This window comes from Mauremys reevesii, linkage group 22 (assembly GCF_016161935.1).
Source record: "Mauremys reevesii isolate NIE-2019 linkage group 22, ASM1616193v1, whole genome shotgun sequence".
Lineage (NCBI taxonomy): Eukaryota > Metazoa > Chordata > Testudines > Geoemydidae > Mauremys > Mauremys reevesii.
In genome coordinates, this window is record NC_052644.1 from 5,854,220 (window position 1) to 5,906,931 (window position 52,712).

General features: G+C 59.3%; 3 protein-coding genes across 3 annotated transcripts; all 3 read right to left on the reverse strand.

Moving 5' to 3' along the window:
* Window positions 1–2,340: 2,340 nt before the first annotated feature.
* FOXA3 (forkhead box A3) lies at window positions 2,341–28,978 on the reverse strand. Its single transcript, XM_039509875.1, has 2 exons — window positions 28,459–28,978; window positions 2,341–4,362 (listed from the first exon to the last, which is right to left on the reverse strand). The coding sequence occupies exons 1-2, from the start codon at window positions 28,528–28,530 to the stop codon at window positions 3,193–3,195; spliced, it is 1,242 nt and encodes a 413-aa protein (XP_039365809.1). The 5' UTR covers window positions 28,531–28,978; the 3' UTR covers window positions 2,341–3,192.
* A 6,675-nt stretch (window positions 28,979–35,653) lies between these two features.
* Window positions 35,654–39,757, reverse strand: IRF2BP1 (interferon regulatory factor 2 binding protein 1). Its single transcript, XM_039511064.1, is given in 3 exon segments — window positions 35,654–39,364; window positions 39,367–39,387; window positions 39,390–39,757. Coding segments are annotated over 3 exon segments (1,800 nt in total). The 5' UTR covers window positions 39,664–39,757; the 3' UTR covers window positions 35,654–37,859.
* A 3,406-nt stretch (window positions 39,758–43,163) lies between these two features.
* LOC120388727 (Myb related transcription factor, partner of profilin) lies at window positions 43,164–46,117 on the reverse strand. Its single transcript, XM_039510756.1, has 2 exons — window positions 45,457–46,117; window positions 43,164–44,272 (listed from the first exon to the last, which is right to left on the reverse strand). Exons 1-2 carry the CDS (start codon window positions 45,887–45,889, stop codon window positions 43,593–43,595), a joined length of 1,113 nt encoding a protein of 370 aa, XP_039366690.1. The 5' UTR covers window positions 45,890–46,117; the 3' UTR covers window positions 43,164–43,592.
* Between the last annotated feature and the right edge of the window lie 6,595 nt (window positions 46,118–52,712).

A 52,712-nucleotide genomic window follows, 5' to 3' on the forward strand; every position in this document is an offset into this window, starting at 1 on the left:
CACAGCTCCCATTGGCCAGGAATGGGGAACCGCAGCCAATGGGAGCTGGAGGGGCAGTTCCTGTGGAGGGGGGCAATGCATGGAGCCACCTCCCCCTCCCCCCGAGGAGCCACGGCTGAACATACTGGCCGCTTCTGGGAGCAGCACGGGGCCTGCCTTAGCCCTACTGTGCCGCTGCCTGGGAGCCACCTGAGATAAGTGGCGCCCGGTCAGAGCCCACACCCTGAACCCCTCCCACACCCCAACCCTCTGCCCCAGCCCTGAACTCCCCCCTGCACCCCAACCCCCTGCCCAAGCACTGAGCTCCCCGCACCCAAACTCCCTCCCAGAGCCCGCACCCCATCCTGCACCCCAATCCTCGACCCCAGCCCTGAGCCCCTTCCCGTACCCCTCCCACACCCCAACCCCCTCCTAAAGCCTGCACCCCCTCCTGCACACCAACTCCCTGTCCCAGCCCCCTCCCAGAGCCCACACCCTGCACCCCAACCTGCTGCCTGAGCCATTAGCCCCCTCCTGGAGCCAGCACTCTGCACCCCCTCCTGCACCCCAACCTCCTGCCCCAGCCCTGAGCCCCCTCCTGCACCCAAACTGCCTCCCAGAGCCCACACCTTGAACCCCAATCCGCTGCCCCAGGCTCAGCCCACATCCCCTCCTACACCCCAACCCCCTGTCCCAACCCGGTGAAAATGAGTGAGGGTGGGGGAGAGTGAGGGACAGAGGGAGGGGGGATGGAGTGAGCAGGGCGGGGCCTTAGAGAAGGGGCGGGGAAGGGGCATGGCCTCGGGGAAGGGGCGGGGCAAGGGTGCTTGGGTTTGTGTGATTACCGTAATTTCTACATTTTCTTTGAGGTAGATCCTGGGTTGCACTTAAATTCAAAAAGTTATCTTGTGCTTAAAAAGGTTGGAGACCACTGACATAGAGGCAATATGGTATTTTCTGTCTTATTCTCTATCCCTTTCTTAATGAGTCCCAACGTTCTGTTCGCTTCTTTGACGGCCGCTGCACATGGAGTGGATGTTTTCAGAGAACTACCCACAATGACGCCAAGATCTTTCTTGAGTGGTAACAGCTAATTCAGACCCCACCATTTTATATGTAGAGTTGGGATTATGTTTTCCAATGTGCATCACTTCTCATTGATCAACATTGAATTTCATCTGCCATTTTGTTGCCAGTTACCCAGTTTTGTGAGATCCTTTTGTAGCTCTTCACACTCTGCCTGGGACTTAACTATCTTGAGTAGTTTTGTATCATCTGCAGACTTTGCCACCTCTTGGTTCACCCCTTTTTCCAGATCATTTATGAATATGTTGAATAGGACTGGTCACAGCACAGACCCCTGGGGGACACCACTATTTACCTCTCTTCATCCTAAAAACTGACCATTTATTTCCTACACTTTGTTTCATATTGTTTAACCAGTTACCAATCCACGAGAGAACCTTCCCTCTTATCCCATGCCAGCTTACTTTGCTTAAGAGCCTGTGGTGAGGGACCTTGTCAAAGGCTTTCTGAAAATCTTAGTACACTATATCCGCTGGATCCCCCTTGTCCACATAGAATCATCGAAGATTAGGGTTGCAAGAGACCTCAGGAGGTATCTAGTCCAACCCCCTGATCAAAGCAGGATCAACCCCAACTAAGTCATCCCAGCCAGGGCTTTGTCAAGCCAGGCCTTAAAAATCTCTAAGGAAGGAGATTCCACCACCTCCCTAGGTAACCCATTCCAGTGCTTCACCACCCTCCTAGTGAAATAGTTTTTCCTAATATCCAACCTAGACCTCCCACACTGCAACTTGAGACCATTGCATCTTGTTCTGTCATCTGCCACCACTGAGAACAGCCGAGCTCCATCCTCTTTGGAACCCCCCTTTCAGGTAGTTGAAAGCAGCTATCAAATCCCCCCTCACTCTTCTCTTCTGCAGATTAAATAAGCCCAGTTCCCTCAGCCTCTCCTCATAAGTCAAGTGCCCCAGCCCCCTAATTATTTTCATTGCCCTCCTCAAAAAATTCTAGTAGATTGGTGAGGCATGATTTCCCTTTACAAAAACCATGTTCATTCTTCCCCAACAAATTATGTTGTCTGACAATCTTGTTCTTTACTATAGTTTCAACCAGTTTGCCCAGTACCAAAGTCAGGCTTACCGGCCTGTAATGGCCGGGATCACCTCTGAAGCCCTTTTTAAACATTGGCATCACATCTATCCTCAGGTAATTATGATACCGATGCAATCTCCTATTTAGATAGATAAAATCTTGCAGCGAAGAAGTGTGTTATTTTTTTAATGATCTTGAATACCAAAAAAAAAAAAAGAGACACACTTAAAATGAACCATCCACAAACAAATCCCTCTCTAAAGTATGATATATTAAAACAGACTCTATTAACCCCTTTTCCAAAGCAAATATTTAAATAGAAAGCCATTTACAAAAAAAAAACAAAACACCAACAACAAAAATCTAGAACAATTCCTCCCCCCGCCCCAGGCTTCACAACTCACGGGGCCCAATCTGTCTGCGGCATAACTGATCCCCTTGAACGTAACAGTGGAATCCTGCCATGTGTGGATCTACAGGGCTTGGGGATATTGCCTGGAGAAGCTCTTGGGAACTGTAACATTTTGGCAGAGAACTCCATATGCTTTGGGAACTACAAGGGCTGCTCCCAGGTTCCGAGTTCAAGGCCAGGGGCTGGATGTACAGCTCTTCTGGGACACGTTTGAAACAGACAAGGCTGCGGAGGACCCTCCATTGCAGCTGAGCTCAGCGGCACTGTTCTGGTAGCTAATGGCACAGAACCAATGGGCAGGATCTCAGCTGGTCTGGTGACTGGCTGGCACGGTGTCCCAGGAGGTGGCCAGGACAAGGGGAGATGTGAAATGTGTTGACCCCACCTGGCCATTACCTTGGGGAGAGACTTTGCCCTGCTCCCTTGAAAGGTTTGGAGGGCGGGGGTGGAGGTGGGGAGGGGGAGGGTATTTTCCACACCGAGAAAAGGAGCCCCTGGTCACAGGATGGCAAGGGGCCTACACAGTGCCCGACACAGGAGCTGGTCTCTCGTTCCTTTCCCCAGGTCGTGCCTGGTGGACAATGGAAAGGAACGTCTTACACTTGGGTGGGTAGGTGGGGGAACGGCATCCGCCCCTCGCCCCCGATCTCCACAAGCGGCCTTGGCTCTCCAGAGGGGGGCCATTACGAGGCATTGAGCAGGGAGCGGCTGTACAGGCTCTGGTAGTAGGAGCCGGTTTCGCTGAGCGAAGTGGCCGTCTCGTAGGCGTGTTTGCCGTCCGGCCCAGGGGGCGAGCCGTAGCCGCTGTAGGCCATGGCCTGCTCATAGGCCTTCAGGTCGATCTTGTGGCTCTGCTCAGAGGACATCAGGTTGGTGATGGAGAAGGGGTGATTGAAGTTGTACTGAGGGTCCATTTTGAGGTCGTTCGGGAGGTCCAGATTGGTGATGGAGGGGGGGAAGTAGTGGCTATTCATGGGCTGAGAGATGGGGGAGGCCTCGGAGGCCGGGGATGAACCCTGCACACCAGAGCAGTCCAACTGGACCAGGCCCCTTTGCTCCTCAGAACCATGGGAGGCATCTGAGTGGCCTGACTCGGCCCCTTCGGAAGCTGTGTTGGGGCTTTGGCCTTCCTGGAGCCGCTCAGGGTGTTTGGGAGCCTGCTCCTGGTTGCCGGACGGCTTGGCGTTGGGTTTCTTGGCCTTGTCTTCGATCTTGAAGCGCTTCTGGCGCCGCAGGTAGCAGCCGTTCTCGAACATGTTGCCGGAGTTGGGGTGCAGGGCCCAGTAGGAGCCTTTGCCAGGTTTGTCCGGGGAGCGGGCCACTTTGACGAAGCAGTCGTTGAAGGAGAGCGAGTGGCGGATGGAGTTCTGCCAGCGCTGCTGGTTCTCCCGATAATACGGGAAGAGGTCCATGATCCACTGGTAGATCTCGTTGAGGGTCAGCATCTTGCTGGGGGCCTGCTGGATGGCCATGGTGATGAGGGAGATATAGGAATATGGGGGCTTGGCATGAGTCAGCGTGCGCCGGTACGACTTGTTGATTTCCTTGGGCCGGTTGATGCTCGAGGCTGGGTACCCCAGTGGGGCCAGGGACTGGCTCACGTTCGGGTAGGGGGAGAGGGAGTTGATGGTGGGTGCCTGGGTCCCCAGTGGCGTCAGCACCGGGCTGACAGGTGACGTCATAGTGGGAAGGCCCATGGGGCTGGTGGAGCTGGTCAGCCCAGTGAGGGAAGGGCTGTTCGGGTAGGTCATGTTAATGGAGCTGGGGGAACTAAGCGAGTTGAGCGTCATGTAGGAGTTGATGGTGTTCATCGGCCCCAGGCTGGAGGTCATGGTGCTCACGGATGGATAGACCTAGGGGAAGCCAAGGGACAGAGTTAGCCTTGCAACTACCACAGAGGGCTTCGGCCTAGTCCAGGGGTGATCTAGTCGAGAGGGTCAGTTACGTGAGGCAGGGCAGTATCTCACACACCAAGGGCTGGCTTCGGCTCCCAGTGTAATCAAGAGCTGGATTTGGCCTCAAAGGGACAGGATGGGGATGGGTTCTAGCAGGGAAAGTAATTCAGGAGTGTGTAAGATAAAGGACTGTATTCTGATCCTGTGTAAACTGGAGTGAATCCAGATTTACACCAGTAGAACTCAGACCAAAATCTGGCTCTAACTCTATTAGTTCAGTGGAGACATTCCAGATTTACACCAGTGGAGCTAAGATCAGACTCCAGGGTTTACTCCCTTGACATCAGGAGTGACTCCAGATTTACACCAGTGGAGCTAAGGTCAGACTCCAGGCTTTACTCCCTTGACATCAGGAGTGACTCCAGATTTACACCAGTGGAGCTGAGAGCAGAATCCAGCCCCCGCTCCCAAGACCGCCATTTTTGATGTGAAAAAGGAGCAGCAAAACCTGCTTCTTTTAAATAACGAACCAGCCAGCTCTCCTTCATGCCGGCGAAGAAGAAACAGGAAGGCTACAAACCCAGTATTTTGTCCCCTTCTCAGGTCACCTTTAAAGCAGAGTTTATTAAATAAACAGCTTAGTGCCATTCAAAGTGGGATCCGAGTCCCAGGTGTAACAATGGCGCCTGCTATTTACACTAGATAGGCTTTAACAGAAAGGGCTCATTTACGAGCGCTGCCCTGCTGCCAATCAATGCGTTTGGTGCCACCTTGCTCACTCACACTGTATGTTTCCTGACTGTGTTGTTGAGCGTTGCTAAGTTATGCAGCCCACGGCTCTATCGGGGCCTGGTTGGAAGCCCGTTGAAGTCAATGGAAAAACTGCCATCGATTTCAAGGGGTTTTTGATCAGGCTCCAAACCCGTGAACACTGCTCATCAGGGCACCAGGCACAGGCCTGGGAGCCAGGACTCCTGGGTTCCGATTGTAAGCCGGCCACAGCTCTGCAAAGCGCTTTGCGATCCTGTGATGAAAAGCTGCCTGGTGGGCTACGCGCCACTGTAGACCGCTGTGCCGACGGCAGAACGGGTTTGCTACCTGGCTTCGTTCTTCCGGGTCTTTCGTGGGTCTGACTGCATCCCGGGACCACTCAATGCCGCGGGAAAGAGTCAGAGCCTTTCGGTCTAGAAGGGACCATTAGATCCCCCAGTCACCCCGGAACTGTGCCCAACGACCTATGTCTGGATGAAGCGTCTTCTAAAAAGACTTCCAGACTGGACTGAGAGACCCCAAGAACTGAAGAACCCAGCACTTCCCTGGGCAGTTAATCACCCGCACTTGGGCCTGATTTCCAACTGGTTCTGCCCTTTCTCTGCTAGATTTCAGTGCCTGGTGTTTCCTCCCCCGGAAGATACTTAGACACTGATCAAGTCACCTCTCAATCTTTTCTCTGATCACCTACACAGACTGAACTCCGCCAGTCTCTCACCATCTGGCCTTTCCTCCAGGCTCTGATTCGTTTTGTGGTTCTTCTCATGCCCTCACCAATTTGTCAACATCCCTTTTAAAATGCAGCCCCCAGAGCTGGACGCAGGATCTGGTGTCGGCCTCACCAATGCCGGATACAGAGGGAAAATCCCCTCCCTGCCCCTACTCCTCTGTTCATACAGTTACGCTTTGAGATCCTCTGTTGAAAAGCTCGGATTCAGTCAAGGTGTCGTCTGGGGAATAAATAGCTCGGGGGCAAATTTCCAGCTAGCTGCTGATTTGGCAGGGCAGGAATCAGCCCCTGAGGCTTTGGAGAGGGCACCCTGCAGCCAGCAAAGATCCCTGGGCAGGGCTCTCTGCTCTGCAAAGGTCGTGGGGCCCTGTCACCCTTCTCCCTCGCATGGCAAAGCTCTAGAAACGAGGAGAGAGTGAAAGAGCTTGTGTACCATGCCGAGAGGTGCCTTATAGCAATGATTAGATAGATAGATAAATATATAGATGGGTGAGCTGTGATAGGTAGATATTCAAACATAACTATTTGACATTGACATGTTGCCAGGAATTCAGAAAAGGGCTCCGGAAATGTGGGGGTCTGAAGGGACTGAGGTTTGAGGCAGCTGCACCTGCCTGCTTGGACGAAGGAGTGATCTATGCCTTGTGTTTGAACCCTTAGGACTGCCCCGATTTAGAAACAGAGCAGGTGAAAGCAGCGCAGCCTCTCATGTGCACGCAGTTACATTGCTATAAAGGTGCTCATGGCACTTTAGCTTATTCCTGTAATTTCAGTTATAGCAGAATCCATCATGCCTTCCCCCCCGAGGCAAACCGGATTCCTGAACCTTCCCCCAGCCCAACCCAAAGCCCCGCCAACGTGCACCCCAAACTCTATTACAGCCTTGAAACTGTCATCCAAAATTCACAGGGTTCTGGTGTCCAGCTGAACTGGGCTCTCCTATCCCACTTCCAGCCTTCCCAGGCAACCTCCAGCCCTGCTGCGCTATCTAGCAGCACTTGGCAGGCACTAATTAGCTCTCCTCGTGAGGTGGGGATCACTAGTCCCATTTTACAGATGGGGAAACTGAGGGCAGTAGGAAGTATTCAAGGAAGCATACAAGGAAGCAGATTCGTCGCAACAAACCCCAGTCCTGTGCTTTAACCATGAGGGCTTGCTCCAGGTTACCCTGTACTGTCGTTGGCACCGGTGCAAGGTGGGCGTGAAAAGCCACCAGATCAGAGCAGTTCATGCTGTGAACCCGCTTGGCAGTGGTATAAGTGGCTGCAGCAGGAGTGGGATGGAGATGGGGATCTGGGACCAAAACTGAGCTGCTCCTCTAGAGCAAAGAGATGCTCATGGAGGAAAGGGTAAATCTTGGAGGCAAATAGAACAAGACATGGGCTCTTACCCAGATGGGGATGTTCTACAGGAAACAGCTGCTCAACCCATGCTCACTTTAAGGGCAAAAAAAAAAAATTAAGCAGCACATTTTTCCAGCAGCAAACTCAATTTGGACATTTGGCTTGTGTGCCTCATGGGAGTTGTAGTTCAGATGCCTCACACTCCCCATTCTTCTCTATAGGCCAGGCTCTCTGATTAGACTACATCTCCCATGATGCACCGTGGCCACCCTTCATGGTGAGGGAAGGTGGCTGTGTCCTGGGAATCCCTAGCTGTGGTGCACTATGGGAGATGTAGTCCAGCTAGGAGACTTCCCCTAAAAGGAAATTGGAGTCCGGAGGAAACTGAACTACAGCTCCCATGAGGCAGGAATCTGAATTGAGCCAAGTCAGTTTTGGGGCATGTTGGTTTTTCAGACACTTATCACACCGAAATATCCATTAGTGGAAAACCCATTTTTCTATTGAAATACAGCATCTTCCATTCTGCAGGATGCCTCAGTACCAATCTCCATGCCAAGATCTCTTGCTCCTGTGGCCACCTCTGGGGTGGAACATGGCAACCAACAACACTGCCTCATAATGTTCCACAATAACTTCTCCTTCTGGATCTCCCTTTGGACTCCAGGACACATGCTAGTGTATTAATTAAGGTAGCATGCTGCTGTGTTACTGTAGGCAGCTTGTGAGTGCACATGGCTTTGTTACTATACGGTTGCTTTTGACATTAGCTGAGTCCTGGAACCCATGTTCAAAGGAGTTTTGCCCGGTTTGGTTTTAAAAGACTAATTGACTTTAAGGCCAGAAGGGACCATCATGATCATCTAGTCTGATCAATGCAGGCCACAGAACCTCCCCCACCCTCTCCTGTAATAGACCCCTAAGCTGTGGCTGAGTTACTGAAGTCCTCAAATCATTCACCATTTGCTCTAATTTAAACCTGCAAATGACCCAGGCCCCGTGCTGCAGAGGAAGGCGAACCCCCCCGGAGCCAGGTGAAAAATTCCTTCCTGACTCCAAAGATGGCGAAATGTTAGACCCTGCGCATATGGGCAAGACCTGCCAGCCAGACACCTGGGAAATAATTCTCTGTAGCAACTCAGTGTCCCTTCACCAGCTGTTGGAGAAATTTCCCGCTAGCAGTCACAGATCAGCTACACGCCATTGTAGGCAGTTTCGTCATCCCCTCCCCTCCATAAACGTATCAAGCTCAGTTGTGAAGCCAGGTAGGTGTTTTGTTCCCACTGCTCCCCAGGGGAGGCTGTTCCAGAACTTCCCTCCTCTGATGGTTAGAAACCTTCGCCTAATTTCAAGCCTAAACTTGTTGATGGCCAGTTTGTATCCATTTGTTCTTGTGTCAACATTGGCGCTTACCTTAAATAACTCCTCCCTCTCCCTGGTATTTCTCTCTCTGATGTGTTTATAGAGAGGAATCCTCTCTCCCCTTAGCCTCTCTTAAGGCAGGTTTTCCATTCCTCCGCTCATCCTAGTAGCCTTTCTTTGCACCTGTCCCAGTCTGAATTCATGTTTCTTAAACCTGGGAGACCAGCACCGCACGCAATATCCCCGATGAGTCCCACCAGTGCCTTGTATAAGGTACTAATGCTTCCCTGTCTCTGCTGGAAATCCCTCGCCTGCTGCGTCCTAGAACTGCGTTAGCCTTTTCAATGGCTGGCACACGTTAGCGGCTGATAGTCACCCTGTGATTACACCCAGGTCTTCCTCTTCCACTGATGTTTCCAGCTGGTATGTCCCCAGTTTATAGCACAAATTCTTGTTGTTAGTCCTTCAGTGCCTGACCTTGCGCTTTGCACTATTCAATTTCACCCCAATTCTATGCAAAGGCTGCAACCGGGCTTTGCAAACAGACACTGAGCTGCAGAAAGGCCAAAACTTGCCCCTAGCCACCTTGGTAGGGTGCTGGGACCCCAAATAATATCAGAAGGAGAGGTGGGGTGGGAATGCTAAGAAAACAGCCCCATAATTTTTAAATACAGTGTTGGCAACTCTACACGATGGGGCCCCGATCTCGGTCATTGTGTGTCTGGGCAGCGCCCAGTGCAACGGGGCCCCAATCTCGGTCGCTGTGTGTCTGGGCAGTGCCTGGCACGACGGGGCCCCGATCTCGGTCACCATGTGTCTGGGTGGTGCTTGGCGTGACGGGGCCCCGATTTCGGTCACTGTGCGTCTGGGCAGCGGGGTGGGGGGCTGGGAACCAGGACTCCTGGGCTCCATTCTGAGCTGTGGGGTGGGGGAATGGGGTTTAGTGATTAGAGCAGAGGGGATTGGGAGTCAGGACCCTTGGATTCTGTTCCCAGCTCTGGGAAGGGAGTGGGGTCTAGGGCTGCAATCTCAGTACTGTGTGTCTGGACAGTGCCCGGCACGACGGGGCCCTGATCTCGGTCACTGTGTGTCTGGACAGTGCCCGGCACGACGGGGCCCTGATCTCGGTTGTTGTGTGTCTGGGCAGTGCCTGGCGCGATGGGGCCTTGCTCTCAGTTGGTGTCTCTTTGCCCCACCCTGATGCCAGTTACCACTCCCTCTGCCTAGTCGGTTGTGAGTCGCTAGCTAAGGCCATCCCTGAGCTCCCCCAGGAAATCCCTACGTTGCTGTTCATCTTCGCCTAGGTCCTTCCCCACCCCTCAGTTCCTGGGCAAGCGGAGGGGTCTGGCTGGGGGGCTGCAATGAACATTTGGCTACAAATTCATCCCCAGACCTGGCCTGGACTTATCCCATTACCTCCCCCCAGCCCAAGGGGCCCCCCTCCCCATCTGAGCCCAGCACAGGCTCCATGGCCCCCCCCAGCCCGAGGGACCCCACCCCCACATCTGACCCCAGCGGGAAGATGGCTTTCCCCAGCTCGTAACCATCTCTGAAGAGCGGGGGGCAAACTGAGCCCCTCCTCGGTGAGGCAGCCCCTTCGAGCCCACGAGCAGGTGGGGATAAGCACCCCCAGTTCCGTAGCAGCCTCTGCCCCTCTCTGGCCACAGAGAGAAATAAACCTACGGCATGGGCTCCGCTCTGGGGCCCCCCAGGAGGATCTCAAAGCTCCTCACAGACATGCATGGATCTTCCCCAGGAGCAGTCGGAGCAATATTGTCACCCCGTGCTGCAGAGGGGCAAACTGAGGCACGGCATTGGGAAATGACTTGTTGTTGCCAAGCTCCTTCAGAGAGTCAGCTGCAGAGCTGGGACCCCCCACACACACCCCCCAAGCTGGGAATGGAATCCAGGAGTCCTGGTGCCCAGCTCCCCCTGCTCTAACCACTAGACCCCACTCCATTTCCAGAGCTGGGAACAGAATCCAAGGGTCCTGGCTCCCAATCCCCTCTGCTCTAATCACTAAACCCCATTCCCGCACCCCTGAGCTCGGAATGGAGCCCAGGAGTCCTGGTTCCCAGCCCCCCACCCCGCTCTAACCACTAGAACCCACTCCCCTCCCAGATGGGGCCAGAACCCAGGGAAAACTCCTCCCCAACCTCGAACCCGACGATCAGTTTGACCCTGAACACGTGGAGCAGACCCACCAGCCCTGCATCTAGAGAGAGGATTTTCCCAGGCCACCTCAGAGCACTGGCCCACCCTGTCCAGTGTCCCGTCTCCAGCTGTGGCCGATCTCCAATGCTTCACAGGATGGTGTGTGTGGGGGGGAAATACCCCAGAATGCATCTGGCGAATTGTACCTCTCCTTGGTGACTCCCAGCTCCCCACCAGGGAGGGGGAGTGCCTGTGTGTGCTAATGTGCATAGGCGTGTGCACACAGCACAGCCTGTGACACACACGCTCCAGGCCCCTCTGTTCCCAGTGTGCCGCCTGCTAGCCGGGTGTGCTTCCCCGGCCGTGATCACCCAGTGAGCAGTCCAGCCACCAGGACTGCCGGCGTCAACCGGCCTGAGGCGGGCTCGCTCGGCCTGTGCTGGCAGGAAAGGGCCACCCGCCCGGCTCTTTAGCCAGACAGAGGGTAGGTTAAGCGGTGCCCTAGATTGAACTCAATCAGCTGCATCCCGGGCCATGTCCAGCAGCTCTCTCTGACTGGCTCTCGCGGGGCTGCCTGGCGGATGCAGCCTCCTGCCCTGAGTGAATTTCGGACCCGACTGTGCAATTTTGATCTGGGGAGACGGACGCTGTACGCTGCTTGTATTAAATGTTCAGCGAAATATCAGTGAGTGGGACAGATCCCAGCTGGGTCAATCATCCGTAGCGCCACTGAAGTCAACGGGACAGATCCCAGCTGGTGTCAGTCGGCCATGGCTCCATTGGAGTCAATGGGCCAGATCCCAGCTGGGGTCAATGGGTCGTAGCTCCATTGGAGTCAATGGGCCAGATCCCAGCTGGTGTCAATGGGCCGTAGCTCCATTGGAGTCAATGGGCCAGATCCCAGCTGGGGTCAATGGGCCGTAGGTTTATTGGAGTCAACGGGGCCAGATCCCAGCTGGTGTCAATGGGCCAGATCCCAGCTGGTGTTAATCGGCCGTAGCTCCATTGGAGTCAGTGGGCCAGATCCCAGCTGGTGTCAATGGGCCGTAGCTCCATTGGAGTCAATGGCCAGATCCCAGCTGGTGTCAATGGGCCGTAGCTCCATTGGAGGCCATGCAGAGGATGTTACTCACTCTCTGTAATCCTGATACTCCAGATGGGCAGGGCAGCGCCGTCTGCAGGAGTCTGCGTGTGTTACGGTGCAGACCCTGAGCCAGAACCAACAGCTGAGAGGCTCAGAGCTGATGTTTTGGTTCTGGCCTGTCTCTCAATAACACCCAGGCACCCTTGAGGACATCGTAGGCCCATCTGGCCCCTTGCCTGCCGTCCGATGTCAGATGCACGGGCAGGAATCCTTGGGATGCCTCTGGCTCACTGACCTTGCCCACTGCCTCCTTCCCGGTGTGTGGGGGAGACAGAGAGAGCACCCATGTCACGCTGTCACTGCCTCATCTGAGCGCCCCCCGCGCCAGTGTGACCGGCTTCCGCTTGAGGGGCTTTGGCCAGAACGTGCAGCACCTCCATTAGCCCGGGGAGATCAATATCCCCGTCTCGCTGCATGGGAACAACTCAGGGTCCTCCCGGGTTTCACAGATTCCCAGAGCCCAAGACCAGACAGGCCCCCGTGACCATCTAGCCTGACCTCCCGGAGAGCACCGGCCGGAGAACGGCCCCCAAATCATTCCTAGGGCAGATCTGCTTAAAAAAAAACCCCATCCCATCTTGATTTAAAAATTGCCAGTGACGGAGAAACCCCCATGCCCCTCGGGAAGTCCTTGCAATGGTTAATGACGCACTGTTAAACATTTACCGCTTATTTCCAGTCTGAATCTGTCTGGCTTCAACTTCCAGCCATTGGATCATGTTCAACCTTCCTCTGCTAGACTGAAGAGCCTGTTATGAAATAGTTGTAGGTGCTTATAGACGGGGTGGGGGGGTCAAGTCCCCCCTTAACCGCCTCTTTGTTAAACCAGAGACAGCTCCAGGCGTCTCTTGCTGCGAGGCAGGTTTTCTAACCCTTCGCTCCTTCTCACGGCTCTTCTCTGAGCCCTCTGCAATTTACCAACATCCTGCTTGACCTGCGAGCCCCAGAACTGGTCCCAGGAGCCAAACACAGAGTAAAATCACCTCTCAGCTCCTACTCAAGATCCCCCCGCGGATGCCTCCCAGGATCGTATTCACCTTTGTGGCCCCGGCATCACACTGGCAGCTCAGGGACAGCTGATTCTCCTGCACCACGCCCCAAGCTTTTTCAGAGTCCCGGCTTCCCGGGACAGAGTCCCCCGCCTTGCTCCTAAACCGCAGGATGTCTGCTTGCGCCCAGGAGCTGGTTCTGAGCGTCATGGCCATCAGTAAGAGCTCACACTAAATAAATAACTAAAAGCGACATGTAATACAGCGATCACATAAAAACCCGAACCACACAGGAGCCGAGCTCGGTCTCAGGGACGCTGGTCGGGGTCTGGAGCAACGGCACTGCCATTAACTGACCTGTCCCCCATTTACACTTCTGCAAACTCAGATCCAGATCAGGTCCAGAAAACGGCTTGGCTCCCTGGTGGGTGCTTAATATTAGTTCCCCGTATACAGAGAGGAATCAGGTCCAGTGGAATGGGCACTGGGTTGGCGCTCAGAAGACTGGTATTCAAGGCACTGGGCATAAGTTTCCTTCCCCAATCTTGTCTCTTTGGCCTGTAGGTTCTTTGAAATCGGGATTATATCTCACTGTGTGTCTGGGCAGCGCCTGGCCCGACGGGGCCCTGATCTCGGTCACTGTGTGTCTGGGCAGCGCCCGGCGCGACGGGGCCCTGATCTCAGTCACTGTGTGTCTGGGCAGCGCCCGGCGTGACGGGGCCCTGATCTCGGTCACTGTGTGTCTGGGCGGCGCCTGGCATGACGGGGCCCTGATCTCGGTCCCCGTGTATCTGGGCAGCACCCGGCGTGACGGGGCCCTGATCTTGGTCACTGTGTGTCTGGGCAGCGCCCGGCCCGACGGGGCCCCGATCTCGGTCACTGTGTGTCTGGGCAGTGCCCGGCGTGATGGGGCCCTGATCTCGGTCACTGTGTGTCTGGGCAGCGCCCGGCGCGATGGGGCCCTGATCTCGGTCACTGTGTGTCTGGGCAGCACCCGGCGTGACGGGGCCCTGATCTCGGTCACTGTGTGTCTGGGCAGCACCTGGCGTGACAGGGCCCTGATCTCGGTCATTGTGTGTCTGGGCAGCGCCCGGCCCAGCTGGGCCCTGATCTCATATGGGGCCAATGTAATACACATAATAATCATTGAAGGACTCAGGGGATCCGATTGCAGGACTGGGGCATTTAGATGGAAAACTCTCTGGGTCTGGCACTGCAGATCTCTTCCTCAGTTACACTAGTCCAACTGCATTTACACCAATGTCGCCGAGATCAGAATCTGGCCCTGCACATTGAACTGCATGGGACAGCGCCATGCACCGGCCCAGTGCCACAGAGCAGAGAATTTCACAGCTGGGCCTCCGTGGCTCCTGACAGATGCGGCATGTCCCACGCGCACCTGCTCGTTATTCTTACCGCTACTCCACTTCCTGGGTTACGCGCCTCTGCCGGGACGGGGATGACCCAGGGGACAGACTCTCCAAGGACCTGCTGGGTTCTCCCTCTCCCGCCATCTCGGGATGCAGCCTGGCTGCCTTGCGGGGAGAGACGCTGCAGTCCAACGCAGGCAACTGGGTTCAATCCAGCGACAACTGGGGCCTGTATGTGGGGTCTGTACATCAGGGCCCCGTCGCTGCCCAGACACACAGCGAGCGAGATCAGGGCCCTGTCGGGCCAGGTGCTGCCCAGACACACAGTCAGAGCCGGCTTTAAGCCAATTCCACCAATTCCCCCGAATCAGGCCCCGCGCCTAAGAGGGCCCCGTGCCCAGTGGCAGGGCCACCGGAGGGGGGGGGGAGGAAGTGGCTGAGAATCCCTTCCCTGGCTAGAGGCTCCTTGTTAATTTTTACTCACCCGGTGGCGCTCCGGGTCTTCGGCGGCACTTCAGCGGTGGGTCCTTCAGTGCCGCTGAAGACCCGGAATGAGAGAAAGGACCCGCCGCCGAAGACTAGGAGCGCCGCCCGGTGAGTACAAGCCCCACGTGTTTTTTTACGTTTTTTTTTTTTTTTTAGTCATCCCTGCTGGGGCCCCGTCGAAACTGTTCGAAATGGGCCCCGCACTTACTAAAGCCGGCCCTGCACACAGTGACCGAGATTAGGGCCCCGTCGCGCCGGGCGCTGAACAGACACACAGTGAGCGAGATCAGGGCTCTGTCAGGCCAGGCACTGCCCAGACACACAGTGACCGAGATCAGGGCCCCGTCGCGCCAGACGCTGCCCAGACACACAGTGACCGAGATCAGGGCCCCGTCGTGCCGGGTGCTGCACAGACACACAGTGACCGAGATCGGGGCCCCGTCGTGCCGGGTGCTGCCCAGACACACAGTGACCGAGATCAGGGCCCCGTTGTGCCGGGTGCTGCACAGACACACAGTGACTGAGATCAAGGCCGTGTCGTGCCGGGTGCTGCCCAGACACACAGTGACCGAGATCAGGGCCCCGTCGCGCCGGGCGCTGCACAGACACACAGTGACCGAGATCAGGGCCCCGTCGCGCCGGGCGCTGCACAGACACACAGTGACCGAGATCAGGGCCCCGTCGCGCCGGGCGCTGCACAGACACACGGTGACTGAGATCAAGGCCCTGTCGCACCAGGCGCTGCCCAGACACACAGTGACCGAGATCAGGGCCCTGTCACGCCAGGTGCTGCCCAGACACACAGTGACCGAGATCAGGGCCCCGTCGTGCCGGGCGCTGCCCAGACACACAGTGACCGAGATCAGGGCCCCGTCGTGCCGGGCGCTGCCCAGACACACAGTGACTGAGATCAGGGCCCCGTCGCGCCGGGCGCTGCCCAGACACACAGTGACTGAGATCAGGGCCCCGTCGCGCCGGGCGCTGCCCAGACACACAGTGACTGAGATCAGGGCCCCGTCGCGCCGGGTGCTGCCCAGACACACAGTGACCGAGATCAGGGCCCTGTCGCGCCGGGCACTGCCCAGACACACAGTGAGAGACAGTCTCTGCCCCAAAGAGCTCATGGTCTGACCAGACGAAGGAGGGTCAGTGTCTGTATTGGAAACAGAGGGAGCTAAGGGCCAGCAAGATTCAGGGCCTGGCCCAAGGTCACCGAAGGAAATAGCAGCAGAGCTGGGAGACCCATCTCCTGAGGGTGAGGCTTGCGCGCTAAGCCAGGCTGAGTCACCCTCCGAGAGCTCCGCAAATATTAACCGACTCACTCTCACCACCGCCCTCTGGCCAGTGCAATTAGCCGGGCCCCGTTCTGCAGAAGGGAAACTGAGGCACAGGGCGAGTGGCAGGGCTGAGAGGAGCGCTGAAGAGCCCCAGGTCAGGACCCACTGAGCCAGCGGCATTATTATCTGCCAGGATCTCCAGTGTAAATACTGACACCCCCCACCTCCCCTTCTGCTTCTTATTTCCCTGCTGCCTGATTGTTCTTCGGGGCTTATCTCCCCAGCCTTGCGTCAGCCCCATGTCATTCAGCAGGGAGATCCTGCCGTCTGCAGCCAGCCTGGCTGAGCGGGTGAGGGGCCGCATGGCCGGAGCAGGGAGCCTTTCTGGCCACGGACAACGCCTGGGTGGTATTTGTATGTCAGGGGAAAGGCCAGGAAGAAACATTTTCATCTAGTGACTCCAGATTCTGTTCTACTAATTAGATAGATAGATTATATAGATGAGGTGTATGGGGATAGATAGATAGATTAGATAGAGGGTGTATGGGGAGAGAGAGAGAGAGATTAGATAGGGGGTGTATGGGGATAGATAGATAGATAGAGAGAGAGTGGGGTGTGTATGGGGATAGATGGATAGATAGATAGGTGGGTGTTTGGGGATGGATGGATGGCTAGATAGATGGGGTGTATGGGGATGGATAGATTAGATAGATGGGGTATGGGGATAGACAGAGAGAGCGAGCGGGGGGTGTATGGGGATAGATGGATACATAGAGATATGGGGATAGATATAGGGGGGTGTATGGGGATGGATGGATAGATAGATAGATAGATGGGGTGTATGGGGATGGATAGAGAAAGAGAGAGCGGGGGGTGTATGGGGATAGATGGATACATAGAGATGTGGGGATAGGTAGATAGGTGGGTGTATGAGGATGGATGGATGGATAGATGATAGATGGGGTGTATGGGGATGGATAGATAGGTAGGTGTATGGGGATGGATGGATGGATAGATGATAGATGGGGTGTATGGGGATGGATAGATAGATAGGTGGGTGTATGGGGATGGATGGATGGATAGATGAGGTGTATGGGGATGGATGGATAGATAGATTAGATAGATGGGTGTATGGGGATGGATAGAGAGAGAGAGCGGGGGGTGTATGGGGATAGATGGATACATAGAGATGTGGGGATAGGTAGATAGGTGGGTGTATGAGGATGGATGGATGGATAGATGATAGATGGGGTGTATGGGGATGGATAGATAGATAGGTGGGTGTATTGGGGTGTATGGGGATGGGGGATAAATGGATACATAGAGATGTGGGGATAGGTAGATAGGTGGGTGTATGAGGATGGATGGATGGATAGATGATAGATGGGGTGTATGGGGATGGATGGATAGGTAGGTGTATGGGGATGGATGGATGGATAGATGATAGATGGGGTGTATGGGGATGGATAGATAGATAGGTGGGTGTATGGGGATGGATGGATGGATAGATGAGGTGTATGGGGATGGATGGATAGATAGATTAGATAGATGGGTGTATGGGGATGGATAGAGATAGAGAGAGTGGGGGTTATATGGGGATAGATGGATACATAGAGATATGGGGATAGGTAGATAGGTGGGTGTATGAGGATGGATGGATGGATAGATGATAGATGGGGTGTATGGGGATGGATAGATAGATAGGTGGGTGTATGGGGATGGATGGATGGATAGATGAGGTGTATGGGGATGGATGGATAGATAGATTAGATAGATGGGTGTATGGGGATGGATAGAGAGAGAGAGCGGGGGGTGTATGGGGATGGATGGAAAGATAGATAGATGGGGTGTATGGGGATGGATAGAGATAGAGAGAGTGGGGTTATATGGGGATAGATGGATACATAGAGATATGGGGATAGGTAGATAGGTGGGTGTATGGGGATGGATGGATGGATAGATGATAGATGGGGTGTATGGGGATGGATAGGTTAGATAGATGGTGTATGCAGATGGACAGATAATCTCTAATCTTCTTACACATTCTTATTGTTATTTTTACCAGGCACTGCTGCTCCTTGCCTAACAGCAAACCCACCGCTGTGCCGGTGTCTCCGGTGTTGGTGCGTGTGGTTACATGCCCCAGCCGTGCCGGGTGAGTGCCGCCCACGTGGCGCGACGCACAAAGCACGTGTGTTCGTGGCAGGGCGGAGCCGTGTGGCCAGGCCTGGAGCAGTTGCCACAGCAGAGGACCGTGGTGTCTCTCCTGGCCCGGGCGGCCCCAAAGCCTTTCCAAACAGGGCTGCAGACACGGCGATTGTGTAAGGCAAACACCAGAGCCATTCTCCCCTCGGCAGCAGCTCTGCAGCCTTGGACATTGGCATCAACTCTATCGCAAGCTGGGGGGAGGCCAGCCAGGACACCAGGGCCCGCCCCTGCCCCTCCCCTAAATGGCAGAGGAATCTTTAACCTCCTGCTGGGCAGGCCGCCCCCCACAAGCCACACTCACAATGCAGAGGTAGGATGGGAACTTGTGACGCTGGGGAGAGAGCCCCCAGCTGGGCACTGGGCTTATTACAAAGCCGTGCCCCTGCCATGCAGTTACCCAGATACCCTCAGACATAGACCTCACATGCCCAACCCCAGTGCCAGAAAAATCCCGAGACTGGCTTAAAAATCATGAGATTTGGTGTTTTCCCCCCAAAACTTCATACGTCTGGGGGGGGGGCTGTTATCCAGGCATCTGGATTTGGGGCCTTCCAGGAACCCCCTGTTGTACGCGCCCACCAGGGCTAGAGGTGGAATTGATTTTAAAAACAGAACTGAGATTCTCCCATATTCACGGGACTCCAGGTGCTGGAGCTCTAAGAAACAGGCCAACAATTCCCAAGGCTCCGGAGAGGTGGCAACACTGGATTGAGTCCCCAGTCTGGAGTCAAACCCTCTGTTCAGCACCTGTTAGGAGTCTCCTGCTTCTTCCCGCCGCTCCCCGCAAAAAAACCGCTCCAGTTAATTTTCACCCCTGCGGCTGCCTCTCAGATACCAGGGCAGTGCCAAATTCCCACTCAAAGCGGTGCTGGGCTTGCTGGCCAAATACAGCCCCTAGTGACTGCATGGCTGAGGGCCCAATCCTGGGGCCTTGCCCACTGGGTCAAACCCTGCGTCTCTTCTAAAGGAGCGATAGAGGAGGAGGAAGGACGGTGCTGGGGGGGAGTGCGGGCCTGGCTTGGGACTCGGGAGACCAGCCCTCAGTTCACAGCTCTGCTACAAAGTCTCTGTGTGACCGTGGACGAGACATTTAATCTCTTTGGGGCCATGGTTTCACCATGTGTTAATGGGAAGCAAAACTTCTTCCTTTGTCTGCTTAGACTGTGGGATCTTTAAAGCAGGGGCTGTGTCTGAGCAGCGCCCGGCCCGACGGGGCCCCGATCTCGGTCACTGTGTGTCTGGGCAGCGCCCGGTGTGACGGGGCCCCGATCTCGGTCACTGTGTGTCTGGGCAGCGCCCGGTGTGACGGGGCCCTGATCTCGGTCACTGTGTGTCTGGGCAGCGCCCGGTGTGACGGGGCCCTGATCTCGGTCACTGTGTGTCTGGGCAGCGCCCAGCCCGACGGGGCCCCGATCTCGGTCGCTGTGTGTCTGGGCAGCGCCCGGCCCGACGGGGCCCCGATCTCGGTCACTGTGTGTCTGGGCAGCGCCCGGCCTGACGGGGCCCCGATCTCGGTCACTGTGTGTCTGGGCAGCGCCCGGCCCGACGGGGCCCCGATCTCGGTCACTGTGTGTCTGGGCAGCGCCCGGCGCGACGGGGCCCCGATCTCGGTCACTGTGTGTCTGGGCAGCACCCGGCCCGACGGGGCCCTGATCTCGGTCACTGTGTGTCTGGGCAGCGACCGGGCCCTGCTCTCAATCCTCCATGCACCTGACAATAAACCTCCAGTCCATAGGGCAAACCCCAGGCTCTTAGAAGAGCCACTGGGGATTTTGCCTGAGTGAGGATTTGGCTTCAGTCCCTAGAGCGCCCTGGGCTGGGAAGAATCTCAGGATCCTCCCCCCCCCCCCCCGCCCCATCAGCTATCTCAGCACTGACTCCCAGGACCCCTTCCCCTTTCTGCATCGGGGCAGGGAGAGAACCTGCCCCCGGCACCCACCCAGACCTGGGGAAGGAAGCACCCCGTAACAGAGGCTCCTTTGGAGTCCAGATCCCCTGTGTCAGAACGTCCCATCCTGAGTCTCCCCCTTTGCTTCATGGCCGAGGCTCCTCGTCTGCTCCAGACGCGGCCATTTCCCGGCCTCTTTGCTGCTGAAGAGCCCAGGGCATGGAGGACAATCGGGTCACTGTGCAGGGCCTGGAGCACAGGACAGGGGGTGGATGCCGCAGGCTGGGAAGGGACCGGCTGTTCAAGCCCAGCCTGCAGTCCAGCCCCAGTGCTGGGACGGAGGGAGAGCGGGGCGGTGGAGGGGAAGGTGACTTCCTGACCGTAGGAGAAAAAGCGGATCGGTCAGAGCTGGGAGAAGGACACTGAGGCATCAGGACCAGACGCTTCCCCTTCCGGGCTGGGAGCTCCAGCCACCTCCAGGCCTCTGAGCCTTCATGACTGCAAGAAGCCAGCATTTTTCAGATGGGGAAACTGAGGCACAGAGAGGGGCTGTCCAAAGTCACAGCGCAGCTCAGTGATAAATCCAGGCATAGGACCCTGGAATACCCCTCTCTGGTCTAACCAATAGACCCCACTCCCCTCCCAGAGCCGTGGATAGAACCCAGGTGTCCTGGCTCCCAGCCCCCCTGCTCTAACCACTAGACATGACTCCCCTCCCTCAACCGCAAATAGAACCCAGGAGTTCATGGACCAGAATTCCATTGCACTGGGGGCTGTCACAAAGAGCTGAGAGTCAAAGTAATTCAAATATCAGGAAATCGGCCTCAAAAAAGCATGAGATTTTTCACACACATTGGATTCCTTTTCTTGGTCCTCCGGTTTCTGAGCACTGATCATGGGTCAAGGTGCCAAGCTTTGCTCCACAGCCACAGGGTGAGAAACTCGCTTTGTTATAAAAGAAAGGCCAGCTGCGTTTCCACTGTGTTCCCGTGACTCCTGGAGGTGGAGCTTTGAGAAAACCGTAGGCTAGTCTGAGACGCACAATAAAAGTGGAGCAGTTGGCAGTGCTGGGTGTGAAGTATGCTTGAGTGTGTGTGTGAATGGCCCTGCTTCAAAGTGGGGGGGTGTGTCCATGTGGGTGTGAGAATGACCCTGCTTTAAAGTGTGTGTGGATGTGACCCCCACCTTACAAAGCCTGCTGATACCTAATGCATTTGGGAGATGGGATCCCTGTCCCAGATCTCTCTCGTCCCCTGGGCTGTCGTACAGCTGTGCCAGCCCTCATGATCTCCTTGCAATAGCTGGTGTGTTCCTTAAAGCCCCAGCTCCTGGAGTCAAGTGAATCAGCGAGAATCTCCGCTTTCCTTTGGGTTTTAAGTCGAAGTCTGGCCACGCTGGTTTCTAAGAAACGCTTGTAAAGGTGACTCCCAAGGGCTCCGAAGCCCTATGGGAAACAAAAGGAGCCCTGGGAGCGATTGGGTTTGAAACCTCCCTCACTAAGCCAATCTTGTGATTCTGAGGGCCTGACGCGCCCCTCCCTGGGCTCTCCCCGAGCTGCCTTTTGCTCTGCAACTTGACTCTTCAGCCAAAGAGCTTTTTCTAGGAACAAATGCCGCCCCGCTGGAAAGGGTATTCCCCTCCCTGCACATCAGGGTCAGATCTGCTGGTGTAAATCAGTATTGCTTCTTTGGCTTCAGTGAGCTCATTTACCCCAGCTGGGATCTGGCCTCATTGACTCCAATGGCGCTACGGCTGATTGACACCAGCTGGGATCTGGCCCATTGACTCCAATGGCGCTACGGCCCATTGACAGCAGCTGGGATCTGGCCCATTGACTCCAGTGGAGCTACAGCCCATTGACACCAGCTGGGATCTGGGCCATTGACTCCAGTGCAGTTACAGCCCATTGACCCCAGCTGGGATCTGGCCCATTGACTCCAATGGAGCTACGGCTGGGGATCTGGTCCCATTAGTGCCAATGCAGCTCTGCAGGTTGGCCCCAGCTATGGATCCCAGATGTTTCAGCTGCTAGTTTCCATTCTTAAATCTGAAAGGGTTTAGCAATAAATACAACAGAAAACGGCCTCCCCCCAGCCTGCGCAGCTGGGTTTAGATGCTAGAAACCCTGTTCCCTTCATTCAGGTGGGGACACCATTATATAGAAGGCGTAACTCACAAATTAAGCACCGTGTGACGGACACAAAGCTGTAGGCGATCAGGCCTGCACAGGCCGATCCAAAGCAAATACAGGAGTTCCTGCCCCTTGAGGATCTCAAAGCACCTCAGCATGCTGTCATCTCACAACTGCCCAGTTTACAGAGAGAGGAGCAAGCGACTCGCCCCAGGTCACGCTGCAAGAGCCAAGGCCAGAACCCTGCTTGTCCCTGCTGTCACCACCCTCCACTTTCCCGGCCAGCAATAGAACCCAGGAGTCCTGCCTCCCAGTCCTACTGCTTTAATCATCAGACCACTCACCGCGTCCTAGAGCAGGGAATAGAACCCAGGAGTCCTGCCCCCGCCCCCCATATATTCTAACCACCAGAAAATCAAAGACCAGACCATCAACGGCTCCAAAAGCCGCCCCCTCGAGGGTCATTACTGGTCAGTTGCAAGCTGCCACCTGGGAAATTCTTCCGTGTAACACTCCACCCCCAAAAGAGGAGCCTGACTCCCCTCTGGACACCAGTTGTAGGGCATGGAAACTCCACGGGCTTGGGTGAAATTACTCCAGCTGGAGAGGAGAATCCGCCCCCCAACTCTATCCACGGAACGGAAACAATTTGTGCTCGTCCGCAGGGCAGGAATCCAACAAGTCAAACGCGTGTGAGGCGCGTCTCACGCAAACGCTCTGCAACAGGCACTGCCCCCTTCGCCCCTGGGGGCACCCGGCTGTGGGAGCGGGATCCACAGTGCGCCTGTGATAATGTTACAGCAGACGTCACTAGATGGCGCTGTTACACCCGGCCCCACGAGTTCTTTTTCTGCAGTGCCCGGTCTTTGCAGAGATGCTGCCTCCTTGTTACGCTGTTTGTGCTGGTTCGTTCCCGGGAGGTGCTGTTGCAAACAGCGAGGCTCTGTCTTAACGGGGACAAGTGGAGGCAATTCTTGGGGCACAGCTGGTTACGGGGAACCAGGCTCCGATGCTGGTTCTGAAAGGGGGACTTGCTGGTGCGCTGTTTGTCACCACCTCTGTTCCAGGACTGGAGTACGGAGTAGAAAAAACCAAACTGCACTAAGGAAATACCCTCATTTTGAGTCCAGTGACATAAGAACATAAGAACGGCCATACTGGGTCAGACCAAAGGTCCATCTAGCCCAGTATCTTGTCTTCTGACTGTGACCAATGCCAGGTGCCCCAGAGGGCATGAACAGAACAGGCAATCATCAGTGATCCATCCCGTCACCCATTCCCAGCTTCTGGCAAACAGAGGCTAGGGACACATCCCTGCCCATCCTGGCTAATAGCCATTGATGGACCTGTCCTCCATGAACTGATCTAGTTCTTTTTTGAACCCTGTTATGGTCTTGGCCGTCACAACATCCTCTAGCAAGGAGTTCCACAGGTTGACCTCTAAGCCCATGGAAATGGCTACTGCTTACTTAATAATAATTAATAAATAATTTGCCCCGCTATGCAGTTTCATTTCACGGCGCAGCTCGTAATGATTCCATTACAGATCTTGAATCGTTTTTTAGGGCAGACGTGCTAAGCACTTGAGCGGGGAAGGGGAACTCACAGCCACCAGTTCGGCTAAAAGTGTTGACGGTACCTTTTCACCTGATCCCTTGCCTGGGAGCCTTTGAGCCTGGCAGCAGGTCAGCAGAAATGGAAAGCGGCACCGCGCCTGGTGCAAACACGCCCAGGCGCGACTATTCACATTTGGAATCTCGGTAGGCAACCAGGGAGCTGACAGAGCTGGTTTAGGGAACCAGCCGCAGCTCACAGGTATGGTGAACTTCATGGCCCCCTCCCAAGCTAGCAGGTCTAACAAGACACAATGGCTGGTGGCTGAAGCTAGACGAATTCCACCTGGAAATAAGGTGGAGATTTTTCACAGCGAGGGGAATTAGCCATTTCCTGACGGCCGTGGGGGGATTCTCCATCACCGACAACGTTTAAATCAAGCTGAGACGTTTGCCTAAAAGCTCTGCTCTAGGAATTGTCTGGGAGAAATTCTATGGACTGTGTGATCCAGGGGGCCAGACAAGATCTCACGCTGGTCTCTTCTGGCTTTGGAGTCTATGAATCTATAGAAGTGAGGCCTGGGTCTTGTTCTGGACCCCCTACCACGGGCTGACTCCCACCCTGGCCTGAATTCCTTGCTGGGAATGAAGAAGACGTGTTGTATTTTTCAGTGCAGCTGATGGGAAAGAAAATCACGGCAGGATTTTCAGCTCCCTGCTCTGTCTTCCAGTTACATTTCAAATGTTTCATACCACTAGACACAAGTAGCCATTAGCTAGAGAGGAAGGCAAGTTCTGGGTAAAGATCCAGCGGATCTCAATTGTATCCCCAGCTCTGTCACAGACCCCCAGGGACAAGTCCCTGCCCCTCTCTGCCTCCGTTTCCCCATCTGTAAAATAGAGATAATTTTGTCTTGTTGTTTAGACTGCCAGCTCTTCGAGGTCGGGGCTGTCTCTCATTCAATTTCTGTGCAGCGCCTGATGCAACAGGGCCCCTCTCTTGGTCACTGTGTGTCTGGGCAGCGCCCAGCCCAGTGTGCCCTGATCTCGGTCACTGTGTGTCTGTGCAGCACCTGGCACGATGGGGCCCTGATCTCAGTCGCTGTGTGTCTGGGCAGCGCCCGACCGAGTTCAGGGCCCTGTCGCGCCGGGCGCTGCCCAGACACACAGTGACCGAGATCAGGGCCCCATTGTTCTGGGCGCTGCACAGACACACGGTGACCGTGCTCAGGGCCCCGTCGCGCCGGGCGCTGCACAGACACACGGTGACCAAGATCAGGGCCCCGTCGCGCCAGGCGCTGCACAGACACACAGTGACCGAGACCAGGGCCCCATCGCGCCGGGCGCTGCACAGACACACAGTGACCGAGATCAGGGCCCCGTCGCGCCGGGCGCTGCCCAGACACACAGTGACCGAGATCAGGGCCCCCGCACCGGGCGCTGCCCAGACACACAGTGACCGAGATCAGGGCCCCGTCGTGCCAGGTGCTGCCCAGACACACAGTGACCGAGATCGGGGGCCCGTTGTGCCAGGTGCTGCCCAGACACACAGTGACCGAGATCGGGGCCCCGTCGCGCCGGGCGCTGCCCAGACACATAGTGAGTGAGATCAGGGCCCCGTCGCGCCGGGCGCTGCCCAGACACACAGTGACCGAGATCGGGGGCCCGTTGTGCCAGGTGCTGCCCAGACACACAGTGACCGAGATCGGGGCCCCGTCGAGCCAGGCGCTGCCCAGACACACAGTGACCGAGATCAGGGCCCCGTCGCGCCGGGCGCTGCCCAGACACACAGTGACCGAGATCAGGGCCCCGTCGCGCCGGGCGCTGCCCAGACACATAGTGAGTGAGATCAGGGCCCCGTCGCGCCGGGCGCTGCACAGACATATAGTGAGAAACAGTCTCTGCCCCAAAGATCAGGGCACAGTTCAGGAGAGGAGGGTAAACTGAGACATAGAGAGGGGAAGTGACTTGCCCAGCAAGACAGTAGCAGAGGCAGTAGAAGAAGCAGTGGTGGGGACGCCCGCCTCGGAAAGGAAAGCGTTTGGGTGATTTATGCTGATGTAAAGCAGCAGGAAGCTATTAGCTTCTGTGGAGTGACTCCTGCTTTGGGATCTGGCCCCACAGATTCCAGTGATTGACACCAGCGAGGATCTGGCCCCATGGATTCCAAAGGAGTCACTCCTGCTTTACACCAGGTAGGGATCTGGCCCTTTCTCTCCATGGCAGGCTGTGGGCTGGGCTCCCTCTCGCTCCAGCCTCTGATGTGACTGCGGGGTGGCAGCTTCCCCCCGACACCTGCTTTGTGTTTGCACTCGCTGCTGCACGGAGCCCTCCCACCCGGCGTGTTTGCCAAGGGAGCACCTGGCCCCGATCCCCGGGGACAGCCGGCTCCTCTTGTGTGGCGTCACCGCGGGAAGGGGCTGGCCCCAGCCCTGCTCTGACGGGAGTGGCCCCCAGCCACTGCCCTGGGTGCCCGGCAGCCCAGATTGGGCCGGCTGGGGCGGGTTCTGCACACGGGGGGGGGGGGCAGCTGAGTCATGGGACGCACGGAGGGAAACAGTCTGCGTGTGAACCCCCAGAACTGGCTGGGAGCCCAAGATGCAACCATTGCTACCAGCCCCCGCAATCCAGCCACCTGGCTGTCCTTGTGCAACACCCGTCACCACAGCGCCCAGCATGGCGAGCCGTGCGCCCCTCGTGTAAATCGGGGGGAACCCCCGAGAGCTCGGCAGAGCAGGCGCCTGCTAGCGGGTGCCATCGGCCGCACCGGGCCTGTGTGGTGGAGCGGGAGCCCGGTGCTAAGTGTGTGCAGGGAGGGCCCAGATACCACGGTGAGGGGAGCCCGCAGGACCCAAGCGACACAGCGCAGTCTGGGATAGGGACTAGGAGAGACCCGTTCTGCCATCCGCCCCCGGCCGACCATAGCAACAATGACCACTATGCATGTGGATTGCGGTTTCCATGTGGGGCAGGGGCTCTCTGGTAATGGGACCCTCGGGACAAGGGCCCAGGCTGGCTGTGTAGTGAATTAGATTAACTCTGTTCATTATTAATTATGGAGATTAATTGATTATTAGATTCATTGCTGTTACTGTGTTAAAACCCAAGGGCCTTCTGCCATTTACAAAACTCCAGTTGACTCTATCTATCCCCATACACCCCCCCCCCCTCACCCCGTAGGTCCCGACTGGGGGCTGTGTGTGCCAGGGTTGGGGGGGGCACTATTCTGTTTTGTTCCAAAGCCTGTTTACAGCCCCCTGCCGCCCGGTTCTGAGCTCCGCTCCGGCAGTGTCAATCCGGTGTGGCTCCTCAACCCCGGCGCTTGTGTTTACACCAGCGGAACCCAAGCTGGGTCCGTGCACGCTCATGTGGAGCGGGCAGGGGGCCCGGTGCAGTGGGTGCCCCGTCACTGGGGCACCTCTCCTCCCGCTCACACCCGGGGTGGATCAGGAAGTGTGCGGAATAAAACTCGCCCAAGAGGAGGATCCGGCCCGTTGGCCACCAGGGGCTTTGGATCAGGTGCAGGGGGACAACCCCTAGTGATTCGGTGCCAATCCTGCCCCATGCTGCCGGGCCCAATTTTGCTGTCTTTCCCCGGGGGTCAGCCCCGCTCTGCCAGGCATTGCTCGGGGCTCCCAGCAGGGAGCAGAATCGGGCCCTTTAGAGCAGTGGGGCTGGACAGCGGCCCGGTTCTGGTGGGTGTCACTCTATCTGGGTGCTTTATGGGCAGCCCCAGCTCCTGGAGTCCTGTGATCACAGGGGAATCGAATCCATATCCTGGCTGGGGAGGAAAAGGTGCCCAGACCAGGTGGCGAAAAGGTGGTGCTGGCTGCTTTGTAAAATCTCAGGGTTTCTCAGCCAGTCTGGGGGTTTGAGGGACTGGGCACGTGTGCCCTGCCAGGGCTGGAGGGGGCCTGAAGGTGCCATGAGATGAGGTGGAGGGAGCGGCCCTCCCTTCCTGCCCCTTCCGCCTGCATTCAGCCCTGCAGCTCTGCCTCCTCCTTTCCCGCTCCGCTTTGCATTCTCCTCCCTGTCCTGAAAGAGGATTTCCCGGAACGGCAAAACCCACCGCGCTGCTTGTGCTAGGGGACTGCATGGGCGGGAGGTGTCGCTCCTGTGAAGAAGGGGATCCCCACCAGGTACACACATACACCCCTTCCCGCAGATCCCTGTGCTCCCCCCCGAATCCGAGCCCAGGAGCACCCTGCCCTTTATCCCAGGGGATCCCCTCGGCACGTTTCACACCCCCACGGCCCCGGGGAGTTTAATATCTGAAGCCGCCAGCGGGCAGAACAGGCCCCAACAACTTGCTGTGTGATAACAACTGCAACACTTCGCCGGAAAGGGGACTGGAAAACCCTGAGCTGCTGGGGTGTTCTTTGCTACGCCGCACGCGCCCCAGAACCAGCTGCAACGCAGCAACTCCAGATGCAACCTGCACTTCCTGAGGGGGCTTCCCGTCCCCAGAACAAATCACTTTAAGGGGGGCACTGGAAACCAGTGTGATTTTTCCACCCCGTCCTTCTCATTCCAGGTAGAATTTTTTTTTCGTAATGTCAATTTCCTCCCCCTCCTCCCAAATATTAGAAAGCCACGTCCTCCCACCTGACAGCTAGAACTGGGTTCAAACGTGCCCCGTTTGACGTACCTCCGTGGGTTCGCTGTAATACGCGTTCCACTCGGAGATGTCGTGCGATTCCATTTTGACGGATCCCAGCATTCCAAGCCCCGGGCGAAAGGAACCGACTCTCAGCTGGTCTCCGGTAAACCCAATCCAACTTCGGCCAGCCGGGCGCTGCCCTGCCCTGCCCTGCTTTCCACGTTCACTTGCTGCCTCCCTTCTCAGAGCCGGCCCTGAAAGGCGGGAGCGGGACACGCCAGCCCCGACCTGGAGCACAGAGGATGGAGTTTGCCTGGCTTCCAAGGTGGGAAGATACGCAGCTGTGTCTCGATGGGGGGGCCTCGGATCTGGGATGGCGTCGGGGCCCAGAAGGAAGCCCACGCTCAGCAGCTGTCCATGGCGAAGGGACGGTCAATATTGTGCCAGGTTCTGGGCACCACGGCCCTGGATCCACTCCGTGACGTCTCCCGGCCGGAGCCCCCTCCTCGCGTGGCACTGTCCCCCGTGGCGGCGTGGATCCCCGGCCAGCGACACGTTCTCCCCTTGCCCTAGGCTCCCAGCTGGGTCCCGGTCGCTGCACAAGGGCTTTATAGGGCCAGTTCTGATCCCACCTCCCAGCCTCTGGCTCCCAATTTAAATAGTTAGCTGCTGGCCAGAGCCCGGTGGGAGCCGGGCCGGTTCTGCCCCCTGGTGGCAGCGGAGGGACACAGCGCTGGGAGGCAGGAGCCAGAACAGACCGAAATACCAGGCCGAGACAAGAGCCGAACACCGTCCACACGCCGGCAGGGCCTGCTGGGACACGAGGCCTCCAGGGCTGAGCCTGGGGGCGGGGGGTAACCTGACAGCCAGCGCTGGGGCAAGCCAGGAGGGGGACAGGATAGATAGACACACAGAGAGACGTGCATGGGGAATAGAGTCGATTAGATCAGGGGCCAGGTTTAACCTTCTTTCACATAGAATATCAGGGTCGGAAGGGACCTCAGGAGGTCTCTAGTCCCACCCCCTGCTCAAAGCAGGACCCAGACAGATTTTTGCCCCAGATCGCTAAATGGCCCCCTCAAGGATTGAACTCACAACCCAGGGTTTAGCAGGCCAATGCTCAACCCCCTGAGCTACCCCATGGGCTCCCCAAAAGTTTCGAATGGAGGCACAGAACCCAGCCTGTGACTCCCCAGGCGGGCCATGGACCACGGATTAGATTGATGGAGGTGGATGGGGGTTTGGTTAGATAGATAGATCTGTGCATCCCCATACCTGCCCATCTAAGCTAATCTATCTATCCCCATACAACTCCTCTATCTAATCCAGGGCCGCCCAGAGGGGGGGAGCAAGAGGGGTAATTTGCCCCAGGCCCTGCAGGGGCCCCCACGAGAGTTTTTCGGGGCCCCTGGAGCAGGGTCCTTCAATCGCTCCAGGAGTCCTGGAAAACTCTCGCGGGGCCCAGGCCCCCGGAGCTTCTTCTGCTCCGGGTCGTCGTCAGCAATTCGGCGGCGGAGAGTCCTTCCATTCCAGGACCCGTCGCCGAAGTGCCCCGAAGACCCGCGGCGGGGGGTCCTTCTGGCACTTCGGCGGCGGGTCCCGGGGTGGGTCTTCGGTGGCAATTCAGCGGCAGGGGGTACTTCTGCCCTGGGATCTGCCACCAAAGTGCCGGATCTTTGGCGGCAGGGGGTCCCCGCCGCCGAAGACCCCAGGCCCCCTGAATCCTCTGGGCGGCCCTGATCTAATCTACCTATCTATCTAATCTATCTATCGCCATACACCCCCACTATTTATCTAATCTATCTATCCCCATACACCCCCTCTATCTATCAATTCATTTACCCCATACACCCCGTCTATCTATCCCCATACACCTCCTTTATCTAATCTACCCCATACGCCCCCTCTATCTAATCTATCTATCTAATGCCCCATAACGTTGATCAGTTTGTTCACTGGTGTCTTGTGTCCTTCCACAAGGTGGAGAGCAGATAAACATGAACCTCGCAAACCAGGTACACGCCACCCCCGCAGTGGAGCCTGAACTCTGCCCTCTGAGCTGGCGCTGGCCCCTGGCAGTGGGTCAGCACAGGGGGGAGGGCGGCTGAAGCTAGCCAGCTGCACAGGGAGCGGTGGAGTCTGTTTGGGAAGAGACGCTGGAGTCTGTAAGGGCCAATTGGCTGGCCTGGGGCGTAGCGAGGGGGGAACTAGACGATCTAACGCGGCCCCTTCGGGCCATGAACCTACGGCGAGCGGGGGAGGACGGGCTCTGAGAACCGGGCAGCTTTGTGTCAGGGGGCAGGCCCGCTTTGCAGGCTGGGGTGGCACGTGTGGGCACAGAAGGCCCCGTGGCTGGGTGCAGGCCGGGGCGTGGGCAGCTCCCGTTCTCCGCGTTGCTGGAGCAGAGAAGGGGTCGGACGGCATCCGCCAGCGCAGCCGGGCTCTGTGCCCGCGGTGCTCTCCAGCCCCTGTGCGGGCAGGGGGCTGCCCCGGGCGCTCCTGCCCTCCCGCCAAGGACTCTAGCTGCAGCTGGGTGGAGGATACAGGAGCAGAGCAGGGCCGAGCCTGGAGTCAGGGGGACGTCTGACGAGGGGCTGACAGACACTGGGGGGGGGACACGGGTTTGGGGGCACAGAGCCAATATCCCCCAACACCCCCCCTGCATAGTCCTGACCCCCCCCAACTTTCCACCCTCCTGCACTGTTGTGACCCCCACACACGTTCCCTCTCACGGCTCAGGGCCCCTCCATCCCCCTCCCACAGCTCAGAGACCCCCCACATCACCCCCATTGCTCCCCCTGTCCCACTGGTGCAGATGAGGGCAGGGGGGTCGCAGCTGGATGTCGGGGGGGTGTCCATCCAGGCCCCCTCTGGCTCCGCAGGGGAGGGCGCTGAGGTGCCAGGTGTGTGGGTGCCTGTGGCACAGCACCCTCCTGAGGGAGAGGGGCCAGGGGACTTCACCCCATCCCTGGGAGACCCAGCCCCCTCCTGGAGCGGCTGAGAGAAATCAGGGGCCCAACAGCCCCTGCCCAGCAGATCACTAGGGGGACCAGAGCTGGGGGGTGGGGGTGGGGAGTTGCCATGGGGAAAAGTGGCTCATGCGGGGGGGGGGGTTAACCTCCGAGGACAGGGAGGAGGTGGGGAGAGCTGGGGGATTTCCCCCTGTGGATCTCAAAGCCCCCTGCAGACGTTACTGTGGCTGTGGGGCAGTGCCAGTGGCCGGGGCGGGGCGGGCGGTGTCAGCCCCAGGGGAGTGGATTAGGGAGGTTCCTGTCCGGACCCCAGCACTGGGGCAGGGGCATTCAGGGGGGGAGGGGGGAGCACTCAGGATCGCGCGAAGCTGGGGTGGGGGGCAGAGCAGGGGGCGGGGGGGGGGCGGACCCATCTCTGGCCATCTCTGACTCACCCCCCCAGCCAGGCTGGGCGGACGTGCTGGGCGGGGTAGCGGCACAGCTGGGCAGGAGGGCGCGGTCACCTTTATCACCAGTTCCTGGGGCTTATCGCATAGTACCTGCCCGGCCCTGCCCCTGGCGCTGGGCGAGCCATGGGCCCCGCCCCGCCACGGCCGGCACTACGGGGCACTGGCAGCCCTGGCTGGGGCACGGCCCAGGGCACTGGGGGGAGCTGGCACCACCAGCGCCGCACTGAGGCCAGCCCCGGCTGCCAGGCGAGGGGAGCAGCAGAGGGCGGGGAGTCTATTTCTCGCCCCGCGGACAGGGTGAGACGGCCAGCGGCAGACACAGCCCCACTCCAAACAGTCCTGCCCTCCGGGCCCCTTCGGCTGCAGCGCCGGGACACGTGTGACAGCGCCGGGCCGGTGCCAAGCTCACAGCCCCATGTCAGCCGGGCGCGAAGGGCCGCGGGACTCCCTGGCAGCGCAGCTCAGAGCTAGGGTTGCCAACCCTTCCGGTTTGGCTGGGAGTCTCCTGTAATTGGGCTTGATCTCCTAGAGGCTACTGAAGCCAAGCCAGGAGATTTTAGGCCACTAAAAATCCGGTGGCGCAGCACGGCTAAGAAGCCACCTACTCCAGGACAGGCCCAACAAAGAAAGTAACAGAAGGCCCCCAACTAAAACCTCTCCAGTGCATCACCAAGGATCTACAACCTACCCTGAGGGACGATCCCTCACGCTCACAGACCTTGGGAGACAGGCCAGTCCTCGCTTACAGACAGCCCCCCACCCTGAAGCAAATACAGGTCTGTCGCATCTGACGTGCATTTAACATGCGCGATTTCAGCTTTACGCGGTCGGCAAAAGCAAAACAAAAACAAAAAAGAAAAAAAAATAACAATTTTAATACTGTACCCGTAGTGCGGGCGATTTCGCCTGCCATTCAACTCAATGTAATTTTGACTATACGCGGTTTTCGCTTTACGCGCTAACCGCGGAACAGAACCCCCGCGTAAGATGAGACTCGCCTGTACTCACCAGCAACTGCACACCACACAACAAACACACTAACCCAGGAACCTATCTTTGCAAAAAAGCCCGATGCCAGCTCTGTCCACATATCTATTCAAGGGACACCATCATAGGACCTAATCACGTCAGCCACACCATCAGGGGCTCGTTCACCTGCACATCTACCAATGTGATAGATGCCATCACGTGCCAGCAATGCCCCTCTGCCATGTACATTGGCCAAACCAGACAGTCTCTACATAAAAGGAGAAATGGACATAAATCTGACATCAAGAATTGTAACATTCAAAAACTGGTCGGAGAGCACTTCAGTCTCCCTGGACCCTCAATAACAGACTTAAAAGTGGCAATTCTTCAACAACAAAACTTCAAAAACAGACTCCAATGAGAAACTGCAGAACTGGAATTAATTTGCAAACTGGACACCAGCAATTTAGGCCTGAATAAAGACTGGGAGCAGCTGGGTCACTACAAAACGTAATTTCCCCTCTGTTGATAGTCACATCTTCTTGTCAACTGTTGGGAATTGGCCACTTCCACCTTGATTGGATTGGCCTCGTTAGCACTGACCCCCCCATTCCATAAGGCAACTCCCATCTTTTCACGTGCTGTGTATTTATACCTGCCTACTGTATTTTCCACTCCATGCATCCGATGAAGTGGGTTCTAGCCCACAAAAGCTTATGCCCAAATAAATTTGTTAGACTCTAAGGTGCCACTAGAACTCCTTGTTCTTAGGGCTAAGACAGGCTCCCTTCCTGCCCTGGCCTGTGTGGCTCCCGAAAACAGCTGGCATGTCTGGCACCAGCTCCTAGGAGGCATGGCCAGGGACTCTCCGCAGTGCCCACTGCCCCTACCTCGAGTGCCGACTCCGCAGCTCCCATTGGCCGGGAACAGGGAACCGTGGCCAGTGGGAGCTGCAGGGGCGGTGCCTGCAGGCGGAGCAGTGCGCAGAGCCCCCTGTCCACCCCTGAGTTTGGGAGCTGCTGCCGGACATACCGGCTACTTCCGGGAACCGCCTGAGGAAAGTGCCGCCAGGCTGGAATCTCCACCCCTCGGCCCCTCCTGTACCCTAACCCCCTGAGCCCCCTCCCACACCCAAACTCCCTCCCGGAGCCTGCACCCCTCAGCCCCTCCTGCCCCAGCCCTGAGCTCCCTCCCACACCCAAACTCCCTCCCGGAGCCTGCACCCCCTCAGCCCCTCCTGCACCCCAACCCCCTGCCCCAGCCCCCACCCTCATCCAAATTCCCTCCCAGAGCCCACACCCAGAACCGCTCCCCACACTTCAACCCCCGGCCACAGGCTCAGCTCAGAGCCCCCTCCCCCACCCAAACTCCCTCCCAGAGCCCCACTCCTCAGCCCCTCCTGCACCCCAACCCCAGCCCCACTCTCATCCAAATTCCATCCCAGAGCCCACACCCAAAACCCCTCCCACTCCCCAGCCCCTGCCCTCATTCAAATTCCCTCCCAGAGCCCGCACCCCAACCCCTGCCCCAGCCCCTCCCCACCCAAACTCCCTCCCACAGCCCGTACCCCCTCCTGCACCCCAACCCCTGCCCCAGCCCCTCCCCACCCAAACTCCCTCCCACAGCCCGCATCCCCCTCCTGCACCCCAACCCCCTGCCACAGGGGCCCGAGCCCCCCCAACTCAGAGCCCCCCCCAACTCTGAACAAGCCATGGGGCCCGAGCCCCCCTTTTGGCTGCGGGGGTCCCTCCCGAGCAGGGACAGTGAGTGGGAACCTGGGGGGTGTTGGGCCACAGGGCTGTCCCGCTGGCACCAAACATTACCAGATTTCCTAGCCCTGGGCCCAAGAGGGATTGGGGTAAATGGGGGGCAGGCCCCACGCGCTGTCCCAGTATGGGGAGGGGCCAAGGTTGCCCCGGGATTCTAGGATCTTCATGCTCAGAACAGCCCCCAGGGCAGATGGGCCCACGAGACCCAGAGGGCAGAAGGGACTCGCCCAGCTCAGAGCAGGTCAGTGGCGGAGTCGGCAACAGAACCCAGGAGTCCTGAGTCCCAGCCCTGTGCACTAACCCTTGAGTCCGCCCCGCTCCCTGCGGCAATCGTGCTGCACCAGGGGACTGGGGCTGGCAGGGGAGAGCGCCCCCTGCTGAGGCCCCACGCGGCTCCCTGCAGCACCGGGAATTTCCCCCTCGAGGGACTCCCATGCAAACACTGCCCCCCCTCCCCTTAGCTCCTTAAAACTGAGCATATCCCAGGCACACGGTAGGGGTGTTCCCAGCTTCTTCTTCATCCCCCACCACAATCCTCCTACCCCCCCAGGAAAGCCCGCCCCTCCTGCTACCCCCAAGAACCAGCCAACCTGCTCTTTAAACAAAAACAAACAGAAGAATCAGTTTATTGACAAAAAACAAAGAGAATCACAAACTGATTTGATCCCCGCCCTTCTCCCCCACTGAGGTGCCCGAAACTGGGAGCATCCCCCCCGCCCAGACACACCCCCGTGTCCTACACTCCCCTCACCCCACACCTGCTCCCCCATTGCGCCCATGGGAGCCTCCCTGGCCCATCCCGCTGGGTCCAGGCATGGCGGGGAGATTCAGTGGGACCCCTCCACCCAAGAATCTCTGCCGAAATAACCTCCTAGCCAAGGCACAGCCCCATGGGGCCCCCCAGGTGGGGACAGATCCACGGGGCCCCCCAAGCCAGGGGAGCAGTTAAAACAGGGGGAATCTATTTCACCTCCTGGATCCTTTCTACCTTTGGCCCCCACACTCCCCAGGGTGCCCCCAGCACACAGTTCCCCTGGCCGTGGCCCCATTTCCATGTGCACCTGCTCAGCATTTTGGTATGAAAATTCCCCTGCCCCAGGGAGCACGGGGTCCGTGGGGGGTCCCCCACGGAAACCAGGGTCTAGGCACTTTTCTGTCCCACCCCCTTATTCCCAGCTCCCTGGGGTGTCCAGCCCGTCTCAGGTCGCTGCGCTGCCCACCAAGGAAAGCTCATCGCCTATGAGAGAAATCCAGCGGCTGGGGCGGAAATCAGCGAGGACCCCTTAAAGGGGCAGCAGGCCGGGCAGGGCAGGGCAGGGCGGGGAGGGGTCACCCACGGAACTGCTCCTCTTCCTTCTCCCCACTGCTTATGACTTTTGTCCTTGAAACCACGGCATGCCAGTTTGTTATTGTAGGACTGCACAAGGATCTTTGTGGTCACGGGGATTCGGGGTGCCCCTGGGGGGGGCTCTGAAAGAGGAGCACTGATGAAAGGGCAACATCCCAGCCCTAGGCTGGCTGACCAGTTACAGGGCCAGCCTCCCCACTTTACAGAAGGAACCTGAGGCACAGACCGGTGAAGCGTCTAGCCCACAGCTGCACGGCAAACTCGTAGCAAAGCCTTGGATAGTACCCCGGTGTCCTGGCTCCCAGCCCCCTGCTCTAACCACTAGACCCCATTCCTCTCCCCAGGGATAGAGCCCAAGCATCCTGGCTCCCAGCCCCCTGCTCTAATCACTAGTCCCCACTCCCCTCCCCAAGCTGGGGATAGAACCCAGGAGTCCTGGCTGCCAGCCCCCTCCCCCCAAACAGCCTGGATCCTACAATCAGCAACAACAATAATGGTAGGCCCTACTAAAAAACAACCCCATCTCCCCTCAACCCGGTTCCTCTGGCCAAGGAAGCTGGGGTTCCCCTGTTCAAACAACAGGAACCCCCAGTCTCTCCAGAGCAGTGTCTTCCCAGCTTTTTGAACCCAGGAGTCCTGACTCACAACCCCTCGCTCAAAAGAATTAGTGGGGACTGGTTGTGCACTGGCACCTGAGTATCGGGGGCTGGGGTGGGGATAGGAGCTAGTTCTCGCTGCGGGCTCAGCTGTAACTCTGCGCGCTACTGAGGGCTCATGTGACATTAGGCTGGTGGGTCTCGTTCACTCCCCCATCCACACCCTGCAGCCAAGCAACCTCTGTTCATGGCTCCCAGTCGGGCTCGAGGGGCATCAGCCGAGCCAGTGGGGGAGCCCAGGGCTGGCCTAGCAGGGGGCTGCGGGTCGGGAGTGAGGGGCACTGGCAGAGCTGGGGGGAACCCAGGACTGGGCTGGCAGGGGCTCCGGGTTGGGCGTGAGGGGCACCAGCTGGGTTGGGGGGAGCCCAGGGCTGGGCTAGCAGGGGGCTGCGGGTCGGGAGTGAGCAGACTGGTACAGCTGGTCACCCTTCCCCGCTGGCTTTCTACTCCCAGGGTCCTTGTGCTGCTCTCTGCAGGGGAACCCACAAGAGGGCCTGGGGGTGGGGGGAAGAGTTCCCCAAACCTTGGAACCCAGAATGCCAGGAACTGAGCTGCTAAACAAGGTGCCCAAAGCCTGGCCCCAAGGCCCTGACTGCCCCCCTGGCAGAGCACGCAGGGGATGGGATATGGGGCCCTTCCCCTCTAGGGGGTGCCAGCTCCGATCCAGACCCAGGTCCATGACAGGCAAAGCTCACATCCCTCTCCCCGCCCCTCTCCCCAGTCTGCCTGGAGCAAGTTTGCTGGTTCTCAGCTGCTTCCCATGACCGGCAGGAGCCGCAGCCCCCGTAGGCCACGGAGATTGACACACAGCACCCCCCCCCCAGGGGTGACGGCCTGCCAGCCTGAGACACGGGAGCAGACAGGCAGGGAGTCCCTGCCCCACTTGCGTCCCCTCTGGGGCGGAACAGAGAGATTCCATCTCCAGGGTGGCCCCAAAAGAGGGTCTGGGCCTCGCTCCGTCCCTTACCACTCCCGCCCCATCCCCCTTATGCTGCTATGTAGCAAACCCTCCCATCTCCCCCAGCACACACGTGATACCACCCCCCCCGGTCGGTTATGTAGATATGACCTCAGATATAAGATTGCTATGGAAATATTAAAAAATAGATTATATACACGGCCCCCGACTGGGAAAGGTTAAAAAGGACAATAAGTTAATTGTAGCGCCAGTTACTCCGGAGGCCTCTTGCTGCCGGGGGACCCCCAGATCACGGGCAAGGGGGACCCCCCCAGATTACAGGTGGGGGGGACAGGACACCCCCACGATCCCCCTCCCAGCTCTCGGTTCACGGATCCCGCTCCTTTTTGACTCTGACGTCTCCGGCCAAGATGGTGGCGATTTCTCCCTGCATGAAGGCCCAGGGCACGTTGGAGCCGGCCAGGGGGCACTTTTCCCCGCTGGGGCAATAGACTTCGCCGGCCGCCCCCTGGGCTTTGATGAAATCGCGGGAACAAGGGAAGCAGAACTTGTGGCTGGGCACCGACGGGCACTGCACGAAGTGGGTGTCTTCCAGCCGCTCGTGGCAGATGGTGCAGCACAGGGGGGCACTGCTGGGGCCGCCCGAGGAGTCGGGGGTGCTCTGGGCGCCGGCCGAGTCGGTGCCGCCGGCCGAGTGGGCGCCGGAGGAAGAGGAGGACGAGGAAGACGCCTGCCCGGGCTCGCTGTTGCGCGGGACCAGCCGGTGCTGGGCCGAGGCGGCGGGCGAGGCAGGGCTGGCGCTGTTTTGCCGGGCCGTGGTGGAGTGGACGGGGTTGGCGTCCTTCGGCGACTGCCCAGCTCCCAGGGCGTCGGCGACGTTCTTCAGCGCGGTGATGGGCGAGGGGTCGTTGCGCAGGGCGCCCTCGGGCCCGGGGGCCTGGCCGGCCGGCGCGGCAAGGTGGGCCATGCCTGGCGAGTAGATCCCAGCTGACCCTTGGGGAAGCCAGTTCTGCCTCTGCTGCTGCTCCTCACCCGTCAGCTTCCCCACCGCGCCCCCCTCGCCCTCCGGCTCCGGGGAGGCCTTGCGGCGCCGCATGACGGCCCGGGGCGGCATGGCCCGCACCAGGGCGCTGGGCAGCATGGCACAGCTGCTGTCTAGGAACTGCTGGGGCAGGGCCTCGGGGGCCGGGGGGTCCCGGAAGAACCGGACGCCCTCAGTGAAGAGCTCCCCCAGCAGGCGCCAGTCCCCGGTGCCATGCCGCTTCTCGTACTCCAGGTACTTGTAGCCGGAGGAGATCACCTTGCCGGGGTCCTTGAGGCAGTCGTGGAACATCTGCTTGGCCAAGGCGAGGACGCCGGCGTAGACGCTGCCCGAGCCGCATGGGTACTCGACGAAGAGCTTCAGCTCGAACTCGTAGCCGGGCCGGGGGGCGGCGTCGAAGGCGAAGATGCGCCCCACCAGCGCGTGGTCCTTCTTGAAGCGCACGTTGAAGGGGGCGCAGGCCGAGAGGGCCAGCAGCTGCTCCCGCACCGCCTTGGGCTTGCTGTGCCACTCCTCCGCCCGGCCCCGCAAGGCCTCGCTCAGCTCGGCCAGGCACTCCGCGTTGCGCTGCTTCTCCTTCTCGTACTCGCCGCCGTAGGGGCCCCGCGCCTTGCCCAGCTCCCCCAGGAGGGGCGAGGCGGCCGCCAAGCCCAGGCTGGGGCCCCGGGCCCCCAGCCCCGACACGGCGGCCAGCAAGCCCTGCGGCGCCCCCATCAGTCCCAGGCTGGGCGGCACGGGGCCCATCAGCGCCCGCCGGGCGGTGGGGCTCTGCCGGCTGCCTTCGGGCCCCCCGTCCTCCGCCCGGGCCAGGCCGTTGGGCAACCGGGGCTGAGGGTGTAGTCGCCAGGCCCCGGGCCCGCTCGTAGCGCTCCAGCCCGGCCCGGTCCAGGGGCCCTCCGTCCTTGGCATGCTTGACGGCCTGGGGCCCCGGCGAGCGGGCGTCCTGCATGGCGTGGCTGCGCTTCAGCTGCCGCGCCGTCTCGATGAGGAACTCGATGCGATCGGCCCCTTCGAAGTTCACGCAGCCCCGGCACACGGCCTCGCTGAAATCCCAGATCATGGCCCACGGCATCTTGGGCAGGTCGCACAAATAGCACCACTGCCGGCGGGACGCCTGCACCGCGGCCATGGTGCCGCCTTGCGCGCCCGCCTCGCTTGCGCGCCCCGCGCAGGGCCCCGCGCAGCCTAGGCGCGGCCCGATCCGCGCTCCCCCGCCGCTCCGCCGCCCGCTGCGGCTGCCGCTGCCCTGCTCATGGAGAAACTTACATAACTCCGCCGCGGCGCCTGCTGGGACATGTAGTCCCGTCCGCCGGGGCCGTCTTAAAGGGGCACAGGCCTGGCTGGGACCCGTCCCCCGTCCCCGTCCCCCTTGGCCTGGGATCCTCAGCCAGACCCCTCCCGCCGCCGGCGGGAGTACGGGCCATTCGCGAGAGACCATCCCGGGTGGCTCAGGATGTGGTTAATGTTTTGGGGCCGTTTCCCCACCCCGTCTTGTTATACTAAGGGGGGAAACTGAGGCCCGGCGCAGCAAAGGGATTTGTCCAGGGTCACCCAGTGAGTCAGTGGCAGAGCCGGGGGCCTAGATCCCATTCCCATCCCAAAGTCAGGAACAGAACCCAGGCGTCCTGGCTCCCAGCCCCCGCCCCCCAACCATTAGACCCCACTCCTCACCCAGAGCCAGAGATAGAACCCAGGCGTCCTGGCTCCCAGCCCCGCCCCTCTCCCGCATCGCACTGAGGCTGACCCCACCAGATCTCACAGTGATAGCAGCGACCCACGGGCTCCCCAATCCCAGCTGGTTTGGCACCCCCACCCCCGCCTCAGCTGAGGGGCTGGAGCTACCCCCCGGGGGCTCTGGATGGGGAGAGCGCCCCCTACGGAGTCCCCCTGCCTGCCCCCTGGGTTTGCCCCAGCATGGGGGCAGGGAGGGGGCCATGCAGTAAATGGGAGGGGGACGGGGGGGTGTCCGAAGGGTGCCTTCCAAGGGGTGGGGCGGGATAGAGGCCTGAATGCAGCCACCTCTGGGGTGGGACCCAGCGAACCGCGTGGCACCAAACACACAGAGCCTCCCTCTTCTGTGCCTGGGGGGCTCAGAGTCACTCCTGCCCCAGGCGCTGTCCGCTCGCACCCAGCTTCTGCCGTCCGTCCGTCCGTCCGTCCTTTCACACTCATCCATCTTTCTTTCCATCTTCCCCCTCCACCCCTTCAGGACGGGTTTGGCCCCGGCAGGGCGCGGCCCCCACCCCTCTCGCCTTGGCTGGCGAGGCCGGCGGGGCTCCAGCCCCGGAAGGGTTAATAACTCGGTCCTGCCGCGGGGGGGTGAGAGAGGGACTACGATTCCCAGAATGCCCCGCGGCCCCCAGCCTGGGGAAACTGGGGAGGGGGGAGGATCCATCCGTGTATGACCCAACCCTCCCCCCGGCTGGCCCCCAAGGGGGGAACCGGCCTGTCCGCTGCAACTGCAGCCCCCGTCCCTGGGAGGGGCTGGAGCCCAGATACCCCGGTGAGGGGCGTGCTGGGGCTGGCATGTGTGTGGGGCAGTGGAGAGAGGGGTAAAGAATGGGGGTGGGGGGATGGATAGATGGGGGAGAGTGGGGATAGATGGACAAAGGGGTGGGGGATGGAGGAATGGTTAGAGGGGTGTTTGGGGGGTGAATGGAAGGGTGCGGTGTGGGGGAGGGATGGGTGGAGGGGGTGTGGGGGAAAGGAGAGAGGGAGGGAGGGAGGAGTGTTGTAGGGATAGATGGATTGAGGGGTGTCGGGGTGGGCTGATTGGACGGGGGCGGGGTTGGAGAGCGGGAGGGATTGAGGGGGGTCGGAGGGATGTAGGGGAGGGATGGATGAAGAGAGGGGTGTCTGGGGGAGTAGGGAGGGATGGATAGAGTGGGGGTGCAGGAAGGAGAGAGATGGATTGAGGGTGTGGGGGAGGGATGGAGGGAAAGGGGCAGGAGAGGGATGGAGGGATGGAGGGTGTTGTAGGGATAGATGGAGAGAGGATGGATTGAGGGGTGTCGGAGGGATGTAGGGAGGGATGGATGAAGAGAGGGGTGTCTGGGGAGTAGGGAGGGATGGATAGAGTGGGGTGCAGGAAGGGAGAGAGATGGATTGAGGGTGTGGGGGGAGATGGAGGGAAGCGGGGATGGATGGAGGGGTGTTGTAAGGCTAGATGGAGAGAAGGGCGTGTGAGGGGGAGGTGGGGGGAGGGATGGATAGAGGGGTTGGGGAGGGGTGTGGGGGGGGCGGATGATATACTGGGGAGAACTGCCTGGAGAGATCAGTGGGTACCTGCGGGAATACACCAATAGCCCCCCCCCCAGCAGTTCCCCCCCCCCCGAAGACGCCCCACAGGTCGCAGGGTTCAGTATGAAAATAGTTTATTGCGTGTCCCGGGGGGGGGGGTCTGGACCAAGGGGTGCGAACGGGCAGCCCCAAGCGGCGCCTTCCCAGGCAGGGGCCCTGGGGTGTCCGCCACTGCCCCCCCCCAGGGGTGACCTTAAGGGGATGTGACGCAGGAAGGAGGGGTTAGATTTGACACCCTCCCCCTCCGGTCACGTGTGCTGAAATCACCCCCCCACACACACACTCGGGTCTATTAACCCCTTGCTTCCCGCCGCCTCGGTAGCAGGGGCATAAAAGCCCCTCTCCCCCCGGTGGTCTGTGCTGACCCAAGAGGGACCCCAAATGTTGGGCTGGACTTTGGATCCGAACCCAGACCTGGGATATGAAGCCTGGACACAGATCCCGACCTTGGGGCATGGGGGGGGGATGTTGTCGGAGCCCTCCAGGGCAGCACCAAGACAGACACACAAATTGGGGGGGTGGGAATGAAGGGGGACCCCGAAGGGAGGCAACAATCGCCCCTCCCTGCCCTGGGCAGCTCTGGGGCTCAGTCCTGCCCTGGGGGGTTGGGGAGCTCACCCGACTCCCGGACAGTGTTTATCCATTTTATAAACCTGCCCATGCCCGGACACCATTTAGTGGCATTGGCCAGTTACAGGAGTGGCAGATGGACTGTGGGTCTGGAGTGAGGGGCACCGGCAGAGCTGGGGGGGAGCCCTGGGCTGGGCTGGCAGGGGGCTGTGGGTTGGGAGTGAGGGGCACCGGCAGAGCTCAAGAGGGGGAGCCCAGGGCTGGGCTGGCAGGGGGCTGAGGGTCGGGAGTGAGGGGCACTGGCAAAGCTGGGGGGAGCCCTGGGCTGGGCTAGCAGGGGGCTGTGGGTCGGGAGTGAGGGGCACCGGCAGAGCTGGGGGGAGCCCTGGGCTGGGCTAGCAGGGGGCTGTGGGTCGGGAGTGAGGGGCACCGGCAGAGCTGGGGGGGGCCCTGGGCGGGGCTGGCTGGGGGCTGTGGGTCGGGAGTGAGGGGCACCGGCAGAGCTGGGGGGGAGCCCAGGGCTGGGCTGGCAGGAGGCTACGGGTTGGGAGGGAGGGGCACCGGCAGAGCTGGGGGGGGAGCCCTGGGCTGGGCTGGCAGGGGGCTGTGGGTTGGGAGTGAGGGGCACCAGCAGAGCTCAAGAGGGAGCCCTGGGCTGGGCTAGCAGGGGGCTGTGGGTCGGGAGTGAGGGGCACCGGCAGAGCTGGGGGGAGCCCTGGGCTGGGCTAGCAGGGGGCTGTGGGTCGGGAGTGAGGGGCACCGGCTGAGCTAGGGGGGAGCCCAGGGCTGGGCTAGCAGGAGGCTACGGGTTGGGAGTGAGGGGCACTGGCAAAGCTGGGGGGAACTCGGGGGCCTGTGGGTTGGGATTGTGGGGCACCAGAACGTGGGCAGAGGATGTGGCAGTCTCCGATTTCCAGCTGCAGACACTTTCAGCCCTTTTGCCAGGATTTTGCTGACCACTAGGCTCATCGTAGCAAAGCCCGGGGGCGGAGGGGGACTCGCTCCCTGTTGGAGTAGATAGGGCGTCCTCTGCGCCGTGGGGTGTGTGGGACGATCGGATGGGACGGGGGGGCTTCAGGAGAACTTCCCTTCGAGTTACCGAACTCTCGCTGTCCCGTGGCAGGTGCCCTGCATCCGCCTACTTTCAGGGGCAGGATCCACTGTGGGGGATCCCCAGACTCTGGGGAGTCACAGATTCTTCCAGCGCCCCCTACGCTTCCGAGTGGGGATTCCCTTCCTTCGCTTCAGTGGTGGGGAGCTGCGGCATGGGGGTGCCTCGGCGGGGAGGTCCCCTTGGGATTGTCCCACATTCTCCGCCGGCTCAGGTGGCGTTTCCACCTTGGTGGCGAAGGTCTCGGCAGGGAGTGGGCTCTTGCTGGGGGGCGCTGGCAGTGGGGAGCTGATGGGCGCCTGCTGGTGGAAGAGGCCCCCCCGGGCGGCGCCCAAGCCGGGTCCCTGGGCCGGGAGGAGGGGCAGGAGGGCGGCTACCATGTTGGTGAGACGGTCCAGGCTGTGGTGCACGGTGTAGGTCAGGTCGCGGATGGCCTCGGCCGTCTCCCGCTGGGCAGCCAGGAGATCCAGCGAGGGCTCCGGAGGCGGCTCAGGGCGCGGGCGCCGGCGGCGGGGAGGCGGGGAGCCTGGGAGCTGCTCCCTGCATGGCTGCTCCGTGGGCGAGTGTCCTGGGTGGGGCCGGCGGCCCAGCCCGGCTGGCGAGGGGGCCAGCCGCACGATTTGCAGAGAGTGCTCAGCTGAGGGGGGCGCCGGTGAGTCGCGCTCCTTGGGCCGCAGCAGGAGCCCGTCCAGGGCGCAACACGGGGGCTGGACCGAGGGCTCGGGGCTGGAGGAGACCTTGCCCCCGGCCAGCGTCTCTGTAGAGAGAGAAGAGAGAGCGTTGGCTGGGGGCTCTGGGCAGAGGGCAGGGCACTCCCCCAAAGTGTGTCCCCCCACCAGCGGTGGTGGTGGGTGGGACTGTCCCCTCCGGTCTCTTCCCCTCGGGGGGCGGGGAGGCAGAACCACCCCCTCCCGCCCATCCCCCAGGGGTTAGCCCTCATGAAGTTGTCCTGGAGCTGGGGTTGCCTCCTGGTCCCCCATCCGGCTTGGCTCCCGGAGGGGACGGGGCCCTGTCGCCAGGACAAGCAGCTGCCTCAGCAGAGCTGACTGCCCCCACCTCCCATGCCCTGCACCCCCTCCCCCAAGGCCTGGGCACAGGACTCCTGGGTTCTGATCCCAGAGCGGGCACCAGCTGGCAGTGGAGCTATGAGGAGCAGGGCAGGTTGGTGGCACGGTCAGTACTAATTAACGAGCTGTGCCCCGAAGGACCCGCCCCCCTGAGAGATGGCGTGAGTCCCTCCAAGCTCAGCTCCCCCATGCGGAGCTCATGGGGAAGCAGCCTGTCAAGTGGGTCAGTTGAGGTTTCTGTCATGCCCCAGTGTCATGCTAGGGGGTGCTGTGAGTGATTCTGTGTGCACCCCTGCTGGGCCCTACTGCACCCCCTCACACCGCAGTGGGGCTGGGTGCTGGCTGCCAGGGGACAGAGCCCCCAACCCCTCTCCCTGCAGCACAGCGCCCCCTAGTGCCCCACTGGGCTCAGCACTGACTGCAGGGGGAGAGCGCCCCCTACTGAGCCCACACCCCTCTCCCTGCAGCACAGCGCCCCCTAGTGCCCCACTGGGGTCAGCACTGACTGCTGGGGGAGAGCGCCCCCTGCTGAGCCCCCACCCCTCTCCCTGCAGCACAGCGCCCCCTAGTGCCCCACTGGGGTCAGCACTGACTGCTGGGGGAGAGCGCCCCCTATTGAGCTCCCACCCCACAGCATCTGGGTTTCCCTTGGCACCAGACAGGCTCTCTCATCTCAGCTCTGACTGTACCCCACGGTGCTTAGCTGGGCAGCCCCACGTGAGGCAACACAGCTCCAGGTGCCCCCTCCAATCCCCCAATTACTGTCTGGTTCATGAGGGAGTGTTACCAAGCCCCCCGAGCTCTGGTGGTAGTTGGGGGAGTTGGCCCTGCCCACCGATGGGTGGCACAGTCCCGTCCCGGGGTGGGCACTCACCAGAACCATGGTGGTATCTGTGGGTGAAGGCTGTGGGGTGCTGCTCCGCCCCACCAGGCCCCATCACCACGCTGGGCCCCAGGATGGCAAAGATGGTTTCCTCCTCTGCTGAGAAGGTCTCCTCACTGGCAGCTGCTCCCCCAGCGCCCTGGGTGGAGTGGGGCACCCGCGCCAGCTTCTCCTTGGTGCGTCGCTTGAAGTCATTCCAGCGCTTCTGCACCTCCTGGCCCGTCCGCTTCCAGCTGGTGATGGCGTTGATCTTGGCGGCGATGCCCTCCCAGACGCGCCGGCGCTCGGCCACCGTCACCTGCCGGCTCTGGGTGCCGTACAGCTTGGTGTAGTGGGCGCGCACCTCCTGGATGAGGATCTGGTTCTCCTCGTAGGAGAAGCGGGGCTTGCGCAGACGGGTGATCTCCTCGGCGTCCCCGGGCATGCCTGGCGCCCAGTGGAGAGGGGTCGCTGGGGGGTCCCCGGAGGGCGTGGATACCCTGCACAGCGAGGCGGGCCCCACGGCGGTGCTAGAGGAAGGGGGCACCGTGCCAGGCCAGAGAGTGCCCTGCAGATCTCAGAGACTCAGAGACTTTACAGCCAGAAGGGACCATCATGATCATCTAGTCTGACCTCCTCTCTGCTGCCCCCTTCCCTCCCCGGCGTGCAGCCGAGCCCCCCACCCTGCTGGGGGGGGGTGTCTGTGCCCCCCACTCCGCAATGCGCGCCCCTGCCCACTCCTGCCCCTGCTGCAGCCCGGCGCCAGCCTCCCCGGTCCTTCCTCCGCCCGGCTGGCTCCGTCCCCTCCCATTCCCCGGCACCGGGCATGCTCACTCCCAGCCCTGCTCCCAGCAGGCCAAGGGCGCTCGGTTTCCATAGCAACCCTGGCTGGGTCCCCCTGCCAGTCCCCCCCCCACCCCCGCGGGCTGGAGGATGCAGAAGCCCTGAGCCTGGCAACTGGGGGAGGGGGGGCTGCCCATGAGTTCCCCCCCCACACACCTGCTCCCCACCCTCGAGTAGGGTGGGAAAGTCTCCAAAGTGATTGATCCATTGAGCGATCCCTCCCCACATCCATCCATCCATCCCCATCCACCCCTCTGGCTGGCTGTCTATCCCCACACACCCCATCTATCCTGCCCCCTTTTGTGTCCGGCTGCCTGGCATTTCCTGCGGGAGGGAAGGAGGGTCAGAGAAGCAGCAGTCCTGGGGAGAAGGGGTAGGGAAGCCGGCTAGGTCTAGGGTTTCTTTTGGGGTCCCCTGTTATCTCCCCACTGGTGAGGGGCTCGCCAGGCTTCATGGGGGATGGGGCTGCAAGATTCACCCCCCTTCTGTTGGCTCCCCCCCCCCAACAGAGAGTCCTGAGCCTTAGGGGAGCAGCAGCAATGGCCAGGGAGAAAGGGGAATTTCCCCTCCCCACACCCAAGGTCCTCGCTCCACCCCAGCGAGGTGGGGGTACTGGGCAGCTGAGGGGACCAGTGTTTACTGCAGCAGCTGATGGGCGCATGGGGCTTGACTCCAAGTGCTCTTCCTCTCCTGCTCTGCACAGAGCCCTCCGCTGGGGTGGGGTTGTCTGGGACCCGGGAGCAGTAGGACTGGGAATCAGCATTTCATTGGGATGCCTGGGGCAGCTTCCCCTCTCACAGCAAGGGGCTCAGGTGCTCAGCAGATTCAGGCAGCATCACTGTGTCAGTTACACCCAGGGCAGCTCCCCCCTCTCACAGCAAGGGGCTCAGGCTCTCAGCAGACTCAGGCAGCATCGCTGTGTCAGTTACACCCAGGGCAGCTCCCCCCCTCTCACAGCAAGGGGCTCAGGCTCTCAGCAGACTCAGGCAGCATCGCTGTGTCAGTTACTCCCAGGGCAGCTCCCCCCCTCCCACAGCAAGGGGCTCAGGCTCTCAGCAGACTCAGGCAGCATCGCTGTGTCAGTTACACCCAGGGCAGCTCCCCCTCTCACAGGGCTCAGGCTCTCAGCAGACTCAGGCAGCATCGCTGTGTCAGTTACACCCAGGGCAGCTCCCCCCCTCTCACAACAAGGGGCTCAGGCTCTCAACAGACTCAGGCAGCATCACTGTCTCAGTTACACCCAGGCAGCTCCCCCCCTCTCACAGCAAGGGGCTCAGGCTCTCAGCAGACTCAGGCAGCATCGCTGTCTCAGTTACACCCAGGGCAGCTCCCCCGTCTCCCAGTGATGGGCTCAGGCTGTAACCCTGGGACTCCAGCATGGGTCTGGTGTGCCTGTGGCCCAAACCCGCAGTTAACGCTGTGTGGGGTGAGCCCCCACCCCTTTGTTCTGCCCTGAGAGAAGGGGGAACGGAAGTCCCCTGTGTCTGTGGGTCTTTGACCTTGTCCAGTGGCTGGCACGTGTCAGAGGATGATAACTCCCAACTGCTGCTGGCTTCTTTGTACAGCCCCTAACGCCATGGGGGCCTGGAGCAAGACTGGGGCACTGAGGTGCTACCGTAATACACCTAATAGCAATAAAATGTACAGTGCCTGGCCCGTCACCAGTGTGCCTAGGTGCTACCGTAATACACCTAATAGCAATAAAATGTACAGCGCCTGGCACAGTGAGGGCCTGGCCCATCACCGGTGTGCCTAGGTGCTACCGTAATACACCTACAACAATAAAATGTACAGCGCCTGGCACAGTGGGGGCCTGGCCCATGACTGGGGCTCTGAGCTACCAGGATACATATAATGATTGTTAATAAACCAATACACCACCAGCAGGTTGAGTCAATAGCTCAATAGCCCTCCATTGGCCCATCCAGGTGTTTCTCGTGACGCTTTGTTTCAGGCTGGGACAATAGAACCGATTTCCTCCTCACGGTGCCCTTTCAGGTAAATCCCTCTTGCTGCATCCCCCGCCATGGCCAGCAGGTGCCAGGCTGCTGACACCGGCAGGCCTTTCTGCCAGCAGCGTCATCCCCACCAGCAGGCAGCCTCGGGGGATGCCCAAGGAACCCAGGCGTCCCTGGCTAGCTCTGAAGCCAAGGGGAATCCAGGGGCCTAATAAAGCCCAGCTACCAACCAGTCAGAGGACACGGGGAGGTGACTGTCCAGGAGCTGGGTCTGTTATAGTTTCACAAAGCGAAGGCTCAAGGGTGACTTGATCCCAGTCTAGCAGTTCCCCGGGGATCAGAAATTTGCTAATAAAGGACTCCTGGCAAACAAGGGTCTGACACCACCCAGTGGCTGCCCCTGAAGTGAGCAGAGGCGGATTTACAATGAAACACACAGGGCCCTGGCACGCCCCCCCCCCCAACTACAGGGGGGCCCAGGGCCGGGCAGCCCAGCACCGTCCATCACCCCCTGCGGGGAGAACCACTGCAGGGGCAGAAGCTGTGGGGGAGGGCAGGGAGGGAGCTGTTTAAGAGCCATGATGGAGGCATGGCGTGCAATGCGCTCTCCCAGCCGGTAAGCCGGGCTCCTGCTGGCTCCCGGGATTCTTGCTGCAGGCTGGCGCTGGCGGCCCCGCAAGCCACAGCAGGCAGCCGGGGGAGGCAGGCCGGTGAGGGGCTGGCTGGGGGCACACTGTGAGGGAGGCGGGTGCGCTCCCCTGGTGGGGCATCCGTCTGCACCTGTCCTGCTCCTCCGGACGCTGGGCAGCGCAGGTGCAGTCCCTGGCATGCACTGCTGCTGGCGGGCCCTGGGAAAAGGCCAGGGGAAGGGAGCCACAGGCAGGGGGTCTCAGCTCTCACGTGCTGCTGCCCAGCTCTAAGATCTAAGGTTTCCCGCCGCAATACATACACACATCTCCAGCCCTGAGCCAAAGCACCAGAGATTTCAGAGTTTTCAACTAGTTTAAAAAAAAAATCTGCTTTAAAGAAGCATCACCCCAGTAAAACTCTTCCTGTTTTTCTGACCAGAATACTCTCCCCAGAAGGAGACACCCATAAGAATGCGATACCAGCTCAATGCATGGGGTAGATGGAGCAAGCTCCTAACCCAACTCCCTGTTCTAAAAATTAAAATAATAGACAGTCTACACCAGGGGTAGGCAACCTATGGCACGAGTGCCGAAGGCAGCACACAAGCTGATTTTCAGTGGCACTCACACTGCCTGGGTCCTGGCCACCGGTCCGAGGGGGGACGGGACTCTGCGTTTTAATTTAATTTTAAATGAAGCTTTTTAAGCATTTTAAAAACCTTATTTACTTTACACACAGCAATAGTTTAGTTCTATATTACAGACTTATAGAAAGAGACCTTCTAAAAATGTTCAAATGTATGACTGGCGCGCGAACCCTTAAATCAGCGTGAATAAATGAAGACTCGGCACAGCACTGCTGAAAGGTTGCCGACCCCTGGTCCACGCAGAAAAGACATCGCAGAGATTAAGCTGATCAGAACAGATATAACTTAGATCATACTTTTACTTTAAGGTCCAAGAAACACAGACAAGGTTTTTATCTCAAGACCAAAAACACCAAGACACTTGATCTCACCTATGGACCTGCCAATAAACGATACAAAGTGTTTGAAGCATCAGTTATTGTGTCATTGGGGGTAACATACAGGTTGTAGGGGGATGTTAGCATTTTGGTATTGGATGGCATATACATATACACAGTCTGTCATGTCCCCAATGCCGGGTATACGGTGGGTGAGTTCAAGGTACAGCCAGCAAGCAGTGAGGGTACATCACTCATACAAACAGGTTATGGGTAGTCATGGGCATGAATAAATGAGCGGACTGGGTAATGATGGTAGGATGACCCTCACAGGGCAGAGTTCAGTTTGGTTGGTTCAGGGCTCAGGGGATAAAGTCCAACAGGGGAAGTTTACAGGTCTCTTCCCCCTTGTGGGTGCACAAAGTCACGCCGGCTCACTCTTGGTATTGACGGTGGCCGGTGATGTGCTCTGTGTAAATGTCTCTGGACCACCGCTGAGCCGCGCGTAGCGACGGCCCACCCCACAGGTCCGCAGCACGCGTTCATTAAGGGGGTCCATTAAGGGGGAACGTCGGTGTAGACCTCGTAGCCCTTTGCTCGCAGGGTGTCAGCCAGGGGAGCGTACTTTTCGAGTTTGCGGGCTCGGGCTTGGCGGAAAGCCATGGTCCTATTCTCGAACGGGATCGTCACGTCGACGAGGATGATCTTTTTCCGGTCCTCATCCGTGATGACGATGTTCGGGCGCAGCAGGCTGTCGGTGCCGGGGATGGCGTGATTGACAGCGATCTCTCCCAGGTGCGGGGCAAAGGCCTTCACCGGGCGGTCCTGGACGGCGTTGTGGCGCAGCTGCCAGGCTCTGCCATGGGGCCTGCAGCTGCACAGGACGTGGGGCAAGGTCTCCATGGCATACCCGCACCTCCAGCAGCGTTTGTCCGGGTTCCCGTGGCGGACGGCTCCGTTGAGGGGGACACAGTTCAGCCAGGCACGGTGTATGAACCACCAGTCGGCGAAACGGATGAAGCTTCTTACCTCATAGAGTGGAGAAGCAATGCTGAGAGACTGTGACACACGCTCACCCCTGCCCATAATGCTCTCTACCTCACCGTGACCAGCTCCCAGCCATGCAACAAACACCACAACTAGGTATCTTGAAGTGAGGCTCACTTCCCCGATATGACTCCAGTGGAAGGATTCAAAGCAAGAATCCTGAACACACAATTCTGTTCAAAGAGAGAGAAGTCTTGCGGCCTCCTTCCTCTTGCTGGTTTCCCTGTACACTCCTAATCTGCATAAACCCACCCACTGACCAGTGACTCACAATCGCTCACTGTTCACTCTTATGCTCTTTTCTGCGCCTTCCCATGAACCAGGACCCGGTTGCCAATGGTGCCACTGGCCTGCTCTCAGGGTGGGGCAGGGGCCTGGGAGCACCCCCACGACCCCAGCCCACACCCCCAGCCCCCTGCCTTCCCTGATTCCTGCATCCCCCAAATCCCTACCTGCACCCCTCGCACCAAATAGGAGCTGCCCCAGGTGCGTACTCCACACCCCAACCTCCTGCCCCAGCCCTGAGCCCCCTTCCTCACCCTAGGTCCTGGCCAGACCCTGAACCCCAACCCCCAGCCCGCTCCTGCACCCTAACTCCCTCCCAGACCCTGCACCCCCAGCCCTGAGCCCCCTCCCGCACCCTAACTCCTGGCCAGACCCGCACCCCAACCCCCACTCTGCTCCTGCACCCTAACTCCTGGCCAGACCCGCACCCCAACCCCCAGCCTGCTCCCACACCCTAACTCCTGGCCAGACCCCCCCATCCCAATGCTTTTTTACATTTTTTTATAAAGGGCTCTTATCCAAAGCACTTTACACTCGTTAGCTAACGGTACAAACAATATTTGGAAAGATCATTAAGTGGTTCACCGAGATCCCCAGCGATTTTCAAGTGGTCTGTGGAAAAATAAGTTAAACTAGAAAACCAATCGAGGTGCCTCACTTTATTTGCATTGACTTGCTATTACTTATAGGAGGAGGATGAAGGAAAAAAGAATGAAAAATGGGGGGCGGGGAGGGAGATAAGAAAGAATGGTCTTTTTCTTGGCTGGGCCCCAAGGAGGGGCCCCAAAAACAAATCTGAGCACAGGGCCCCACTACCTCTAAATCCGCCACTGGAAGCGAGACCAGTTCAGACTGGTAATCAGGCGTGAATTTTTAACAGTGAGGGTGATTAAGCATGGGAGCAACTCGCGGACTGGGGGTCATGGTGGATTCTCCATCACTGGCCATTTTAAAATCAGGATCAGGTGTTTTCCTAAAAGAGCTGCACTAGGAATTATTTTGGGGGGGGGTCTCAGGCCTGTGAATGTGTCTACACTTAAAATACAGGGGCACCGGACCAGGGGGAATCGGGGGTCACAGCCCCACCACTTTTTACCTGCTGTAAGGGTGAACGATGGGGGAGAGGGGTCTTGGGGGAAGAGGTCGGGCAGGAGGGAGGCCTTGGGGAAGGGGTGGTGCATGGGCGGGGCCTTGGGGAAAGGGGACGGTGCGAGGACGGGGACTTGGGGGTGGGGGCTCATGAGGAAGGGGCAGAAGCGGTGCCAGGGTGAAGGACCCGCCGCCGAATTTCCGCCGAAGGCCCGGAGTGGAAGGACACCCCCCCCCGCCACCGAATTTCCACCGAGGGCGGCAAAATGCCACCCTGCAAATCCTGCCGCCCTAATGGAAGCGCCAGCCCCGGGAAAGGGTGGCATGGAGGTGGGGGCTTGCGCAGTATTGTGGGTGAGGCCACAATGCGGGCACTGGTGCCCCCCCATTTTTAGGGTAACCCACCTCCCTGGCAGGTGGTAGCTAGGGTGATGGAAGAATTCTTCCCCACCA

Bases quoted from the DNA above. Each gene is read 5' to 3' on its own strand.
- LOC120388727 (XM_039510756.1), bottom strand. From the start codon at position 45,889: ATGCCCGGGGACGCCGAGGAGATCACCCGTCTGCGCAAGCCCCGCTTC. The intron at 44,273-45,456 runs GTGAGTGCCCAC...CTCTCTCTACAG, and splicing joins CAGATACCACCATGGTTCTG to AGACGCTGGCCGGGGGCAAG.
- FOXA3 (XM_039509875.1), bottom strand. From the start codon at position 28,530: ATGCTGGGATCCGTCAAAATGGAATCGCACGACATCTCCGAGTGGAAC. The intron at 4,363-28,458 runs GTACGTCAAACG...GGCTTCCCCTAG, and splicing joins ATTACAGCGAACCCACGGAG to GTCTATCCATCCGTGAGCAC.